The sequence below is a fragment of the Hippopotamus amphibius genome, chromosome 1 (assembly GCF_030028045.1).
Source record: "Hippopotamus amphibius kiboko isolate mHipAmp2 chromosome 1, mHipAmp2.hap2, whole genome shotgun sequence".
In the NCBI taxonomy this organism is placed as follows: Eukaryota; Metazoa; Chordata; class Mammalia; order Artiodactyla; family Hippopotamidae; genus Hippopotamus; species Hippopotamus amphibius.
The window spans coordinates 168398446-168453108 of NC_080186.1; the positions used below are offsets into that span (position 1 = coordinate 168398446).

Sequence of the window (54663 nt, forward strand, 5' to 3'; positions counted from 1 at the left end):
GTCTGGTGCAGTAGAACACAGGGGAGGCCATGTCTGTGACAAAGGGAGTTTCCCAGCTCTAGTTTTGTACCATTCGGTCCCTCAACAAACTCTTTTGAGTGCCTGCTCTGTGTCTAGCCTAGACCTGATTAACTAGACGTGGAGGTGTGGTGGGGATTCCCCACTCTGCTGCCCCTCCTCTGGGGGCTGAGAGGCTAGAAGCTCTAGAGGGAACCAGTTGCTGAAGGTCCAAACAGGGACAAAGCAGATTCTGACAACTGGAGCCTAGTTACTGGCCCTGAGCCAGATTCCAGGGCAGACACAAAAGCAGAACCAATTCTCATCAGGAAACCGAGCCTTGGGAAAGGTGAGTGTCCATCCCAAGCTCACATAGCTTCTAAGCAGTAGATCAGGGGTTTAGGCCCTTTACGGGTGACTTATTGCCATGCCCCTTGCACCAGGGACTAGATGTGTCTCAGTCATACCTGCAATCCCCAATAGCACCCCTGTCAGATCTACTTTGTCTCTGTTTTTACGGAGAGAAAACCCTGTCTGCTCTGGGACCCAACAAAGGGCCTGCCAGGCGGCAGGGCAGGGACAGGTTTACCCAGCTGGGCCTAGGGAGGCCCTGGCCCTGAGGCCTGGGAGTGGAGGGTGTTATGAGGAGTGGAGGGAGGCAGCAGACAGGTGGCAGAGCCCGGGGCAGTTCAGCCCAACCCAGGCAGGGAAGTGACAGAACAGGCTGTTGGAGGTGGCAGTGAAGCCCATGTGATTGAGTGCTGTGCTACTGGGGCCTCAAGAAAGCAGCTTACAAAGACCCCACGGTCTCAGCTCCCGCCTTAAGGACACCCGCATGCTCACCCTCCCTCCTACTTCTCATTCAGACCAGGAGGTGCAGGCAGCCTGCCTTAGATCACCCAGGCTCTCTTAGCACCAGATGCCTCATTTCTACCTGTAGCGCCCAAATAGGAGTCCCACACAGAGGTTCTCAAGTTTCCAGCTTCCCCTGCTAAAGGCTTCTTTCAGCCAGCCACACTGATCCCTGTACAGAGAAGGTGCCTCTTTTTGCAAATCAGCTTCTCCAGGTGGAACAGCAGAAGGATCAGGAAGCAGTTGGACTGTTTATTCTGTTCCCTGGATGCTCTTGGCCCTGGCCTGACCATCACCATGCTCTAGCATAAGCAGGGGTACAGGATCCTCCCCCCTGCAGCTCAAGGGGAGAGACATGGCTATCAGGTGCAAGTAAGGGTCTACCAGAAGTGCAGGAATGACAAAGAGGAAACAAGCATGGGAAGCAGCCCAGGAAGCTAATTTCTGGGGCTCTTGAGACACAAACCTCTACTCATCTGTCAGCTTGGGACTTGCTGCCTGGGCCTGGACTCCTGGCACAGCTTAGCTCTGCCCCAGTCCACATGTCCATAGACACTCACATTTGGCAGTGACCTGGCCAGGACACTCTGTTCTCCTAGCTGAGGACCTTCCTCTTATTCCTGACCATTTGATCTGACACCCAGAGAGAGCCGGAGAGGTCCAGGCCGCTTCCCTATTTCTAAGCTCTCAGTAAAATAAAAAGGGGAAAAAAATGTGAAAATAGTGCCTTAAGAATCATGGTATATGTTATTTATGCTTTGGTCATTTATCCAACAAATATTTTTGAGCGCCTTCTATGGGTCAGGCACTGTTTTTGGCTTGAGTATTGAACAATTCAATGCTTTAATACATACAAAATATATAGCCTCATTTGGAGATAACTTCAAAGATTTAACTTCCAGACTCCCTAGTCCTCCTCAAGATGAACCTTAATAGCCCCTACCCCTCGTAATTTTCTTGATGGTATAGATTTGGCCTCTGTCCCCAGCTACCCAAGAGTCTTGGGGACCATGATGAGATTGGTGGAGGCTGTGAAGGCTTCCTCAGGAGTCCAGCAAGCATGGCTCTGTTTCCAGCCTGTCTTCCCAGCTTCACCTTTTCTATCTCTAAGGATCGCCTGCCCCCCTACAGCACTAGCAGCTTTAGTCACTGATTGGTCTTGGTGAAATGCCCTGCCCAGTGGTGCCCAGCACTGCCAAGTGGTGCCTCTAGTGGCTGAGTCACAGGCTGGCAGGGACTCTTCAGGCTGACCTCACCTCCGGGCCTGGCTATGGGATACCCCAGCTGTGGCCACCTGGTGTGAGCCTGGCTGCCCGTGTTGCTGGGAGAGTAGGGCAGAGCTGTGCCCCTAGAATGCAGTGGTCGCCAGCTGGCCCCAGGGTGTGGGAATCCAGGTGCAGAGGGCCACGGGGATTAGAGCAGAAAGAGCCAGATACAGGCCTGCAAGGGTGAAGCTGGGTTGAGGCTGCTCCAGGCCCATGGGGTAGAATGGGCTGGAGCAGGACCCATTAGTCAGCCTCATGTCCTGGGTGGCTTTTTTTGGCTCCCAAGAATCTTCAAAAATCCTTTCCCACTTCAAAAATCACTTTCCCTCCCGAGGCTAGGTCCATAGCTGTGCAGACCCAGGCTTAGCAGTGGGAAGCGGGCAGAGCCCAGTGTTGGAGGCTGAGCTCCTCATACCCCGCATCTCTTATACACGTCCACAATGGAAAGAGTGTATATGTGACCTGACCCTCTGCTGAGAGGACACCTGATCAGATTGTGTGCTGCCTTGTGAGATCATTCTATTTGCGGGGAGGTAGGCTTGGCTAAGGAAAGGGGTAGGCAGGGTTGGGGGCTATGGAGGGGTGTCTCTCCCACACGAAAAGCCAGAATTGCTCCAAGAGAGTGTGTAATGAACATTCTGTCTGCTGAGAGTTAAGCAAGAGCTGTCTCATCTCAGGGAAGAGGAAGGGAAAATGGCGGGTCTGGACTAGACATGCACTGATTGTTGGAATGGGCCCTGCCCAGAACTCTGGAACCAGCAGGCCCTGAGAGGTGGCTGTGTCTAGGATTAAAACAAGCTGACCACAGAGAGCTGTGACATTGGGAGTTCAAGCATAAAGCTTTGTTGGCCCAGATAAGGAACACAAGCATTCTCCCTCCGAGAACCGTGGTGTTCCAGAGCCAGAGCAAGATGGTGATCTTCCACAATTACTGTTAAGATCCATTTATTATCCTTACATCAAGGCAGCCCCTTGCAAAGAAAATGGCGGATCCATCTAATTTGTGAACATAGCAAAGTGGCTTCCATAGTTTGTTAAAATAGTTATAAAACTATTGGGGATCTTTCTAGGATTGCAAGCTTCATTTACCATTATAAAATCCATTAATTAATAGATTAAAGAGAAAAAAGGAATACTGTGATCATCTTAAAAAACATTTGATAAAATTCAGCGGCCATTCACAGTAAAAACTTGGAAAATCATGAAGAGAAGGAAACATTAACATTTTAAATAACATATACTGGAAACCAAAAGCCAGTGTGGGACTTAAGACTCTAAAATTGCCGTTAATGTCAGGATTCAAACAATGTCCCTTTCACTACTCCTGTGTAGTGTAGCTTTGGAGGTCCTTACTAGGATAAAAAGGTGAAAAACAAACAAAAAAAGAAATAATAGATAAGTAAAATAAATAAGTAATGGAAAGAGTCAAATGGTCATTATTGGCAGATGTTATTATGGTTGTGCTTTCATAAAATCCAGGAGAATCATTTGAAAAACTTTTAAGACTAGTAGAGGGATCTAGTCAGCTGGAGCAGAATAAGGTATAGTCGTACATGTATACAGATTTTAATAGCTTTTAAAAGTATTAAGTCACAACTAATTAAAAAATGTGATGTAGGGACTTCCCTGGTGGTCCAGTGGATAAGACTCTGCGCTCCCAATGCAGGGGCCTGGGGTTCGATCCCTGGTCAGGGAACTAGATCCCACATGCATGCCACAACTAGAGTTTGCATGCTGCAACTAAAAAGATCCCACCTGCCGCAATGAAGATCCTGCATGCTGCAATGAAGATCCTGCGTGCTGCAACTAAGACCCAGTGCAGGACTTCCTAGGTGGCACAGTGGTAAAGAATCCGCCTGCCAATGCAGGGGACGTGGGTTCGAGCCCTGCCCTGGGAAGATTCCACATGCCACGGAGCAACTAAGCCTGTGTGCCACAACTATTGAGCCTGTGCTCTGCAGGCCGTGAGCCACAACTACTGAGCCCATGTGCTGCAACTATTGAAGCCCATGTGCCTAGGGCCTGTGCTCCAAAACAAGAGGAGACACTACAGTGAGGAGCCTGCACACCACAATGACAAGTAGCCCCTGCTCGCCGCAACTAGAGAAAGCCCGTGTGCAGCAAAAAAGACCCAACGCAGCCAATAAATAAATAAAATAAATAAATAAATTTATATATATAAAAAAAAGACCCAGTGCAGCCAAAATAAATAAGTAAATACAAAATTTTAAAAAATGTGATGTAAACAATTTACCATTGACAATAACAGTGACACATGAGAAATACCTAGAAACTGACTTAGGGCACGTGTAAGGCATATAAGTTTTGCTCTAAGATAAAAAGAGATGAAGACAAAATAAACAGAGGCATATATCATGTGCCTGGAAAATCCAATATTTTAAATTTAGTTAATTGATAAATTCAATGCAATTCTAATCAAAGTTTATTTGGGTGGGGGGAATTGACAAGAGGATTCTAAGATCAGCTGGAAGAGTAAATATGGACAAAATGCAGAGATTTGCCCTATAGGCATTAAAATATACGATAAAGTTGAAGTAATTGTGTGGTACAGCATAGGAAAAGACAAATATGTCAATGGAACAAGACAGCTCATAGCCTGTGGTAAAGGATACACCTTAATTCAGAGGATAAATAGTAGTTTATTCAATAAATCATGTTGGAGCCATTTATTATCTATACCAAAAAAGTATGGTTATAATCCTGTATACTATATACTTCTCCATAGTATAAGATGACTTCCAAACTGATTCACAAGCTGATTCAGTTTTTCTAATCTGTATGTTCTCATAAACTATTCATATATCAATAATTAAACACAAAAGGGGACTGGTAGAAAATATAGATAAATATTTTATAATAAATACCTTTTTCATCAAGGTAAATACTTTAAATATGTCTTTCTGTTACATATAGATAAAAATCAAAGAAATACACTGTACACTATTGATAGTTATTGCTAATGATATTGTTTTGCAACATTTACATTTTCTAGGTTATGCATTTCTACAGTGTTTTAATTTTATATAAATAAATTTGTATTGTATTTATAACTAGAAAGATGAAGATAATCTAATGAAAATAAAGAGAAGAAAAGGATAAATTTGCTTCTTATATAATGTAAAAACCTTACAATAACATATTTCCATTTACCCCTCCTTTCTTTCGTACTGTGTTGTTGTACGTTTACTTCTGCAAATGTCATAAACTCCATAATGGAGTTGTTATTTTTGCTTTAAACAGTCAGTTGTCTCTTAAATAATTAAAGAAACAAGAAACCATATTTTATATTTACTTATTACAAGTCTTTGTTCCCTTGTTTAGAGCCAAATTTCCATCAGATATCATTTCCCCTCAGCCTTAAGAAGTGCCTTTAACATTTCTAATAGTGCAGGTCCACTGGTGATGAATTCTCTCAGCTTTTCTTTTTTTAAATCCAAAAATATTTTTATTTCTCATTTCTTTTTTAAAGATAATTTCTCTGGATATAGAATTCTAGGTTGATTTTAATAGCATATTCAATACACAGTATGTCATTTTCTGTTTCCATGTTTTCCGGCTTACATTACTTCTGATGACTTGTGAATGTTCATTCTTATCAGTTCCTCTTAATGTAACGCGTTTGTGCTCTTTCACTGTTTTTTAAGATGTTCTCTTTGGTTTTAAGGTATTTGATTATGATGTGCCTCGATGTGGTTTCCTGTGTGTTTGTCCTGCTTAGTTGGAGTTTTATAATCCTAAACTTTTGGGGATGATAAGTGAGTAATTTTAAAAATCAAATTTAAAATTTCAGTCACTATTTTTTAAAGTTTTGCCTCAATCTCTTTCTCTCCTTTCCTTCTGGGACTCCAATTTCATGTATACTAGTCTGCTTGATATTGTTTCAAGGTCACTTCCCTGAGGCTCTGTTCACTTTTTTCCAGTCCTTTTTCTTTCTATGTTTTCCATGTAGATGGTTTCTATTGACTTGACTTCAAGTGTACTTAACTTTTCTTCTGCAGTATCCAGTCTGCTCTTAAGACCACCTGGTAAAATTTTCATTTTATATATTATATTTTTCAGTTCTAGAATTTCCATTTAGTTCTTTTTTAAAATTAATTATTTTATTAATTTATCTATTGTCTGTGTTGGGTCTTTGTTGCTGCACACGGGCTTTCTCTAGTTGGGGTGAGTGGGGGCTACTCTTCATTGTGGTGCACGGGCTCCTCATTGTGGTGGCTTCTCTTGTTGTGGAGCATGGGCTCTAGGCACACGGGCTTCAATAGTTGCAGCACACGGGCTCAATAGTTGTGGCGCACGGGCTGTAGAGCACAGACTCAATAGTTTTGGCTTACGGGCTTAGTTGTTCCGCAACATGTGGGATCTTCCCTGGAGCAGGGATTGAACACATGTCCCCTGCACTGGCAGGTGGATTCTTAACTACTGTGCCACCTAGGAAGTCCTAGTTCTTTTTTACAGTTTCCATTTCTCTGCTGAGATGGCTCATCTGTTCATTTATTATGTCCACCTCACCACTCAACATTCTTGAATAGGTGTTTTAAAGTCCTTATGTGCTAATTCCAATATCTGTGTTCTCTCTGGATCTGTCTCTATTCATTACTGTTTCTCGTGGTTATAGATCGTATTTTCTTGCTTCTTTATATGTCTGGTAGTATTTGATTGTATGTTGGGAATTGTGGACAATACATTATTGAGAGTCTGGATTATGCATTTCTTTAGAGAGTGTTGAGTTTGCTTCATTAGGCAGTAAGTCTACTAGTGGCTTAATTTGATTCTGCTGAGGCTTTGTTATGGCAGGTGTAAAGTAATGCATTCTGTATGGCCAGAGTAGCCCTATTCCTAAGGTGTGGACTTTCTAAAATTTTAATTAAATGCTCAGGGTGTTTAACAAGGTCTTCCCACTCTGGCTGATCAGAACACGTCTCATCTCAGCACTGTGTGAACTCTAGAATCCCCATTTAGTTTATAGACTCAGTTTTTATCTGTCAGCCCTCAAAGATTCCTTCCCTGCACATGTGCAACTTAGACAAAGCCTCAAGAGTGTGTCTATGCAAATCTCTAGAGCTCCTTCTCCATGCAGCTCCCTCCTCTCTGATACTCTGCCCCAAAAGTTCAGCCACCTCAATATTCTCTATCTCTGATCTCTGTTTACTTTATTCAGTGAGACCATTGCTCTGTTTAGACTCCATTTCCCTCTGCCATAGTTTGGAAAATGCCCTAGGCAAAGAACCTTAGTGAATGTGGAATTCACCTCCTGTGTTTCTTTTCTCTCAAGGATAAAGACTGTTTGATGTCCAATGCCTGTAATCAGTTGCTATAAATGTTTTACCTAGCTTTATAGTTAGTTACAATGGAGAAGTAAGTTTGTTACCAATTACTCACCCATGGTTGGCATCCAATACAATTTTAAAAGAAGAAAGGAAGAGAAAGGACAGTAGGGAACCCTAATTCAGAATATGGATCTAATGCCACAGGTGTCTAAAAATCTAAGCGTTAGCTGAAATTAGCTGGGCCAGTGGGGCCTACCCCTTTTCAGCATTTTCTAATCCGGCATCAGAATTGGATGAATAAAACTTCCAGTTCTAGCCATGGTGGTAGGTTGTCTAATCCTCCTGCCAAAAACAATTATAAAAATTTGACAAGACATAAAGAAGAACTATTTGAGGGCATTGGAGAATAACCAATACAGGTAAGAATTGAAGGATTTTGATCCTTTAGAAAAGGGAATGATGTGCAGTGAGTTCCAGACTTACTCTGGCTTTTTCCCTGGGGGCTTTTCCACATTGCTGCATGGGACAACTGGAACTCTCACACATTCCTCTCAGAGGGTAATTTTGTGCATCTAGAAAAATGGATGAAAGTAACTCTGATAGCTAAATATACGCATATCCTATGACCTAGCAATTCCATTTCTGGGTTTATATTCTACATAAATTAATGTTTGCTTCCACTAAGAGACATGTGCAAACATATACAAAGCAGTTTTATTTAAAATAACTACAAACTGGAAAAAATCCAAATGTTCACCAACAATAGAATGGATAAATTGTGATATATTCAAACTATGGAATACCACACAGAAATGAGATAGAACGATGTACTACCAAAAAGAGCGAGATGGATTTGCTATCACAACCATAATATCAAGTTTATGAAGCAGGCATAAAAGCATATAGTGTATAAGTCCACTTTTGTAAAATTCAAAATCTGACAAAAATAATCAGAGGAGAAAGAATAGTGGCCAACTTTGGGAGGGTTTATTGACTATCATGGGGTACCAGGCAGCCTTTTGGAGTTGTGGGGGTAGTCTGTATCTTGATCTAGGTGATCGTTGTATGAGTTTTCATATATTTAAAACACATTGAGCTGTATATTAAGATATTTATAGTTTTTTGTATGTTAATTATATCTTTTTTTTTTTGTCTGCATTGAGTCTGTCACTGCGTGTGGGCTTTCTCTAGTTGTGGCAAGTGGGGGTTACTTTTCATTGTGGTGTGCAGGCTTCTCAGTGCAGTGGCTTCTCTTGTTGCTGAACACAGGCTCTAGGCACACAGGCTTCAGCAGTTGCAGCACGCAGGCTCAGTAGTTGTGCCACGTGGGCCCTAAGGCACGTGGGCTTCAGTAGTTGTGGCACATGGGCTCAGTAGTTGTGGCTCACGGGCTCTAGAGCACAGGCTCAGTAGTTGTGGCACACGGGCTTAGTTGTTCTGTGGCATGTGGGATCTTCCTGGACCAGGGCTCGAACTTGTGTCCCCTGCATTGGCAGGTGGATTCTCAACCACTGCGCCACCAGGGAAGTCCAATTATATCTTAATAAGAAGTTTTCAGAGAAAAGTTTAAAATGGCACAGGCTGCCCATGGCATTTCACCCCTACTAGTAGGGGTGTGTGAAGTTCAGGCAGGAGATACTAGCTTTCCAGTGGGTGGAAGAAGGCCCTGCCTGGTCACCACAGGCTTCTATGTGAATTAGTCATCTCCCCACCCCAGCCTTTTTATTTTTAAATTTTTGGCTACACCGTGCGGCTGGTGGGATTTTAGTTCCCCAACAAGGGACTGAACCCGGGCCCTTGGCAGTGAGAGTGCAGAGTCCTAACCACTGGACTGCCAGGGAATTCTACACCTGCCTCACACCCCACTCTGCCCAACCTTTGCTCCTTCTGTCTCCCAGAACTTCAATACTCCCCCCTGGCTGACTACTCTGGGAGACCCAAACCCCACTCAGCAGGTAAGATGCCCCTTCTGCAGGTTCCCTTAGCCCCTGGGATTCATTGCCAGTTTCTTTGTCTGTGACCTTGCCCCCCGCCCCCCCCCCCCACACACACTCAAAAAAGAACCATGTCAGAGGATTTTGTCAGACTCATCTGTGTGTCTGTATCTCTGGGCACCTAGAACTGAACACAGAGAAGTTGTCAGCAAATATTTATTGACTGACTGAACATGGGTAAGTGAGGGTGTAGAAGGCTTCTGAGGCCTTGGGCTGAGTGATCTAGTGTGAAAGACCTTGTAGAGCAGATGGGCCTGGCTGCCCCTCAGGATAGCCAGGGCAGCTCAAAGACTATCCTGAGGCTAGGTAGGTCACTGAGCCAGGCCCTCACGTGTAGACTGCAGGCAACTTCCCCAAAGTCCATTTACTGCCTCTGGCTGACCTTTTCTTGGTACTCCTCATTGGTTGAGTCCAATCAAAAGTCACAGGGCAGGAGAACCTGTTGATGTAATCCATATAGGTCAGCAGCCAGAAGCCCAGAGCAGGAAGAAGGGAGAGAGACAGGGATCTGAAGGAGCAAGCAGACGCCGTCCAACATAGATGACGTCTGTGAAGTATTAGGTTACACTTGGTACAGGGAGATTGCTCCATCCATTAGCTGCCCTATTCAGAAGCAGCTTGGAGCTTCCAGGGAACTCAGATGAGGATTGCCCATTCCTTCTCCTCTGGCCCGTCTCTTCAAGAAATCATCTCTACAGGAGCCATGATATTCTAGGTACGTTCAGAGTTCTGTCAGTGGCCTCCCGCATCTCCTCACTTAATTTCATTGCACTACGGGCCCTCGGTTTTTCTTTAGGCCTACAGGTTCCTATGGCCTGAGGCTCCCCCAAGGATGCAAGTCAACTTAACCGGCTGTGAAGGGCCTTGGTCATCCATAGCTGAGTAAGGGGTTTGGGACCCTCCCAACATCCTCTCCGCCTTTCCCACCACTAGAGGTCCCAGCATTGGAGGCATTCTTTATGGCCTGGAAAACATCTCTATCTGCCCCAGTTGCTCATGTTTATGCAGTTCTAGGCAAGGGTCCCAGTTAAACTTTGGCAGGTTAGAGAGGTAGAGCATGGGATCAAGAACCGAGGGGCTTTTTGAGCAAGACTGGGACTGCTCCTTTAAGTGGGTGGCCCATTTTGGGCTCCATGCACCCTCTGCTGGCCATCCTCATCTTTGCAGATGGAACTCTCAGGAAGGACCAGAACAGCAGAATTCTCCCCAAAGGTTCTGAGACCCCATGGGTCTTAGCAGATAACTGCTGCTGTCCTGGGATGGAGTGAAGAGAAAATCCCAGGTCTTGATGAAGGCAGGGGGTGAGCCCGGCCTAGAGATGTTCGGTGACTGTTGGGATGAGAGAATAACACTTGCTCCCAAGACTGTCGATGCATGGTAGTGTCTGATGGCCAGACACTATGGGAAAGCCATGTCTCCGCTTTCACCACCTGGATCACTCACTCTTCAGCCTAGCCAGGAAGCTGCCCTGTCCAAGCCATCCCTGCTCCCCTCGGGGGTGTGATTCCTGCAGATGATGTGAGTGGATATCTTTCTGATTCCAAGCCTCAGTAGACTGGTTCAGGTTCAGGGATAAGGTCAGATTCTCATTCAAAATTAACATTAAGTCATGAGACAGAGTCAAGGTTAAGGGCAGAGCCAGAGTACACAGCACAGAACCTCCTCCTCCTCATGTGAGAGGCCAAGGCCCACGAGTGTGTGTACGCATGCACATCCCTCTGTGCGTGTGTGCATATGTGCATGTGCCTGCGTGTCCAGTGGGCAAGGATCCTCCTGTCAAAGGCTGTGCCCAAGTCATTCCGTCTTTCAGTACTAGAGGCACGGGGATCATCAAGCTTCTCACAGTTTCATGCAAATGATGGAGACAGGAAAAAATATAGAAAGCTACAAAAAAGAAAATGTAAATACTAAATGCTAGCAAAATATAGCATTATGTCATGGAAACTCGTGAACCGCAACTGAGCCATGTTATTACTGGGGAGGTATAAAATACTTGTATGAGATGTGGGTATACTGGAATATGTTTGATGTGGTGTGGGGTAGTCAAGGCCTCCAGAGGGATGAGTGCCTTAGCCTCCCTGCAGTGGGTCAGAGTCCTGGGCAGTATCCCTTGGGCAGAGGACAGGGCTCACCAGTAAGTTCAGATGACTGTGTCTACTCAAGGAGCTGAGGGAGAGTCAGGACAACAACCAGAGGTGATACAAACAGGATAGTTGAGGACAGGAGAGAGCCTGCAGGAGTTGGGGTCCTTAAGGCCCTATCCAAAAGGGGACTCAGGATCCTGTGATTATGTGGAAGTAGATGTACCAAATCACACGGTGATTTTGTACAAAGGGGCAAAGAATATCCCATTTGCAATTCACTTTATTTCCATCTACTGGTGAGTTGTAATGAATAAACAAATCTATAATGTCTGTGATGTGAATGGAGCCCCAGGCTTGTGTAGTACAGGATTTGTACAACTTAACTGGGCTAGGGTCACTTATGGATGGGTATCTATCTCATTCCAGAAGGGATATAAGTTGCCTTAGAAACATGCATCACTACAGCAGAAGTGCATTCACTTAAAAATAGGAGGGGGAAATGAAGCAGAGGGAGAGGAAGGGTGACATTAGTGAGTTAGTGCCAAGACCGTCATTAACTGGGTGTCTACCTTATAGTGGAAGGAGCCTCATGATTGAGGAAACCAGACGCTGTGATTAGGATTCCATGTCAGTCTGAAACTCTGAAGCGTGCTGTTGTGTTTTCTGGGGGTAACCAACTCACTCCCCATCCTTGTGTTTTCTGAGGGCTTTAGCATGGCCTGCTTTGGGACGACAGGGCTGAGGGAGCCAAGGGTGAAGAGACTTCATTCTGGATGTGAAGTAGGGTCTCATCTCGAAGAGGGAGCTCAGAAAGGGGAGCAGAGCATTCAATAAATATGTGTTGAATAAATAAATGAACATAGCCCTCCTGTTTTACCTCCTTATTAATTCTTAAATCTACGCCCTTCTTTCTCTACGCATTGCCATTCCCTACTTCAGAGCACCATCAGCTGTCATGTAGACTCTGCGCCAGCCCCAGCCCCAGTCACCTCCAGTCTCTGCTCTTCTTTCTCCCCCTCCCCGACAGTAGGCAGATAGGGTGCTCTTCCCAGATGCCAAATGAGATCCTGCTTCTCCCTAGCTTTCACTCTGGGGAGGCTGCTCCTTGCCCTCAGCATCACATCCAAACCCATTTTTGGAGCCCACAAAGTCAAGGGTGATCTGCCCCTGGGACCTCTGCAGCCTCACCTCTCGTTTCTCCTCTACCCTCTGCTGTACTGACTTCCTGACATTTTGACGAGGCCTGAAAAAAACGGTAAAACCACTGAACTTTCAGCCCTTGAAAGAGTAGCTAAGATGTCCAATAGCTAGCCCCGCTCTCACCTCATCCTCACCCATCCCTCATTACTACCAAGTCCAAGGCTGGGGGAGGACAGATTGGGGTGGGGGTGGAGGTGGGATGGGCTTCTGTGTTGTAATAATAATAATTTTAAAAAGCATATTTACACTGTCTGTATTAAAATATCAGGGTTTGTCAGTACCATACCTAGCAAACTCCTGGCCCTCTGGGTATTTGCACCAGTACAGAAGCTTCTCACCCAAAATGGAGGTGGGGAGTGTATGGTGAGGAGGGAAGCCGGAGTCTAAGCCTGCTGTCTCTACCCTGAGGCCTTCCCTCGACCTGCTGAGTAATTATAGCTCCCAGAGGCCCTGGATGCCTCTCTCTACCCTGTAATGACAGCCCAGCTTATGCTGGCTCTGCTGTCTGGGGCTGCAGGGGTCCATGGGGAGGCAACTGGGAGCAGACTTTTAGCCATTCTGTTGGGCCTACCTCATCTTTTGCATGGGTCAGGTGGGCAATCTGTGGGGACCTACTTGGCCCTGTCCAGGACTGGCATCACCGGCTTCTGGGGCCTCTGCCAGATTCTCTGTCTCTGCACCAGTGTCCTACACCAGACTATAAGACCAGACTACCCGGCGAGGCCCTATTTCTGAAGCAGTGAGACCACCACTAGGTGGCCCTATTCAAGCTGCACCTCTGGCCCTCTCCCCTGGCCTTGAGTCAAAGTGCTGGTCAATTGGGACGCATCCAGTTTTTTCTTGGTCCCTAAAGGGAGGAACCTGGAGGGGAGGGTTGGTCCCAACGTCCACTGGACAGCTGTATGCTGACTGCACTCAAAGGTACAGGTGTGTGTCAACGTGTACAATACCCTCTGCGGCATTGGTGAATCCCGGGAGCCCTACTCTAGAGAATTCCATGGAGGGACCAGGCGCTCATAAACCCTGGCCAAGCTTCCAGCTGCTGTGGTAGTCGCCAGGCCCTGCCAGAGTCATCGGCAGTCAGGGAGGCCTGCGTGCTAGGCAGTGGAAACTGCCCCCTCCTCTTCTCCAGGGCAGGGATCACAGGTGAATGGGGGGAGGCAGGAGCAGGGCAAGGTGAGGATGCCTGTGTTTAGAGGGAAAGGCTGCACCACACCTGCCCTCCCATTCATCCAGTTACCTGCCCATCCAGAACATATATTTTCGCCATCCCTTTCTGGAGAGACATCAAGTCCTCTTGGGATGGGGGTGGTGGGCAGACAAGTCTAGCCTGCTTTGAGGAGCCATTGGCCAGAACTGTCACTTAGGGACAGCGTAGGGGGTAGGGCTTCATTTGGCAATGCCCCTGGCCAGGCTGGGGTCAAAAGTAGCAGTCCATACCTGATCTTGAACCTGTGAAGGGTGTCTAAAGCTGGGACTAGGCAGGCAGCGCCTTCTATCGGAAGCCTTCACTTGCTGGAAATGGCTGGGCCTTTCCCTCCCTAGGTAAGTTTGCTGTGTGGGTCTCTGTTCACCTGCCAGTTTTCCCCACTAGACAGAGCCCTTTTGATCTTTATGGTCCCTGAATCCCCAGCTAGGACCTCAACTGGTACCCAGCAAATGTTTGTGGAGTGAATGCATGAATGAATAGGATAGAGCCATTACCAGAGTAGAGGTGTGGCTTTATTTACACAGTAGATTTGGGGGAAAGGAGTGTGACATGGCTGCTCAAGATGGCTGTTGATTTATTAAGAGACCCGAAATGGGTGTGCTTAGTGAGGCCTGCTGGAGGCCACAATAGTGGGGGCTCTCCATTCATTCATTCATTCATTCATTCACTTATTTATTCATGTATTTTTCTTCCCCATTCCCTGTCTAGGTCCTGGGTTCCAGGCCCTATGCTAGAGCTGGAGACACAGTGATAAACAGGACAGAAGCAGCCCCCATGTCTAGGAAGGCAAAGTGGTAAAGGAAGTAGCTGTGAGAGCCAGATAGCTTATGTGAAATTCATCCATGAGGAGCTATGGGGTCTATGCAGGGAGCTGGCTTAGTCTTGGTCCAGAGACAGCTTTTGGAGGGAACAACATTTTGGAGTGCTCCAGATACGAAGAATGACACAATCAAAGGTCAGGGAACTGAAAAATGCCTCAGGTGGTAGAGCATCAAGTTTGAGGCTGCACATGATAAGAGAGGCCATCAGGGCTGGATAAAGGGGATTGGCAGTCTTGGTGAGATCTGTGTCTGTACTTGTGGCAGGGACGCCTTTGAGAGGTTCTATGTATGGAAGTGACATGATCAGAATCACACTGTTAAAATATCACTCTGTCTGTGGTGTGGAATAAGGATAGAAGGAGCTGAGTGGAAGCTCTGGGCCAAGATGGACTGTCCAAGTGAGAAATGGCGTTGTCCTGAATTTGGGCTTTGGCTACAGGAATGGAGAGCAGTAGTAAATGGATTGAGTGATCTACTAGGTAAGATCTACAATGGGGGAATGTGGTGGGGAAGAAAATGGAAATGACCAGGAGATGTTGATTCCATTTCCTAAAATATGGGAAATGCTGGAGTGGAAGTGTGAAGTGTGGGTGTTGGGGGGGGGGGGTAGGGTGTGGGCAGATGAGTTTACCCATCAAGTGGCCACAAAGAAAAGGCTATGTGGGTCTGGAGTGGGCCTGGGCTGGAGATTCAGAACTAAGAGTCAAGGATTTATAAGGAGCCCAGTAGCCCATGGAGGGCATGCGGGCATGTCAAGTGTAGTGGGTTGAACGGTGGCCCCTAAAAAGATATGTCCATGTCCTAATATCTGGACACTGTGAATGTGATCTTATTTAGAAAGAGGAATTTTGTGGATGTAATTTAAGGACCATGAGGTTAGATCATCCTGATTACCCAGGTGAGTCCTAGGTTCGGTGATAAGTATCCTTATATGAGACAGAGGAGGAATAGAAGCCGACTCTGAGCCCCTATGGAGGTCTTAGTCAGACCTTTGGCTATGGTTATGTGGAGCAAGGCGTTAAGGACACATTCATCCCTTCATGTGGTCATGAAATATTTATTGAGCTCAGTTCTGTGGTAGTTGCTGAAGTTGTGATGATGGACAGAAACACACATTGTTTACATACTCCTGGAGCTCCCAGGCCAGTGGGGGTGTGTGTGCGGGGTGGGGGTAGGGGGCCAACATTAATAAAATAATCATCCAACTATATCAACTGTAGCAAGTGTTACAAAGCATATAAGACAAGAGAGGCTGTTGTAGGAGGTTTTGACCTGGCCAGGGAAGGGAGGAAATTCCCTCTGGGAGGATCTGAAGAAGTTACTTGGGGAGGAGGGACATTTTTCTAGATAGAAAGAACAGCATGTGCAAAGGCCTGGGAGGGGAATGGGTAGGGAGAATGGCCAGTTAGAGGGACTGGAGGGGAAGGTCAGTGTGACTTGAGAAGTGAGCAGGGACCAAACCATGCGGGGCCTTATAGGCCACTTTCAGGATTTTTCCTAAGGACAATGCAATATATTAAGCTGAGAGTGATGGGTTCAGCTCTGCATTCTGAGGAGGTCACTGTGGCTGCAGCGTGGGAGATGGGAGGAAATAATAATGGAGGGGGACAGACAGCCGGGAAACTGTTGCAATCATTCAAGTGAAAGAGGATGGAGAGAAATGAATGAATTAGAGAGGTTTAGGTGGTAGAATTGAATGGTTGTGGGATATGGAAGGACAGGGTCTGGGGGTGGGGCAGAGGGAAGTGCTGAGGGTGATTTCCAGGCTTCTGGTTAGGTAACTGGTGGTGGGGGTGGGAGTGGTTCCCTCAATGAAGCAAGGAGTATGAGAGGTGGGAGAGGAGGAAGGGGAGAGAGCATGAACTCAGCGTTGGGCATGTTGTGGTCAAGTTGCCTGTGGACACTCAGTGGAGATGTAGACTCAGCAGCCAGTCATATGAATCTGGAGCTCAGGAGTCAGGGCAAGGGTAGAGAGAGAAATTTGTGTCATCTGTGTATAGGAAGAAATTATAGAATGAGAAGAGGAAAGTGGAGTGCCTAGGCCTGAACTCTGAGGAACCCCCAACCTTTACTGAGTAATGGGGAGAGAGGGAAAGGAGGATGAGCTGGGGCAAAGATGCCTGGGCAGAGGTGGCCAGAGAGGATAGCGGCAAGTGAGGGAAATGAGTGTTCCAGGGAGGCAGTGGCCAAACAGTGCTGAGGTGTCAGGTGGTGCTGGGGGCTTTGGCAGATGAGGACTGAAGAGTGGTTGTTGAATTTAGACTTGGAGGTCATAGAGAGTTTGTTGAGATCTGATTTGGTCTTGTGAGGGGGCCAGAAGGCCCACTGCAGGGTTCTGAGGGGTGGGAGAAAAGTGAGGACAGACTGCTCTTTTGGAGAATTTTGCTGTGGTTGAGAAGGAGAGAGACACTGTAGTAGTTGGTGGGGTCTAATGAGGGTTTTGTTTCCATACTAGAGGCCTGAAAATATTTATAGGTCAAGGGATGGATCCATTTGAGGGGAGGAGGTTGAACATTCAAGAGAGAGAAGGGATGATCCACAGGGCAAGCTCTTGAGAAGGGGGAGAGGATGGGAGGATCTGGGCAGACAGAGGGAGCCTCCTGTGGCATAACTGGATGTAACAGAGGAAGGAAGGTTTCTGTTTGGTTTTATTTTTTTATTTTTTTTTAATAAAAATTTTTTTTTTTAGATTTATTATTTAGTTATTTTTATTATTCTTTGGCTGCATTGAGTCTTCGTTGCTGCACACGGGCTTTCTCTAGTTGTGGCAAGCAGGGGCTACTCTTCCTTGTGGTGCACGGATTTCTCATCATCGTGGCTTGTTGCAGAGCTCGGGTTCCAGGTGCTCGGGCTTCAGTAGTTGCAACACATGGGCTCAGTAGTTGTGGTGCATGGGCTCAGTAGTTGTGGCGCTCGGGCTTAGTTGCTCCAAGGCATGTGGAATCTTCCCAGCTCAGGGATTGAGCCTGTGTCCCCTGCATTGGCAGGCAGATTCTTAACCACTGCGCCACAGGGAAGCCCCATCCGTTTGGTTTTAGTTGAACTCTGGGGAGGTCGGTGGCTGAGGAAGGCCGGAACAGTGGCTCATTCCGTGTTTTATGTGTATTGTGTGTATTTCTATTTGTGCTCATGCCTTCCCCAGGTCTGGGCTGCCAGCCTGAACGGTGTGCCATAGGGAATGTCCCCACACTGGTCTGGGCGGAGGCTGGGCACCTCCTACTCTGGGCTAGCTCCCTGATGAGATTCTCAGACAGTGTTTCCCCTCATTCATGATCAGGATGGTTCACAGAGCAGTCGTGGGAACCTGCTTGGCTGCCAGGGCCTCCTGTAGCCCAGGCTGAGATTTGCGGCATCCCTGCCTTCACTCCTTCCCAGCCTGGATTGGCTGAAGGAGGTGTCCACTGTTTGGGGCCCGGGCTGTATGTAGGGCCTTGGGGAAAACAAAGGTTGGTTCCCATGTGCCTCCCTTCCCTCAGTCTTTGTTAGGGTCTCTTCTCACCAACCCATTCACCCACAAATACATCCCCAGGGGGAGTGCCCGATCCAGGAGCTGGGGACAGTCTGGATTCCTTTGGGAGCGTGGCCCTGGGGGTGGATCCCAGGTCAATAGTCTTCAGGTCCTTCTCCACTGTCCCCATCCCTGACAATCCAGCTCCTGGGCCTGGTGACCCCACCCCCTGTAACCTAATGGTGGTGATGTTGGTGAGGCGGCAGTAGGAGCCGTGTATACAGCAGGACCACCGAGGAAATGGGCATGAGTTGGGGCCAGGGGAGTCGGCCAGCATCCAGGGATGCTGCCCCCACAGCACCGGCACCAGGACGGGTCGTGGGCCCCTCTCCAGCCGCCCAGGGGCCGGGGAGGAGGGCGGGCCGAGTCCCACACGTGGGAGCGCCAAGAAGAGGCGGGCGCCGCGTACGTGCGGCGAGCGGCGGGCGGCATGAAGGGCGTGGGCGGCCAGTTCCCGCCTGGCCCAAGGCTCGCTCCGGGCTCCCGCGCGGTCGGACGGCCCGGGCCTTCCCGGGGGTCGCTGGCGGCGGCGACCCCCGGCCAAGGCTGTCTGGGCGCGGAGCCAGGGGCCAGCGGCCAGGGGCGGGGGAGGGGGGCGGGGGAGGGGGGCGGGGGACGGGGCGGGAGGTGGAGACGTGGCGGCGGCTCAAGAGGGCGGAGCCCGGCAACGGAGGGAGGCGGGGCCGCCGCGGGAGGAGGTGCCGAGCGGGCAGAGTGCCGCCGCGGGAGGTTCTGGAAACGCCGGGAGCTGCGCGTGTACGGGTGAGCGTCCCGCCCGCGCGACCGCCGGGTCCGCCGCGGGGCTCGAGCGCAGGCCGGGGCCGCCGGGGCGAGCCTCGTGCCCGCGCGGGGATGGGCGCTGAGGGCCGGGGGTCGCGCTGTCCGGGCCGCAGCCCCGCGCCCTCCGCCCTGTTTCTACACCCGTGCGGGTTCCTGTCCCGCCGCCGCGTCCCCTCCCGGAGCTCAGGGTGGTGAGGTCAGCGGCGCCCTTCCTGCCGGTCCCCTCGGGGCGGCCGGGCTGGGCGGGGAGCTTGGCTGCCCCGCCTGTCAGGCACCCGGGAAGGGGCGGCCTGGTCCTAGAACTGCCTGAGGTTGGAGGCGGAGGCAGGGGAGCCGGGCAGGCCCTGAGGGGCCGCTTAGTGTTAGTGAGGTCTACCGTCCTGCCTGCAAAGGGCTGGGAGTCTGTGGCCTTGGCCCCTCTCAGTGCCCATTAAGACACGCTGTCGGATGAGAAAGTTTTTTGTTTCCCATCTCCCGCTCCAGACATCCTTTTCGAACTTGCATGGTTTTACCTCAGCGGCCATGGAGGCTTGTAACTAGTTAACTAATTCAACAAACGGACCCTTCTGCGTTTCAGAAACTGCAAGGAGTTGCTAGCCCAGTAGGGCAGGCGAACTGGAAGACCAGGAAAGGCCAGGCTCCGGGCAGTGTGGTGAGTGCTGTGCTGGGAGGAAGCACCAGACTGTGGGTATTTGGTAGAGGACAGGATGCTTCAGGCCAGAGGGCTTCCTGGAGGAGGTGAGCCATGAGCTGGCGTGGTCAGATGAAGGTTGAGTAAACGGTAACCTGGACAGAGGAACAGCCTATGTGAGTGAAAGCAGACCTGGGCACTCTAGTGGAAGCAAGGTCATGGGGAAAAGGACACTTCAGAGGATGGCTACCCATGGACCCTGTCCAAGAGCTTCAAGTGAGAGGACATTGCCTGGTGTTGTGCCCTGAATGTGTAGGGTGAACTCTTGTAGCATAAATGTGGATTAGGGCATTTCCTTTTTCAGGGCAGAGGCCCCTGGCCTCCGTTTCTAATCTGACACCTTTAAGGTGGTGTAGAAGAACGTCAGAGTCCCTCCCAAGGCTGAGACTAGTGTCTTCTGCTGTAGAGTGACACCTAAGACTTGTGCTGCTTGATGTAAACCACCTGAAGCTTAACAACCCCAGCCCTTTTGCAGGAGATCCTGGCCCTGAGAGCAAGAGTTGGGGATCATTGCTTTGTAACTTAGGGCATTCTCAAATGTCCCTGATTTTGCAGAGATCCACTGTCCATCTAAGAATTTATAGAATGGTTTTGCAAGCTGCTACCCATATCATATCTGGGATGTCAGGTTCCATGATTTAGTTCTCTGTTAAATGAACCATGGTTTCCTGTGGCTTGTGCTTAAACTGCCCCTGAAGCTTCCAGGGTGCAGTCTCTCACGTTGTCCAGGGCCTCAAGGGCCGACCTCTCTGTTCACTTCTCCCTGCTCATAAAATGTTTGAAATTTGGATCCTTTTATTCTTGGGCCTCATTTGTAGATGGCCAAGCCCATGCACTGTGTGGCCCAGCCAAGGAAGCCACGTAGCAAAGATGGAGTGAGTTGGCTGGGGGCCTCATCCCAGAGATGCTGTCAAACTGGGCCACCCTAGTTCTCTGAGCGGTCAGCAGGCAGACATGGTGGCGACTGAGCATTGTCTGTGGCTTGTGACAGGCCCTTCTGCCCTGTTCAGTGTTCTGAAGTGGTGTGTCTGGGAGAGTGCCTACTTTGTGACTTGTTTAGCCTGGCCACAGCCCATCTCTGTTCATTCCTGGATTACCTCCTGTGTGCTGGGCTTCTGCTTAAAGTGTGACTGGGGCTGGAATGAGGAAAGAGGGAGAGGAGGCAGTGGTGGTGGCACTGTCCTTGCCCATGGGTAGCTCATAATCTGTCTGAGATTGCTGCTTCATGCTGGCAGTTGGTCACATGCTGGGGAGGAGCTCAGAGTGTGAGTGCTCATGAGAAGGAGAGACTGCGTGGGTGCAGCCCTGAGGAATGAGTGGGGTGAGCGAATCTGGGGTCTGCTCATTTCCTGAGAGAACCTCCCTTTTTCACTCTGCCCTCCCACATCCTTGGGAGGGTCTGAGGCTGGATGTAAGACCTTGGCCAGTGTGTCGCCACGCTGGCTGTAGTGTGCATTGGGCTGGTGGGTGTGTCCCTGGCTCCTGGGATCTGTCAAGAGTTTAATTTTATGCAGCTGGAGTTTGGCAGGAAATACTGTGATGCAGGCACGTGCAAGCCCAGACGGGGTGCTGGAATGAGAGTTGAACTTTGAAAAAGTTACTCGAATCTAGCAATTTGGACTTTTGAAGTACTCCAGGGTGGGACATCAGTATGTTCTTGAGCAGAGAGGGCTGGTGGCTCCTGTGGTCTCTGGGGTTTGAGCTGGGTTGTGGAATGAGGGATATATAGTTTTTATTCTGAGAAGGAGCAAATGGGCGTGAAAAGTCTGGATTAGACTTCTTGGAGACCTAGGAGAAAGTGTTTTTTCAAGTGGTGTCATTGCAGGGCAGAGGATTAAATGTTTGGTTAGGGAGTTCTCCAGCTCAAATAGGATGTGAGCCTGATCACAGACCAGCATCTGCTCTAGACCTTTCAGGAAGTACTTGCTAGAATATAGCCTGCTCTGTACCTGGCACTTCTGAGGAGGGCCCAGGGTGTGGCCACAGTCCTGAAGCCTGGTACTTGTAGGCACTCGGAGTAAGCAGGTCAGAGGCATAGAAATACATGAGATTCTAGAGTATTGGTCCAGTTGCCTGTTTTTGCCAGAGAACTTTCCTTCCTTGGTGAGAGTTAGAGCCAGTGATTGACCAGTTTCCAGGGTTATTCCCTGATGGTCAGTGTGCTGTGTTACACTTGACTACACCCTCTCCTGAATCTCTTTTAACACTCCTGGGACAATTTCTGTCTTGTTTTCATCTTCACTGTCGCCTAGACTGGACCTAGACTCTCTCTCCAGGGATCGGCTGGAAAGCTGACTGCTTCAAGTCTACTGCCGTTCCTCCACTACCCTTGGTGCTGATGACTGGTATAAGTTATGCCTGGTGCTAAGCTGCCCACTGACATCTGTCATCTCATTCAGTCTTCAAAACAGCCCTGTGAGATGTAGATCCTAATATTATCACTGTTAAATGGATGGGAAAACTGAGGCTCAAAGAGACCCTGTAACTTGTCTTAGGTCCCAACGCCTGGAAGTGATTTTGGAGCTGAGCTATAACTCTGGGGCTGTCTGACCCCAGGGTGGGTGTGCCTGCCTACTAGACTGTACTGTCTTGCCCTGAGCTGGGACACTTGGTCATTTGTGAGTGCTGTGATGTCTGGGCAGGAGTGACTGCTCACTTGAACTTGAGGTACCATGTTTCTGTCTTCTGGGTCCACGTTGCTGTCTGCCTTCTGGTGGGATCCAGCCACGGATGTCATGAGGCTGCTTTGTGAACCACAATAAAGTCCTTGACTTGGTCAGGCCTGTTCTGCTAGGACAACATGTGGCTCCTCCTTTGGGGAAGTCCTTGTGCTATAAGACAATAGATGTTACAGAGTAGGATTGAAGGCAGCAATGTTTAGTGGAAAGTATGTCTTGGGTTTGAGTCTGGGCTCTGCCATTAATTTGCTGTAGCATGTAAGGTGTGCAGGAAAGTCTCTCTTAGCCTCAGTTATGTATCTTATATATCTGTATCTGAAATGCAGATGATAATCTATCTAGTTTACAAGGTGTTGGTGAGGATTAGATGCTAGAAATGAAAGATTTTTGGAAACATGAATAGTGATTATCTTAGACTAGTTCCCAGAAAACAGAGCCCAAGGCAGAGCTTAAGTACTTAATGCTTTGTTGGAAGGTACAGTTGCAGAGTAGCAAGGGTAAGGGAAAAGAAAAGTGAGGTCGAGAGGCGGGGAAGCAAATACAAGGTGGTGCTTTTTAGCAAGCGGGCCAGTCTGCACAGAGATACACTAGTTGTTCAGCCATGCAGGACATCTGTGGGTGAGCGCTACAGAAACTCCAAGCTGCAGAACAGTTTCTCAGTGGAGCCCTGGAGAGGAAATTTATCTGCTGACGTCCTCTTATTTCTGACCTTCATTGGTCGCAGTTGCCCCAGGAATTAACCCCAGGAGGAGTTAATTCCCCCATGCTCACTCCTCAGTTGCACTCCCAGGGCCCTCCAGCAGCCTCTGGGGAGGCCAGCATGGCACTTCATTGGAATATGGAAGTAGCAGGAAGAGTCAGAGGTTTGGGGCTTGCACAGTCTCTTTCACTGGGTCTGAGGCAGAGTAAGTGGCCCAGGGCCCATGAGACAGGTGGGGCCAAGAGAATACAAGGTGGTATGTCAGATGCATCCAATGTAGTGGTGGTGGATTGTATTCTTTCCCGTAGTTCCTTGTAAGTTAGTCTTACCTAGACTTGCAAGTCTTTGGCAACTGGCTTTTGCATGTTAATTTGTACAGCCTTTTCTGCTACTTCACTGTCTAGTTACTGAAGCAGGAGACTTTGTGGTTTTGATGGTACTCATGTGGGAAGTGCAAGTCAACATGTCCAGCTACTGGATAGAGAAACTACAGTCAGCCCTCCATATCCGCAGATGTGAAACCTGTGGATGCAGAAGGCTAACTACTATGCCTATTATATAAGGAACTTGAGCATTCATGGATTTTGGTATCTGTGGGGCCTCCTGGAACCAATCCCTTGTGGATACTGAGGGACAACTGTATAAGGATAGGGATGCATGATCATCTAGGCTTCGTTAGGTTCTCAGTGAAGGAGAAGGTTTTTCATGCGACTTGGTAGTTGGAGGTATGAAACCTGGAGTCATGAGATGGGGTTGGAGAGGGCAGTAGGGCCAGGTCACACAGAGTCAAAAAGGCCCTCAGAAAACAAAACAAAACAAAACACAAAAGGCCCTTAGGGCTAAGGCATTTGGACTTTATCCTGAGGGTAGTGAAGAGCCTTTGGAGGGTTCTTAGGGAGAGAGAGATCAAATGAGGGGCTGTAATAAGCTGTGCTGGCTCTTTTGTAGTGCAGAGGTGGGAGGGAGGCTATTTTTTTTATTTTTTTATTTTTTTGGGGGTACACCAAGTTCAATCATCTGTTTTTATACACATATCCCCGTATTCCCGAGGGGGGCTATTTAAGATGAGAGGCCCATGCAGGCAGGGCTAGTATGGCTGTAAGAGGGACTTAGGGGTGGCTCAGATCAGGGTGATGATTGAGGCATGACATCAGGTAAGGAGAGTAGGGTGCCTCCCATCCTTCCCTGGGGTGCCAGTGAGAGCAGCTTATGGGCCTAAATGGACATCCATGTACATAGGTGGTGGGGCCTCCTGGATCCTCTGTTCAACTCTTTCTAGGTTGAGCACATAAGTCCTCTTGGCTCTGCCACCCAGAGTTGGGCACACTACTGGGAGGCAAGGCCATGGGGGGAGCCCTGTTCAGGCAGATTTTGCCCCTTCGCAGAAGGCAGGCAGCTTTTTGTTCAGAGCCAAGCAAGACCTGTTTGTTCTCAGCAAACCCATGTTCTGTCTCTAGGCTGTTAGATACATTGTTAAAACTCAAGCTGTTGCATTTGGGTTGCAGCTGGGAGCTTGGCAGAGGTTCCTGCCTGGTGAGGTAAGGGGAGAAGCTAAGGACGCTGGCTGCTGGTTTGCAGTTGGAAACATCTTTTCATGGCCATTTGGCCAGGTTGTAAACGTCTTTTCCAAAGAGTGGACTTGCTAGGGCCTGTGATTGTATGTCTTGGAATTGCCCTGTGCTTAGAAATAGTACCGGTTGCCTGGTGGGTGAATTATTGTCACTGTGGTGTTGGCAGACTTTGGAGGACCTCCCTGTGGGGGTCCAAACTCAGGCTGCTGGGCCGCTTTGGAGTCCATTTGAGAGGGCCTGCTTTGTTTTCATTTTAAGTATATTATGAAATATATTTTAAACTTCCCACAGAACTCCTTGTGGAAAGATTAGGAAATACAGGTAAACGTAAAGAGAAAAAATTATTTCACCAAGATACAACTAGATTTATGACTCACTGCTTACATATAGATGCAGGTATGTAAATTTCCATATATAAAACTTTTTCCTTGTAAAAATGAAATCAGAGTATATGTTGTTTGGGAGCCTGCTTTTCTTACTTAACAGGATGCTTTGATCTCTCAGTGTTGATGTGCATACAGTATCCATTCTTACACAATCCATTTTTTGAAAGAAATGTAACATCTGTTGTTCTAATTTCCTGGAATGAACAAGGCTGTGGTGAGGTTTTTGTTGTTGTTGGTGGTGGTGATGGGTGTCTGATATGGGCCAGACTTTGTTCTAAACTTGGGCTGCATCTCAGATGAAACTCAGCATTGGTTTTCTGCTCAGGCTTGGTGCCACTTTATTTTCGTAAATGGGGGCTTGATGTTGCCCGTTTCTAGGCCAATTCAACATGGATTTCTGAGGGTTCCTGAAGGACTTTCGGCAGCACTGGACACTAGTGGGGCATGTGTGCTCCCACGTATTCTGTTGTTAGCAAGCTCTGGGTATAGGTATGAGTGGGGCAGGGGGCATTTAGTTGGTAGGCTTTTCCCACACTGTGGCACACAGTCCTTCTTGGAGACCGCCTCCTCCCAAGCTGACCCTGATTAGGTGACCTTTTGTACAGCTAATACAGATTAATGTTTGGGGGCTCAGGATCAGGCAAAGTGAGATGGGACTCTAGTGTATCCTTTCCTGGGGTGGCAGTGTACCCTTGCCTGATTGTGGTGGTCTGAGGGCTGCGTGGGAGTGCCTGGCTCTCTGCACCAGCAGAGTCGTCATCTCCCTCCTCCATCAAAGCAGGACTTCATAGGCTTTTGGTCAACCCAGAACCCCATCTGTGATTCTTTGGGCTCTGCCTCCAGGTTGGGATTTGTGGATAGGCTCAGTCTAAACCAGATAACACATTCCAGAGAAATGACAGTTGGTATTCATGTAATGAAGGAACCTGGCTGCTTTTTCCTGAGTGCTATAAGGCATGAACCATGGTCAGTATCACCAGGGTGATTTGAAAGGAACAGAGAGGCTTCTCCCTCCCTTAAATTTGTTACCTGACCTCTGAATAGGCATGCCACTGCAACTGGTGATGGGACAGGGGACAAATGCCTGGGCACTGCTTTCCCATCACCTCAGCCTGACGGGCAGTTGGCTGATTCCTCATTGTCCATAGATGCAGCCTCCTGGCTCTGAGTTTTTACTGTTCCCTCCCTGTATACATACAGAAGATGCTCTCCTGAGCTGATGAGGCCTCTTGAAGTACAAAAAACAGACCCCACCTGCTGTGAAAGGGTCTTATGTAAGCAGGAAGAGAGGTCTTCTGGAATCCTGGGGTGGAGATGCAGCATGCTGAGGCCTGGGAGCAGATTTGTGGCTGGAAAAAGAATGATCTGGGCTCTACCTCAGGGCTAGGCTGGGCCCTCTTACCTCTTCTCAGTGACTTGTTTTCCTCTGCTGCCCTAACTTCATAATGGGTCCCTTAGCCCATACTCCCTACCCTGCAGTAGGTTCTGGGCTGAAGGATCTTGTCCTGTGTATTTCCGGGCCCCTGACACCTAGGGCATTGATGGGCATGATGTCAGCTCTGCAGACGTTTGGCAGGGGATGAACAAATGGGGACACTCACTTATTCTCTCCTTTTCCTCATATAGGAACCCATTTGGGTGGGGGTCGTGGTTGGGCTTCTCTGAGCCTAACCTGGAACCACAGTGGATTGGAATTTCTTCTGAAAGGGTGAGTGAGGAATGGTGGGTGTGACTGTGCATCTAATCAGCCATCACAGGCAAAAAACTGATGAGCTGGCCTGGCGGTCCAGTGGTTAAGACTCCATGCTTCCATTGCAGGGGGCATGGTTTCGATCCCTAGTTAGGGAACTAAGATCCCGCATGCAGCATGGCACGGCCAAAAAATAAAATAAAGGTGTATTTAAAAAAAAAATTGATTAAAAAACCTGATGAGCTGGCATTAGTCAGCTCAGACTTAGAATTCTGTCAGATAAGACTTACATTTTGGAGGGAAAGCATTTGTATTTCCTTTATTTTCCTTGTTTTCTCTCAGTAAATTTCCAGTAGGGTTTGGCTGAAGTAGAGCAGGAAGAGGAGGGACTGACAGAACTGGGGCTCAGGTGGGTGCTGTTCCTCCAGCATGCTCTCGGCTGCGTGGCTGAGCTGGAAGATGATGTCCAAAGCTTCCATTGTGTACTTGGGTCTGCTGCCAGTGGGGCTTGCCCCATGGTGTGCCTGCTGCCTTCAGAGCTGGGTCTGGGTAGTTCTAGGCTGATGAGAAGACAGCAGCTGGCCTCTTACTCATATCAGCAGCCCAGCCTGGCCTAAGGTTTTTGCCTTGTGTGGTTGATTGATTTTTGTATCCCAGGTGCCTAGCTCAGTGCCTGGCATATATGGGTCTTTAGTAAATATTTGCGAATGGTGATTCTCCATGAGGACAGTGTCTGCCAAGGAGCCTCGCTACAGGAAGAGCAGTGTCTGCCCAGTCTGCTCTCACTGTGGCCAGGCGCAGACCAGCAGGGAGCAGTTTGATTTCACTTCTGGCTGACCATCTGCTGTATACCTTATTTTGGGTATGGGTCCCCTGGGGCATATTGTTTCAAGTTCTTTTTCTGTCATTGTCTCGCCTGTACTTTTTTTTTTTTCTCTCCTGTACTTTCGATCTTCTTGTGGGCAGGGACTACATGTTACATCTGGGTCCTCAGCACGTGGCACTGTCCTGGCACCTGTGTTGGAAGGAAAGACAGAAACAGAGAAGAGGTCTGGGCCAGAATCTTGAACTGACAAACTATTAGAACCAGAGGTGACTGTCTCCCCCCACTCCCATTCAGCCTTCCCAAGTTCTCAGTGGTTACCAGAAGTTGAGAGGGCACAGACTCTCCCCAAGGGCACTTGGCCTCCCAAAGCAGGGGACAGAATTAAGCACACATCCCTGGTTCTACACTCTGGCATCTTTCCACTGGCGATTCTGAATATCTTCCTTAGCTTTTGTGTGCTAGGGCAGGATTTTGGCATGTTTGAATGTGTGTATATACTGTGTACATGTGTATGTGTATCCTTACCTAAGTTGACTTTCAGCGTTGTTGATCTAATGACTACTGTCACTGAATGCCTTGCAGACCCTGCGCTCTGTGACCATGAAACTCTGGGTATCTACATTGCTGGTGGCCTGGCTTGGTGTCCTGGGCTGTGTACAGGCTGAATTCTTTACTTCTATTGGTATGTGCCAACAGGACTATCGTCTACCTGAGCAATCCATGGCTCAAGTGCCAAGGGATGTCACTGCCTGAGGCCTGTTCTCATTCAGGGTGGGATGGCCTCATCTACTGGTTTTGACCAGATCTGAAGAGAATGGGGCTTGCAGAGCTGCTGTTTCCCCCTCTGAGCCCTGATGACCTGGATGTCCTTCCTGGCAGCCAGCTGTCTTAGCTGGGCCTCCACCCTGGCAAGTGCGGGCTTCTCCTGGGCTGCCTGGCATTTGTGGCTAACTTTCTCCCAGACTAGAGAGTAGTCTGAGCAGAGAAGTCCCCAGGATGTCAGTGTCCCAGTAACATGACCCAGCTGGGTGACAGTGGGAGAATGAGATTTGGGGTTTCTTCCTTAAGGTGTCCTCAGTGCACTTAACATTCCCTTGGAATCTCTGCCTCTCTCTTCCTTAAGCTGGGGGCCAGGACCATATGAATGCCTAAGCCTCTTTTAACTTTAGGTCCCCATGATCCCAAGAGAGCTGATATGCCCTTGGCCCAGGGGGCTTGCCTCTGTGCTGATGTTTTGTGCCTCAAGGTCAGGAGCTGGATGTCCCTCATCCATTTCTTACTGGCCCTTTTTCCTCTCTCTTGCAGGGCACATGACAGACCTGATTTATGCAGAGAAGGACCTGGTGCAGTCCCTGAAGGAGTATATCCTGGTGGAGGAAGCCAAGCTTTCTAAGATTAAAAGGTGTCTAATGTGTTAAGTCCCCACACCCACCCTGAGCCAGCCCTCTGCTGCCCCAGGAACTCATCCTAGGTGCCCATAAGAAGAAGCCCTTGAGGATGAATTGGGAGATTGGGATTGCCATATATACAATACTAATAAGAAAAAAAATATCAAATTGTACACTTTAAATATATGCAGTTTATCGTATGTCAGTTATATCTCAGAGTTCTTAAAAATAAAAAAAAAAAGAGGAAGCCCTTGAGAGGGGCAGTGTGGGGCTGGCCTGGAGATTACTTCATGCCAGTGCTCCAGAGTAGCTAAGTATGTGGGGTAAGGACTCACTATTTTTTCCTTTCTAAGTAGAGATCCCCTGCATCTCGCCAGGAAAATTACCATAGGTCAAGATCTGTGTGAGTTGGGTGTGTTAGTCTCTCTTTTTCTCTGATTCCACAGCTGGGCCAACAAAATGGAAGCCCTGACCAGCAAGTCAGCTGCTGACCCTGAAGGCTACCTGGCCCACCCTGTGAATGCCTATAAACTGGTGAAGCGGCTAAACACAGACTGGCCTGCGCTGGAGGACCTTGTCCTGCAGAACTCAGCCGCAGGTGAGGGACAGTGAGCAAGTGGTTGGGTGAGCCGGTATGTCCATGTGCTCAAGCCTGGGACGTGTGGGTCTGAGCCCATCCTGGGTCGGGTGTTGGTGTGCACATGCAGTGTGTGAGCACGCAGCCTGCCAGTCCCATGGCTCTCATCTCTGGGCACCTGGGAGTTGTCTGTTCTTGCTTTTAATATGTAATTATAATCAGTTCTTGGGAATTCCCTAGTGGTCCAGTGGTTAAGCCTCGGCAATTCCACTGCAGGGAGTGTGGGTTTGATCCCTGGTTGGGAACTAAGATCCTGCATGCCGTGTGGTGTCGTCAAAAAGAAAAATCAGTTCTTGCCTTTTCTTAATGATTTTGTGTCCCTTTTTTTTTTTTGGTAGTGACTTTTGAAAATTATGCTTTAGTAATACATTTTTATAGAAAAGTTGGAAAACACAAAAACATCATATAAGAAAATTACAGTTCTTAATCCAATTACCTAGTGATAATCGTATTAAAATTCTAGTCATTTTACACATGTATGCATTAAAAAAAAAACGGAATTATACATATATGCCAGGGAATGCACACTTACTTGCTTTGAAGAACCAAATGAATTAACAAAAGTAAGTTAAGTGGACTAAGTGGTGGGACCAGTGCACACTGGGGAGCATGGGCCTCATCTAAATTCATTCCCATTCATTTCTTTTAGAAAGAAAATATATCTGTTGGTAGATTTGTGACATAAGCATATACTCTTTTCCTCAATTTTTCAGTTTCTCTGTATGTCCTTTAAATGTTCTTTTGCAATGTGATTTTAATGGCTGGACGGTAATATGTCATACTGTTGTAGTGTAAAACTGGTCAAGTCAGTGGATATGGAATTGTTTCCAGATTGTCAGCAATCTTACGCATATCTTTGTGCCCATCTCTGTTATTTTCTTAAGATAAATTCCTGTAAGTGGGACTTGCAGGTTAGAGTATGAACTTTTTTAAAGCTTTAACTGTGCTTAGTGGTTTTACTATGGTAGTACTTTCTGTGCTCTAATATTTTCCTCTCAGCAGGAGATGGTGGGGCAGGCCTGGAGGTGGGCCCTTCTGATTCCAGCCTTGAGCTCGGCCCCCCTGGACTTACTGCCTCTTCTCCCTGAGTTGGAAGTGCTGATTAACTTCAGACTTGTTGTCTCTCCAGGCTGAGGCATTTTAGTCCATGTGGCCAGACTGGGCTGGGCTTGGCTTGGCCTGGAGCAGAGTGGCTTCTAGGGAGAGACTGGTGAGCTCAGCTGGGCTGGAGCTGTGCCCAGTGAGCTCACTGCCTCCAGAAGCCATGGCTGCCTTTCCCAGACCTTGCCTCCGAGCCTGGGCCTGTAGCTCAGAACTGGCTGTTCTGCCTGCAGTGTGGGAGAATAAGCCTGCCCAGATGGTCTCCTGTTCTCCAGTCTTGTTCTTCATACCCAGCTCCCACTGTCAACATCTGGTTCCTTTGGAAAACCTTATAATTACCAGGAGGGAGATAGGACAGCCCCAGAGAGCAATAAGTTGTTTTCACCTCTTTCTTTCAGAGTTCTTGCCCCTGAAATGGGGAGTGGGAGAGGCAGGGAGACATGCTAACAATGTGGCTTTTTCTGGAAGCATTTTTTTCTCCTAGATTGTAAACTCTTAGAATCCCTGACCATGCAGCCTTGAGGAAGACAGGGTTGCAGCATCTTGGTTCCTGGGTCTCCAGCTATGGCTGGAAGTGGGTGCTTGAGTGTGAGGTCATGAGAGCAGGTGGTTGTGGGTGCTGCTGCTCTGGGGAAGAGGCCAGAGAAGAAATGGCCTTGCAGTTCCCCTTCTAATTCTCAGCTCATGCGCACAATTGAAGCCTCTGAATCAACGTGGAAGGGCTTGACCTCTGCCTGGAGTCCTGAGCTTGCAGGAGGTGTATATGTTGCTTTACGACTAGGGCTTGGAGTCCAAAACAACTTCCTTGGCTGCTTCTGTGGTCAGGGGCTCTCCCAGGCTCCAGGCTGTGGTCTTGAACACCACAGTTGGGGACCTCATGCCCGAGTTCATTGTGGGTCTGAGTGGTAGGAGTGCTCTAGTAAGCAGAGCAAAGCCCAGTGTGTCTCTCAGGGGAACCATGCCGGGCTTGTGCAGCCACACCTCAATACTTGGCATGGTCAGATGATTCTCCGGTCCCTAATCTTGGCATGGGGACAGCACCAAACACCTCCAGGACTGTCATCGTCACCTTTCTGGATGATAAGGGCCAGTGGTCGGTAATGAGTGGCCAGCTGGGCTCTCTGGGTTGACCACTTCTGTCCCTTGGGCTGTTCAACCTGAGATGTGGGCTAGGAGTCTGTGATTACCTGGCCAGCCAGATAATCCTGGATCAAGGCTTTTCATGTGATTTGTTTTCCACTGAGTGGTCAGCAAATCCTCCCTGAGTCCTTTCCTGTGCCCCTGTCGGTTACCCTCACTGTCCTCTGTTCCTTCTGTCTCTACCAGGTGTGACTGAGTGCTTTGGAGCCAAGACTGTCAGATTCCCACATGTTAATTCGTGTGAGGGGACCTTTCCGTTCAGTTCCAAATGAGCATCACAGGCAGTTGGTACAGTGGGGAGTAAGAAAGAGGAGGTCTCCCCAGCCTAGAGCCACCAGAAAGGGCTTCCTGAAGGAAGGGGAAACAGCCTTCAAGGGAAGGGGCAGGGAGACTGCGCTAGCCAGAGGCCCTCCAGTGGGTGCCTGTCTGGTTCCAAGTGGAATTCTGTTCCTGGATCAGGGTAACTTTTTGTTCTCACTCTTTCCTTTGGAAGGCTTTATTGCTAACCTGTCAGTGCAGCGACAGTTCTTCCCCACTGATGAAGATGAAACAGGAGCCGCCAAGGCCTTGATGAGACTTCAGGACACGTACAAACTGGACCCAGACACCATTTCTAAAGGGGAACTTCCAGGTAACTCATCAATCCAGGTGTGTCTGCTGTGGTGTATGGATGGGGATGGAGCCTCTGCTGACTCATGGTCTCCACCCTCAGGCACACCACCACCTCTGGCAGTGGTTCTTTCTTGGGTTTCCAGTTGGTACCAGTCCCTTATTCCCATGACAGCTGCCTCCCCTCAGCCCCTGCCCCAGCACCTCCCTCCAGTATGAGCCTCTCCTCTCTCAGCTTGGGAGTATGCCGAGGCTGCTGCTCAGGGTCTCCTTGGCCTTTGTCTCCAGAGCACCACTTCTACTCCCAGTGCATCCAGACCCATTTCTGTTCCCCACCCTCCGATTTTCTCTTGCTTAAGACTGATCTCTGGACTCATTGCCCCATATCCTATGTGCCCTTAGTTTACAGCCTCTGCCTCTGTTCATTCTGTGTCCACCTGTCTGGACTCTTCCCCCTGAGTGCATAGGTACGCTCTGTTCTTGCTCATCTTACAAACTCTCCCTCAGGATCCAAGGCCCTTTTGAGTCTCTGCTGCTGACTGATCTGTTCTCCATCCTGGTTAGGCAGCTGGATAGAGTCATCCACACTCTTTCTCTATTTCCTTGGTTCCTATGTCCTCCTAAACACACAGTCTGGCCTCTTTCCCACCCCCACCCCCCCGCCATTGGCTGATCCTGCCCCTGCAAGGTCACCAGTGGCCCCTTGGCTGGTAAGACCAGTAGACAGGTTTCAGGCAGAATGTTCTTTAGCTTTTCACCAGTATTTGGCACATTGATCGCCCCATTCTTCCTGATAGATCCTCCCCTCCTTTGAATTCTGGGACACTGATCTCTGCAGTTTCTCTTTTGGCACCTCTCTCTCTCATTTTTTTACAGGCCCCTTTTCAATTCAACTGTCTGCCTCAGTATGTTTATAAGAAGATGTGTTGGGGTTTGGTGGCTGTTAAAGGCCAATAAACCCAGGGATTCAGTTAGATTCCATTAGACTTTGAATGCCACCTCACCTGTGGGGGCCCTGTAGGAGGCACAGCAGAGGAAATCACAGTGTGTGGCAGAGGGAGGCACTGTGTTGTTGGCTGGTCAGCGCCTGGAGCCTTGGTACCAAGAAGTCCAGTGAGCCAACAGGAAGGAGTGTAGACTTCTCTTTGGTCTTCACTCAGTTATGTTTTGGACCAAGCCAGGCCACGAGGCCAGAGAGAGAAGGTTGCAGGGGGCACCTGTAAGATCTGTTCATCCTGTAGCTGTGAGGATGGTTGGTGGGAAGAGAGAGCCACAGCCATGCATTGACCTTTTACATTCAGTTAACAGACCCATGCATATCCTGGAGGGGAAATGAGGGGTGGACGGGGGTTGTTCCCAGGGTGCCTTGCACCTTCTCCCGGTGAGCCTAGCCATTTCCATCACCTGCGGTTATTGCCTATACGTGGATGACATCCAGATCTGTGTTCCCTGTCAAGGCTTGTCTCCTGAGCTTTCAACCAGTGCAGGCAAACATCTCTACTTTGATGTTCCATTGGCTCCTTAAAATTCACATGTCCCAAACAGAAATCCTCATCCCTTTTTGAACCATCTGCTGTTCTTCCTCCTTATGTCAGCAAAAAGCACCACTGGCTGCTCTGGATTTTGGAGGCCCTGACTCCAGCCTCATGGTCACTTCTTTCTCAACTGGGTTATTGAAATGTTATTCTGACTTGTATACTTCCAGCTCACTCCTTAAAATCATCCTCCATGTGGTCTTAAGCACATATTTTTTTACATGAGTTCCTGATCACATTGCTTAACTTCTAGGGCTAAACCAAATTTCTCTTAACGTGTGGTCTTTGTGGTCTTGTGTGGCATCATCTTCCTGGCCTCCTTGTCTGTTGTACTAAGGTTTGCCGCTGCTTAGCTTCTTTGTTCATCCCACAACCTCTGCAGGAATACCTTTACTCCTTTCAGCTGGGTTTTGTCATGTCTGATTGCCCTTCAGCACTCAGCTCAGCTGTCATTCTCCAGGGAGCACTGTCTAGGGAGCAGACTTTCAAGTTGGCTTCTGAGAAGGATACTGAGTGTCTGGGAGCCATTCTTGACATTTTTGGCATCGGTGAGATATGTTGATAATAGCTACTGATTATTACCACTCTGCGGAATCATAAGAGACGTTTTCATATGTCATCTTGTTGAATTCTTGGCACAAGTCCTCCAAAATTGATGGTATTATCTCTATTTAGAGATAAGGGACTAAGAATCAGAGAGGCTAGGTAACTTGTCTGTAGTCACACAGTTGTGGGGTGCCATAGTTAGGCCCACACAGACCTTGCTTTGTCCAGCTCACTCAGCTGTGTTATACTGTCTCCATCAGTGTTGAGTTCCTGGACCTACAGAGCCAGAGGTCTGTGGAGGCCCGTGGAAAGTGAAAGCTACAGGGAGCTACAGCAGCTCAAGGACCTCCCCACCCCAATCTATGGTCTGCCTACTAACTCTGTCTTTCATTTACTCTCCCCATTTTCCTGTCCCACATTGTCTGTTCCTGAGCCATCATGACAAGCAGCCCCTGGTCTCTGAAGCAGCGAACCCATTGCAGCAGGGGTTTCATTCTGGACATCTTGGACACCAGGCAGAAGGAACCGGCTCTGAGGCAACTCTTCCATGTCAGCATGCCTAGGTTGCTGTTAACGGGGTTGTAGGGGAACTCCCTTGCTTTCCAGGGAAAGTCACAGCCTAAACCCTGCATCTCCCTGTAGCTTACACACCACATCTCCTTCTTGACTTGAAACTGTCTTCAGGGTCACTTTCCAGCACTGAGCCAATAGCAGATGACCTGTGGTCACAGGGTCTGCTGAATTGATCTTCATCAGGTGCCCCACCACCTAGTGGTCAAAGCTGGCACTGCCGTCTTATCTCTTGGTCTCCCTTGGCGTTTGTCACACCACTCAGGCTCCCTCTGTTTCTTCTACCTCTTAGGTCCTTCTCAGTGTTATTCACTCTGTCCTTTCTGTACAGGTGGTCTCTAGGGCCACAGCCACCTTCTCTACTCTTTCCTGGCACTATTTCTGGAAGCGATTATCTTCATCCATGACTTTACCTGCCACCTAAGTTCCGTATTTTTATATTCGTCTTATTTTTCTGACTTCCAGTTTCAAATGGCCAGCTGCCTCGCAGACATCTCCTGTGTGGCTCACAGGACCTTTATTGTCTCCTGAACACTACTTCTTGGGGTTCCTGGGCTCTACCGTAATAAAGGACCCTTCCCGCTTGGGAAAAGGGGAGTCTGAGGTTATCAGATAGGCTGTGCACCCCAGTCTGAGGCAGGGCCAGCCTGGCTGTGCTTTCTGTACTAATGACCCTTGGAGGTATGTGGTCTGAAATCCTGGTGGGGCTCTGCTGGAATGATGCCCTCCTCCTAGGGGCCCAGGTTCCTGCAATGGGGGAATCTCTCTCCCTAACCCAGAGGCTCTTTAGAGCCTGATTATTTGCTTCTCCTGCTTACAGGAACCAAGTACCAGGCAGTGCTGAGTGTGGACGACTGCTTTGGGATGGGCCGCTCAGCCTACAACGAAGGGGACTATTACCACACAGTGCTGTGGATGGAACAGGTGTTGAAGCAGCTCGATGCAGGGGAGGAGGCCACCACATCCAAGGCTGAGGTGCTGGACTATCTGAGCTATGCCGTCTTCCAGTTGGGTGACCTGCACCGTGCCCTGGAGCTCACCCGCCGCCTGCTCTCCCTTGGTAAGGAGATTCTAGGGGAAGGTCAGATACAGATGGGGAGGTAGCAGGGGAACTGGTCACCCTGCTGGCCACTACCTGGCTGCTCTCCAGGAACAGAGCCAGTCTGACCTGTCACCTAGCCAGTGACTAATGCTTGGCTGCTTTCAGGCCCAGTCCAACTGCCAGCTAGCTCTTTACCCACTGCAGTTCTGGCCTTAGTGCTTGCCCATCACTGATGGATACACTCAGGCCTGTGGCACCCCTGGCCCTACACATGGATTCCTGTTCCATTTGTAAATAGGAATCCAGTGCCTGCAGTGCATCTGCTGCTGCGTAGGGTGGAGCCTTTACTACGTCAGGAGTAGCTCCAGAGGCAAGCTGTATTTCAGGGTTGCTCCATTGACAATTATCTGACCTGTTAGAGGCCTGAGGTCTAACTGGTGGACTTGCCATGGCTTTGGTGATTCAAGTTGTCTCGTGGTATTACACTGAAGGGGATCAAAAGTCCTGTGTCTTAAGAACCCATTTGTTGGACTTCCTAAGTGGTGCAGTGGGTAAGAATCCACCTGCCAATGCAGGGGACACGGTTTTGATTCCTGCCCCAGGAAGATACCACATGCCACGGAGCAACTAAGCCCGTGCGCCACAACTGTTGAGCCTGCACTCTAGAGCTCGTGAGCCACAACTATTGAGCCCATGTGCCGCAACTACTGAAGCCCACACACCTAGAGCCCGTGCTCTGCAACAAGAGAGGCCACCTCAATGAGAAGCCCGCGCACCACAACAAAGAGTAGCCCCCACTCGCCACAACTAGAGAAAGCCCACGTGCAGCAACAAAGACCCAACACAGCCAATAAAATAAATAAATAAATAAATTTACTTAAAAAAAAGAACCCATTTGTTCCACCCTTTACTAATACATGAGATATCATAGTCTGAGATTTCAGACCAGGGAAGACTTCCTTTTGCTGCTGCTTTTCATGGACCTTGAGTCTGATGCCAGCTAGTGTGAATGTCTATAAGACGGATGTGGGAAGAGAGCTTGTAGACTCTGTCATGTTAGTAGAGCCTTGGACAGGGAGTCAGGACACCTGGATTCCTCTTGTGAATAACCTAACAGTAATCTCTAATATCTTTGGGCCTCAGTTTCCTTATCTGAGGGGTGGCACAGTAATCTTGCCAAGCTTGCTCCTTCGTGTTATAAGGCCCACAGGATGAAGTTGTGGGAGTGTCATGTGGCTATTCTTGTTGCTGGTGTTTCAGCCTGTCTTCTAGCTGTGGCCGGCATGTGATGTACTATACTGTGTACAGCAGTAATGGATGAACTCTAGGGGATGTACACCAGTAACGGATGTAAATAGCACACAGCCAAGTCAGGAGGAGGAGGCAGAACTCAGCACTGCTTCTCTGGACCTGCATCCTTGGGACTTCCAGGGAGGTCTGAGAGGAGAGCCGTGTTGGTGGCTAAGCATCCCCCACCCCAACTTTGTTGCTTCTTTCTCGTCTCTGACCAGAGTGGGGAGAACCTCTGTCGGCCTTTCCTCTATGACCAGCGAACCCTGTTTAGGTGCTGTGGAAGGCAGAATACTGTGTGCAAGTGAGCTGCTGGGAGGGAAAACCGCTTACAGGATAATTTCTCTAAATGACCTAACAGATGTTTGTGGTTTCCTTTTCCTTGTTCTTTGCTTTTTCTAGACCCGAGCCATGAACGAGCTGGAGGGAATCTGCACTACTTTGAACGGTTGTTGGAGGAAGAAAGAGAAAAAATGTTATCGAATCACACAGAAGCTGAGCTAGTAACCCCAGAAGGCATATATGACAGGCCTGTGGACTACCTGCCTGAGAGGGATGTCTACGAGAGCCTCTGTCGTGGGGAGGGTGTCAAACTGGTGAGACACATGGATGGGTCAGGGCCCAGGCTGTGGACCTAGACTTTGGCTCTGGACAGGCCGATTTGAGGAAGATGTTTGTAGGTAGTTTTCTCAATTCTTGGTAGCATCTACTGAGGCTGACATGTGGGTGTTCTCTGAGGTATAGGAAAGGAGACTTGTCTTCTCTGAGGTTCCAGGCAGAGTTTCAATCCTGTAAATTATTACTGAGCTCCCCTCCACCCCAACAGACTGCTTCTGCTTGACTCTATTCTGAAGAAAACCATGGGTGTGGATGTGCCTTGGGTCCCCATGGAAGTCATGATCTCTAGCAAAGACAAGGCAGTTGCTAGAGCTTGGTATGGCATATCACTGGCCTTTGAGAGCCCTGGGACCCCAGTGCTTCCTCAAGGAGGCTCAGGTGTGAGCCAGTCCCTTGGCCTCTCCATGCCCATGTCTGCTTGGCTCCCACTGGCTCCTCTGTCTAGAAAGACTTTTCCCCTGCCCCAGCCCTCCTGACCTACTCATATCTCTGTGAGAGGGGCCAGGGATTACACCCTTCCACAAGACTTGCCAGCCTGAGGTATTCTTGGGAGAGAAGCAACATTGCATGATTTGTGGGGTATCGTTTCATGTCAGTCAAACTGGGGGGCTTTGTTTTCTTCTCTGTTGAGGTGGGAGGGAGCAACTGCTGGACATGGGGTGTGAGAGCACTGTCTGCAGGCAGCTAACCTGGCACTGAGGGTTAGGACTCACTCGGTTCACGGCTTGTTGCTCTGTGCTCCCCAGACACCCCGAAGGCAGAAGAGGCTTTTCTGTAGGTACCACCATGGCAACAGGACACCACAGCTGCTCATCGCCCCTTTCAAAGAGGAGGATGAGTGGGACAGCCCGCACATCGTCAGGTACTACGATGTCATGTCTGATGAGGAAATCGAGAGGATCAAGGAGATTGCGAAACCCAAAGTAGGTGTCTCTGCACTTCTTTCTCAGGCCACTCATTCCTGGTACTATGGGGCAGTTTGGTTGCTTACCCGGTTGGCCTTTGCTGATGTCTTGCATGAGTTCACTGTCGGGTACTAACGTACTACAGACTCAGTTTGACGTTGAGGGTTCCTGGTCTAGTGGGGGAAGAAAATTGAGGGAACCAATGAGGACACAGACAAGGGCTGTGATGGAAGGGCACACTGGGAGCAGGGCAAGCCCACAGTGAGAAGTGTTAGTTCACCTTGTTGGGGGCTGGAGTGTGGGTGAGTTTTTAGGAAGTACGCCATGGGACACTGCCAGACTGGGTCCTGTAGGGCTCCTGATTAGGTTGGCAAAGAAGTGATTGACTTGGAGGAGCACAGACATCTCTACAGTATTGAGTCTTCTTATCCAAGAGCACGCTGGATCTCTCTATTCATATCTTTAGAAATTTTCTTCACATAAGCCCTGCACTTTTCTTGTTAAATGTATTCTTAGGCAGTTTTGTTTGTTTGTTTTTGTAACTTTACTTTGTTTCTTTCGTCATTATGTTTTTACTGGTTACATTATTAAATTAGTTTACTATTATATGCTAAACTGTTGATTGTAAAAATATATTTCATACTAATAGCTAAAGTTTGCTGAGTTCTGAAGTGTGGCAGGCCCTGTTCTGAGTCCTTAACAGATGTTAACTGCTATGTCTTTTCAGCAGGCTCTGTCATGATCTTCATTTTACCTGCAAGGAAACAGACATGGTGTGGATCACAGCTAGTTGTTGAACTCACTTATTCTTCTTTTGGTTTTTAGCTAATTATCTTGGGTTGCCCAGATAGTATTAGCATCTGCAAATAAGAAGAATTTTCTTTTCTCCTTCCTAGTATAGTTTGTTGTCCCAGAGCTTCTAGAGCATTTTTGCAATAGGAATCTTTGACTTGTTCCTGAATTTCATGAAAATTCTTTTGGTATTTCACTGCTAAGTGTGCAGTTGGTTGTTGGTTTTGTATGTATTCATCATATTATACAATTATTCTTCTATTTCTAGTTCCTAAAAGATTTTCTCCCATTTGACATCTTTCAAAGAGAACTACTTTCTGCTACATCCCCACCCTTCCCCTATCACTGGTGATGAGAAGGGAGGATTTAGCTGGAGATCCTCTATTGCCCTGCTCCTAATAGAATTGTAGAGGCCAGGAGGCCCAGCACTCCTTGGGAGACCTAAAATAGGTTCCTATCCTAAGCACTGGACTGTATCTTGGAACAACCTTGGCTTGAGATACTAGGACATCTAGGGCTTAGAGTGAGTGCTTACTGTCATTGATGTTGCTGAGGGAGGGTCTAGCCAGTGTGTGTGGAGAATGGGGACCAGAGACAACCCCCATCCCCACCCCACCCTTACCGAACCCCTTGCATTTCCTGGACCAGCTCCAAATTCCTCCAGGAAAGAAAGCTGCTTTCTTGACTGTCAGGAGAGAGAGACACTGTTGTGCCAGAACCTCCTGAGAGAGTCCTCCCTTGTCTCTCTGACCAAGGCACTGAAACATTTCTGTGTGTGTGTGTGTTCATGTTGGGTACATGTGTGCACGTAGGTGTGGCTGGGCAGTGTGGGTAGGAAGGAGCATGTTGGGAAAACTTGTCTTTGAACAGAAGCCATGTGAAGAGCCAAACATGTTGGCCATTACAAGCTGACCTCTCCTTTCTGGAGCCTGTGAGGGACAGATGCTATGCTGACTTTGAAGTAGGGCCCATGAGCTTAACTTGGCCTGTGGGGAATGCCTGGCAGCTGCCTGTGGGTCTCTGGCCTGCTTTGAAAATAGCCCTGTCTGTCCCTGCGAGCAGAGCACAGCTGCCCAGAGCCTCCCTGTGGGCATCAGGCCAGTGCTGTGGCTCACATGTTTGGATGGGGTCTAGCTGCAGCTGCAGTTGTCATCAGGAAAGAACTATAGATAGGATCTCAGGGGAGCTCTCTGCTCTTGGTGCAGTGCCGTCTTATCAGAACATGCTGCAGCAGCTTGCGTCCCGGTTGGCTGATCTTACCTCCTGGCCAGCCTTCTGGTCCATCCACGCCCTCCATCCCTTCTGCCACCTCTTGCCCTGACCTCTCCCTTACATCCTCACTGGCTCCTTCTTGCTTTGACCCCTCCTCAGTCAACCCTCCATGATGTGTCCACAGTGATCCTTCTTACATTTAGATGGTGGTATCCCTCCCCTGCATAAAGCCTTCCCTGATTCTTACTGGTCACAGGTTGCATTCAGCCCAACTCCCAGTTGCCTCCTCAGCCTGTTCTTGTCTCTTTCCTCTCACTTCTAACCACAGTCATAGTGCCACATCCATTTTCATCTCTGGGCCTCAGCATCGCTGTTCCTTCCCTGTTCTTGTAATGTTTTCCCACCTGGCTAACTCGTATTTACCCTTCAAATCTCAGCTAGGTGGTCCCTTCTGTAGGAAACCATTCTTGACCCTGTTGACTGAGCTCCCACAGACATTGGGCTTCCCCACTCCCAGCCCCTACCATGCTGTGCTGTGATTACCCAGCTAATTTTCTGCCTTCCCCACTTGACTGAGTTGCATGGGGGCAGGGGCCATGTCTTGGTCACCCAGCAGTGCCAGGCACATAGTAAGCACTCATTAGGACAGTCCACAGCCGAAGCACTGTGGGCTGGCTCCAGGCAGCAGGTCCTTCCTGTGAATATCCCTGCACCAGTCTGTGGAGACTAGGGGAATATGAGGTAGGTGGGGGGGGGTGTGTGTGTGTGTGTGTGTGTGTATGTGGAGGTGGATGGTGAGGGGGTGTGTGTGTGTGTGTGTGTGTGTGTGTGGAGGTGGATGGCTTCCAGGCAGCAGTTTATTGCACCTTTTAGATTCCTTTCCTGATTCTATCATCTGACCTTGCAAGGCTCCCAAGGGAGTGAAATCTGTGCCTTCTTTTTTTTTTCTTTGCAGCAGTGGGAGGCCAGCATGGGCTGGTGCAGTAGGAGAGTGTTGGGTTAGGTTTTTGGGCAGAGAAGGCCGCTGAGGTTCAGAAGGATAGTGGACATGACCACTTTGAGATGAGCATGCAAGACTGAGGCTGAGGGTTGGCAGCACAGTCTGAATGTGGTGGGAGCAGCCAAGCACAGGCAGGTGTGATACGTGGGTCTGGTGAGGGACTGTCCAGGCAGGTAGGCGGATGGATAAAGCAGATTCCGTAGGCATAATTCTGCAGACAGCATGGACCTGGGAGGGAGCAGGGGCGGGCAGTGACCAAGCAGGGCAGTGGCCAGGGTCTGACAGCAGAGCAGGAATTTGGAGACCCCAGACCACTGCCCGGGCCTGGCTTGCAGGATCAGAGGGCCTTGGCTGGAGCCACTGCCTGCAGAGCTCCTTCCTCCACTGGTCTGATTGGCAGGTCAGGTACCAGTCCCTCCAGAAAAACACTCAAGGCAAAGAATGATAAGTGTGCCTTTTCTTCCTGCCTTCCAGCTTGCACGAGCCACTGTTCGTGATCCCAAGACAGGGGTTCTCACTGTTGCCAGCTACAGAGTTTCAAAAAGGTTAGCAAAGCTGATGGTGGTGATGGGGTGGCTGCTCAAGCCCCAACTCCTGGGCCTCCAAGTTCCTACTGAAGGGAGGATGGCTTGGCTTGTCCTCCCTGCTGGCACCTCCCCTACATGGAGCACTCACCCTGTGCTGCCAGGTAGTGCTGGCCCTGATGCTGGGGAGAGAGTGCAGGACCTCATCTAAACCTGCCTCTCCACCTTCCTTTCTCTCTCTCTTGTTTTGGCTTAGCTCCTGGCTGGAGGAGGATGATGACCCTGTTGTGGCTCGCGTGAATCTTCGGATGCAGCACATCACAGGGCTAACAGTAAAGACTGCAGAATTGCTGCAGGTATGGCTTGTTCCTGGAAACTGGAGTTGAGAAGGGAGTATTTCTAGCTAGATGGTCTCCCAGGGTGCTCAGGGCCAGACATGGGGAGGCTTGCCCAATAAACTGCATGACTGCAGAATGCTATGAGTATGGGGTGGCCTCATGTTGGGAAGCCAGAATTAAGTGTGCCTACTGGCATTTAACAATTAGTATTCAGCAAATGTCAACTGAATATCTTCCATGTGCCCAAGTGTCATACTAGGAGCTAGGGATCATTGGTGGGCATGGCAGGCCCATTTATGTCTTCTTTACTACAGAAGCTGAAATCCTGAGTTGTTCCAGGGACACCTTTAAGAGCTATAAATGTCTTCAGAGGTCATGGTTCTGAGTCATAGTCAAATGCACTTGGAGGTAAATAGTTCTGTAATACATTGGTAGCATTGAGAGGCCTGGACTGGTTGGCCGGTGAAGGTAGAATGCTCCTAAGTACCCCCATGGGATCTGGCTTCCTGCTTTTTATTTCAGAGGTGATTGTGAAGATTCATGGCAGCACCATGCTTAAAATTTTGGGTAAAGCTCCTACTAACGTGTTCTCTGTTCTATTGAGTTCAAATCAGTATCGGCCATGCTCCCTTCTGAACATCCCAACTTCTGGGTCCTGCTGTAAAGTGACGACCTGAGACACTGCCAAAGAAGTTTCACTGGCATTTTTCTTGAGTCCCCTGGATCTGTTTGGCCAGAGTTTCTGTGTATTTAAGGATTTCACACTTTACCTGATCAACCATAGCTCTCAGTAGAATACTGAACTGAGATCACTTGGAAAAGATTCTTTGAACTTTTGCCTGGATACATCCAAGAAAATCAGCACTCATTCCAAACACCACCCCGCCCCCGCGATAGCTGTGTCAGTAATCAGAACTAATTTTGAAGGTCATCTTGTTATCTTTATGGATTTGTGTGAAGTCCACCAGCGTTTTTAAAAACATGCTGATTATCTTAAAAGTCTTGTGAAAATTTTATATAAGATTTTTCAGTTCAATTCAGCTTAGTGTTGAGTTTGTAAGCCTAATTTTTAGGTAAGTTCTGCAGACAGGCACATCGAGAGAGGACTTCTGCCACATCTCCCACTTGCCTCTCGTATGTGAGAACAGCACCATTTCAAGAGTGATAGGGGCTCTCCATGCCCTGGGTGCGTCCTTGTTGGCATAGTTGTGATTCATATCTTCCTGGAGCAGGTTGGGTTTTGCTGTTGTTAAGACATCTACCACTGCTTCCTGCACATCAGAGCCAGTGTTAGGACTGTCATGGCCCTTACTGAGGATGATGTTCTGCTTGGTCGATGATTCCATACCCTGGACCAAGAGGCTGAAAAGAGTGTACAGGGCCTGTGCCCCTGATGCTATCCTGACTGGCTTCCTGGCTGCACCCTGTGTACCCTGTCTCACATGCAACCTCAGAAGATAGCAGCTTCATGCTTGGACTGGCTTCTCTGCCACAACCCTGGCTTCATCTTAACTGAACTCTTTTCATGCTGTAACTCAACTGATGAATGGGATCTTAATGCCACAACTCCAAGTGGATGGGCTTTTATGGTCAGGGCTCTTCTGAAAGACCTAGACCACAGCTGCCATGAGGCTGAGACACCACTTTTTTTGGCTTTCATTCCCTAGAAACTGTCTTGGCATTTTCTTTGCCAGCCAGCATTTTTCAAAGCTTTGATCCTACATAATCTGGGGATAGGAACCTGATTTTCAGTATCTCTCAGTACTCATTCCATATTCCACGCGATGTGTTACATGCCTAGGCACCAGTAACAGCCTTCTCACCAGCGTCCCTGTGGGAGCGTTACAGGCTTCTGGAAAGGAACTGATTCTTTTGCTGTCTTTTGACACTCTTTCATCTGTAGTTGATGTGTTTGCTGTAGATCATTTGGAAGAAAGGGCAATCGAGGCTTTCTTTTGAATTGGATGAGGGCCTGTCTGAGAGTGGAGGAGATGCTACTTTGCCAGAATTCTTGATGATTGAAGACATTTCTGGCTAGATGTCTCAGCCTCACCAAATAAGTGATTTCTAACCATTTTTTTTCCCTTCACTCTGACCTCGTATCATAAATACCCACATATTTCAAAGGACTGATTCTTCTACTTTTGTAACAAATAAATACCTCCTCCCAGGTATCAGTTTTGATGTACAGTTTCTTGTTATTAAAACTCTGAGTCTGGGGCCTGGTGTTTTTCCAGATGCTGATTCTGATGGCTGCACATCCAGAAGTTCCCATGACACCTGTACTATTTGGGGACAGTGTTAAATAGTTTAGGTACAGTAGCTTGAGCACCACGATCAAATGCGATTCCCAGAACTGTTAAAAGATGAGCCAGCTGTTAACAGTGCAGCTTCTTTCATTTTCCCCGGGTGGTGAAAGTTTAAGCACTCCATCCAGCAAATGGGTAATGCAGTCATACCCTGCAGCTCCAGCAACAAGCAGTGATTGAATTTACCTGAATGCACTGGCAAACTGATCACAGTCATGTTTAAAATTTTTTTCAAGTTCTCAGCTACAGTGGCTCCAAGGAAAAAAGCACTTGTAATATCACTTCATCAGCTGCTCTAGCACTTCCCTCCTTAGATGCACCTCCAGGCTTAGTGTCACCTGCTGAACTGGCCTCCTTGCGCTGTTGATAGGCTTTCTAGCCATTTTTGGGATGGGAATCTTGAAGGCTGAAGCAGTATATGACAGCATATTTTCATCCAGGTATTGAGTCTTCATATCAACACTTTTATTTTTGTGGACACTGAAAAATCATGCTGCCCAAAATCCACATTTCATCACATTTGATAAATACTGTTTTCTACTCCAAGAGGAGGATTTTCTCTCTTGTAAAGCCCACCCCTCCCCCTCTCTCCCTCATGTCCATAGGTCACCATTATTGCCAGTTTTGCAGCATCTCTCATCTGACTGTTAGAATCATCAAAATAAATATATAAAACCGATTTTCTGAGGACTAATAGTTGAACCCCAAAGGTACCTATGGTTTCATTAAGACACAGTAGCCAAGTGTTCCCAGATGGACATTGTTGGTAGTACCATTTGGTACATCAACTTTCATGTCAGATTCTGCATTTCCAAAAAAAAACAAGATTCTGCGTTTAATCTTGAACTTCATTTCTCATCTAGCTACTGAAGCTAAAATAACCATTGTGATTTAGGACTTATGTTGTGCTGATAAACTGTTCATAAAGGCATTTATGATTTCTAATCCAATTAGTGACACTTGAGGTGGCTCAGGCCCTATTCTAGGTCCAGGCTTCCACTGAGGTAAAACAGCAGTTCTGGTCCCCCTGCAGCAAGCTGCGCATTCCCTGCTGGTTCACTTGGATGCAGAAGTACTCCGTGCAGGGGACCGTTGTGAGATGGGGTGGGATTTGTTTGTCCTATTCAGGCTGACCAAGAAGAGCTTCTGGGGCATGGTGACAGAGGTTGCAGGAGCACTGCCGGGCACTGTGTAGCCCGCAAACTAGCATTAAAAACACAAAACAAACAAAAAATCCAATTCTGAGTTTGTTGTTGGCATTCTTCTGGATAACCATCTCATTATCTTCCAAATAATCAGAGCCCAGACCAGGGCCTGCCTCAAGGAGGGCTCCCTCTGCTGCTGTCCAAGTGTCCCTGAAGGGCTGGAGCTTCTCCACAGTGGCCATCTGCAGCTTGCCCATCTTTTCCTTTTTGGGAAACCACATTTGTGCTGCGCCCTTCCTCTTGGACGTAGCTGTAGACCTGTTTGCAGCATTTTTCTGGCCATACTAGCAGCACATAGTTACCCTCCTTAGAGAGGCTGCTCTTGGCGGTTCTGGTTGTTACCTGGGAAGATGGGCTGCTTCCGGGTAGTTCATGCTGCTGACAAAGTCCAATGCTGTTATTTCCCACCAGGTTGCTAATTATGGAATGGGAGGACAGTACGAGCCACATTTTGACTTCTCCAGGGTAAGGCCCAAATCACAGGTGCTTTCAAGGGCTCTGCTCTAGCTGGTTTGAGAAGGCTGGAGCTTTTAGGAGCACTGTGGCCTTCACATAAGGACCCCCTGCCTCACCAGGGCCCACTCTTTTGTTGCTGGAGAAGCCCAAGTCCAGAGCCACGTGCAGGCCAGCTGTTTTCCCCTGTGAGGTCAGGAGTGGTCCCCCTGGCCCAACCCTGCCATTCTTTGCCTTGATTCTAAAGCAGAGGACCTCACTAGGTCTCTGTGAAAGCTGTTCCTGGCCTGTCTCCCCATGCTTGGCCAGGGTTTTCTTTTCAGCCTTGGCCCCTGGTTCAGACCGATGTAAGGAACACAAACTTAGTACCTACTCTTGACCTTTTCGGACTGAGGCGGGTGGCGGGTGAAGTCAGTGGCAAACTTGGGTGAAAGTTGTTGTCTATTGCAGCGACCTTTTGACAGCGGCCTCAAAACGGAGGGGAATAGGTTAGCGACGTTTCTTAACTATGTAAGTATCGGGTACAGGCCCACCTGTGTACTCTCACTTAATTTTATAGAAGGATGAGCGAGAGGCTTTCAAGCGTTTAGGGACTGGGAATCGTGTGGCCACGTTCTTAAGCTACGTGAGTATGACGCGTGCAGCGTGTGGGCCTTAAGGGGAGCATGGGTCCAGAGTGCTCTCTTACATCCACTCCCATTAGAGCTGATACCACCAGCTGTTGCTTGATGGCTGGGCCCTTCTGGCCCTCAGCACCCTTCTTAGCTGGATTAGAAAGTCGCCCTTTGTTCCCATTCGGGTGCTTCCTCCAACCGCTGTGACTTTTACATCCCTGGCTTCTATTTGATGGGCCCAGTGCTAGTCTGGACTCTTGGGATGGGTGTCCTGGAGGGTTCCCTCCTTGGCAGCAGAGTGAGGAGGTAGCCTGGAAGTGCTCTTAGATGAAACTGCCTTTGTTTCCCCAGAGCTCAGTGGCCTGCCTGCCTCTCACCTGCTGCCTGTACTCCAGCCACAGGTTGTTGGGTTTACCTCTCGTGAGGAATAGTTTTCTCTCCCCTCTGCTGAGAGAGCCAGCTCTAAAGAGGCATAGAAGCAGTCCAGTGACTTAGAGACAGAAGCCTGTGTCCATTTTTCCCTTTGGTGTCTGGTTTAAGTTTTTATTGAGTGGTTTTTATGTGCTGGGGACCGCCATGAACAGTGCTGGTGAGCAGGACATATGTGGTCTCTCTTGGGCTTATGGTTTAATGTGAAAGACTTACTTTAAACATGAGGTCATTGTTTAGTTACCATGGTGATAAGTGCTTTGAAGAAGTGCAGAGTTGGGGTTCAGAGAAGGCCTACCTTGGGAAGTAACATGTCAGTTGAGACTTGAAGGTTGATTGGAAATTAGTTGGTGGAACATGATTTCTGGTAGAGAAGAGAATGTGTGGAGACCTGAAAGAGGGAAGAAGCTTGGAATGTTGGAAAAAGAAAAAAAGGGTGTGGTGTGTCTCAGAGATAGTGCATTAATCTGGGGTGGCTAGAGGGAGAAGCTGTGAGACTGCCAAGGCCTTCAGGTTCTAGAAAAGAGCCTTCATTTGATCCTCACTTGGTCAAAAGCCATCATGGGCTTCATATTATTCATTTACCATACATCTGTTGGGCATCCTTCAGTCTGTCTGGTATGTGTCTTGTGGAAATATTTTAGCTCTACATTTTATTACATTACAGGCAAAAAAACTAGAAGTAAGAGAGACCGGTGAGAAAGAAGTGGTGCTTTGGGCATGAGTGCAGCTTTGCTACTGTGGAAATTGTGTTTCATTTAGTTTGAGGTTTTACTATAGGAGAAAGCATGCCCTCTGGAGACACAGTGCCCTAGGTGGCCCTGGGGAAGGTAGCTGTTCTGGGAAGATGAGGGTCTGACTAGAGCGGCAAGATACTCAAGCCAGAGAAACAGAACCCATAGTTGGGACCACAGTGGTGTTAGAAGCCTCAGGGAGCTCCTGGACAGGACAGCTCACAGGGCACAGGGGCTCAGGCAAGGGTCAGCCTGGATGAGGATGAAGGGGGTGGGGGTCAGTCAGACATTTTCCCAGTACAGACTCAGATTTTTCACATTTGAAGACAGCCAGGATATGGATCTCCTGCAGGCCTACATCTGTCCCTGGCATGGATATCATCCTGAAGAACCACTCAGATTAAGCAGGGTTTAGGGAGGGGCAGGGTGTGGGAAGAGCTTTTCTTGGCCAGAGGGCTGGTGGTGGAGTTGCTCATGCTCAGAGGAGGGTGGTCCACATACTTTGTCATGTGCTTGGTGGCTCAGTTGCTCTGAGAGCATTGAGTAGAAGGGCCAAGCTCTATGCCTTGTATTCCCAGATGAGCGATGTGGAAGCTGGTGGTGCCACCGTCTTTCCTGATCTGGGGGCTGCAATTTGGCCTAAGAAGGTAAGTTCTGGTTCTTGTGGGTCAAAAGTTGAATTGCAGAACTCAGACCTCATCCATGTCTCCTAGTCCCATTCCCTGGCCTGCTTGACTATCACTTTGAGCGGCCTTAGCCCCTTCCTGCCTGAACCCTGACCTGTGGTCTCTGCTTCCATCTGTGGAGATGGGATGGAGAGGGAAGTCCCTTCAGGGCTAGGTGGGATTCTAAACATCCACACTGCTGTGAAGGGTACGTGCTTTTTGGGGAGCTTCTCTACACTGGAGTCCCAAAGCCGTGTGCCCCTGTATGTGGGAAAGTGAGAGTGTTTCTGCTCAGGGAGGGCTCTGTGGTACTCAGGGTCAGATCCTTGAGCCCAGTATGTAAGGGTGCTGTATGATAAGGCTTCTCTTTCCAGGGCACAGCTGTATTCTGGTACAACCTCCTGCGGAGTGGGGAAGGTGACTACCGAACAAGACATGCTGCCTGCCCCGTGCTTGTGGGCTGCAAGTGGGGTGAGTGGCTTAAGGTGTGGTGTTGGCCTCTGGGCTCTAGTGGTCAACCTGAGACTCCGAGCTGGGAGACAATTGCTTCTACATTTTCACAAAGCCAACTGTCTCCCTTTTTGAGATTTTGGTCTTCATTTTATTTTCTTGCTAACTGATAGTCCCACCCAGCCTTGTAGCTGTCCACTCAGCTGGTTATGTGCTAAGACAGCTGGTTGGGAACACTCTCAGGGATTCCTAGAGAGCTAAAGAAGCTCCAAGGAAGAATAGCTACATAAGCATCGTTGGTCCAGGACGGCTCCTCAGAAAAGTGGACTCTGGAAAGTGTTCTGAGGTTGCAGTGGCGGAGAACTGAAAACGGGGGGAGGAAAGTGTGTCCCAGGCAAAGTGGCTGCCTCTGTCTTGTAGAAGGGGAGGCCTGTGGCACAGGGGCCAAGAGATAAGGCTTGAGGCTGGGACAATACTGTGGAGGCTGAAAGTTGATCTTTATTCTGGAAGCAGCTTTGGTGAGTCCTGGAGAGGCTTGAAGCAGGATGTCACAGGAAGTGATCACAAACAGATGAGTTTATAGCCCTCTTGGAGAGTTATGGGGATACATAGTGATAGGTTCAGAGGAAGTTAAGCAAATGAAAAAGAAAACAAGAAAAGGAAAAAGTTGTACAAGAAAGGGAATGTAAGTACAGTTGACACTTGAACAAAAAAGCAGGGGTTAGGGGTGCTGACCCTCTACACAGTTGAAAATCTGTGTATAATTTATAGTTGGCCCTGCATATACACAGTTCCTCCATATTCAAGGTTCTGCATTTGCAGATTCAGCCAACTGCAGATCATGTAGTACTGTAGTATTTTTTATTGAAAAAAATCCGCATGTAAGTGGACTTACTCAGTTCAAACGTGTTGTTCAAGGGTCACCTGTATAATCTATTAGGTAGCACAAGTGTGAGTAAAATTTGTATGACATAATAATGTAAATACTGAATATTAATTTAACTAGAACTTGTGATTTAACCATATTGGGGGGTGGGAGGGGGACATATGTTTTTTAAAAGAGGTGTAAAAAATTCCAAATCTCCATCTTACATGGTAGATTGTCAACATATAAGATCTAAAGTTGGAAGTCAAGAAATAACATTATGTTATTTAGAAAAATGAGAAAAGTATCAGAAGAAACAAAAGAGTTGAATGTTCAGTGGAAGCGGGATTGGTGGTCGGAAGAGGTAGGTAGGAGATTGCTATTTATCATTATAAGCCTTGCAGAGCAATTTGATTTTTTCAACTAAGTATATGTATTACTTTAAAAAATTATTATAAATTGTATTTTTAAAGTACTGTGGCTTCATTAGCACATTAAAATCAATTTGTTTTTTTATTGATTATGAAAGAGTCTCTATTGAGAAATGAAATTGTGGTTCATGAGCATTTACGACACAACTTTAGGTGATAGTGCTAGCACCAGCTCTGCTTCTCTGCTGCCCACAGCACATAAGATTGATCAGCTGGCCTAGAGCTCCTGAGGTTGACATCCAGACCCTCCACAATCCTGACAGTCTTCCTCATCTTTTACCTCTCAGTTCCCACCCAGCACATCCCAGTAATATCAGGCTTGTTGGGGTCCTTGACACATACCAGCATGGATCATGCCTTGATGTCTTTCTCTTCCTGTTCCCACTTCCTAAACCCCCTTGGTAAAGGAACCACCTGTTCTGAATAACTTCTTCCCTGGATAACTCCTGTTCAGCTCTATGTCCCAGCCCTGGGGTTTCCTCTTCCCCCACATGGTTAGAGGCCCTTTGGCTCTGTTTCTGTGGCAGCTTACATGTATATATCTTGTGTCACTGACAGACTTTTGTGCAATTATCTCTCTTCCTTACCACCAGCTCATAAGCAACTTGATGCCTGAGACCAAGTCTTACACATGTCTGATTCCCAGGCCCAGTATAGGAATCATCATGAAGGAGTCATTAATTTTGGCTGCTGAACTTATCAATAGGATTATAACATACTTTCTGTCTGTTCACAGTCTCCAATAAGTGGTTCCATGAACGAGGACAGGAGTTCTTGAGGCCGTGTGGATCAACAGAAGTTGACTGACATCCTTTTCTGCCCTTCACCTCCGTGGCCCCACAGCCCATGTTGTCTTCAAGTTCAATGTGACAGACCCCCCTCTACGTTCCAGCCCTTGTCAGGCAGTTGTTTGGAGGCGTGAATGTTTGTCTGGAGCAGAAAAGGTCCTGGGGAAGGTCCTGGGTGACCTGGGTCCCAGCCTCACCTGTCAGCTTTCTCTGGCCACGAGGGTAGGGTTGAAGCAGAGTCAGGTGTTCTAGCACCTAGTAAGGTGCTTTTGTACCTCAGATGCTTTAGGTGTGAGATGTTTCAGTGAACCAAAGTTCTGATACCTTGTTTACATGCTTGTTTTTATGAATTTCTATTAATGTGGCTTTAACCAAAAAATAAAATGTCCCTGCCAGAAGCCTTAAAGAGCCTTATTTGCAGTATTTTTTTTAAGACGGGGAGCTTGTACCAAGTTCACCATTTCCATGCATCTTCTCTGTACATGCAGGATCTAGGTAATGAATACTTGAGTGGCAAACCCTGATGTTAGGTTCTAGACCAGGTTTCAACACTTACTTTTCCTCTAAGCTGCAGTGTTCTTTCTGGAAAGTGAGGGAGACAGTCTCTGTTTGCATCTTAGAGAACATAGAGATGATGTATGTCCATGATTGTGATGCTGTTATAATTTGAAATTTCTTACTTTAAAACTTTGAGATATATACAGAGAATCGTTTGTGATACATAGATGTACAGTTTAAAGAATGTGAGGGTGAGTGTGAGCACCCATGTCACCATCACCTGGGTTAGAGAAGAGATTTTTTCAAACTTACACTTCAGGAGCTCCTGTGAGCCCCTCCGTGATCACATCTCTGACCTTACCCCCAGTGCCTCAGTGGTAACCATTGTCTAGTGATTTGTGGTAGTCATGCCTTGGCTTTTCTTGGTAGTTTAATTATCTTTGTCTGTATCCCTAAATGAATAGTAGTTATTTTGTTTTCCCTGATTTTGAACTTTTTGTAATGGAATCAGAGTATATTTTTGGGGGTGTTTGGCTTCTTTATTTGCAGTTGTTTCTAGGATTCATTCATGTTGTTGTGTAGCTGTAGTTTATGTTAACTTGTGTAGTTCAGTTTTGTTAGTGTATGTCATAGGACAGTACCATTATATAGCTGATATACTGTTGATAGACATTTGAGTTGGTTTCAATCTTTTATGTTATAAATAAGGCTGCCGTTGCATTTTATACATGATTTCTGGTGCAAATAAACACATTTCTGTAGAATATATATCTAGAAGTGGAAAAGCAGAGTCTCAGTAGATGAGTCTTCAACTTTACCATATAATGTATTCCAGAGTGGTTATGCACATTGCCACAAGGAGTAAATAAGAGTTCTTGTTATCCCAGCCTTCTGCAATATCTGGTATTGTCATACTTTTGCATTTTAGCTAGCTTGTTTTATGTATAGTATTATCTGTTTTAACATGATTATTGATATTGAACACCTTTTTGCATGTTTATTAGTCTTTAGGTTTCATCTTGGTTATTAATAGTCTTTTTCTTACTAATTCATAGGAATTTTTAATATATTATGGTTGGTTACATGTTTTGCAAATATCTTTTTCTAGTTTGTTTTCACTCCTAGTTCTGTCTTTTAATGAACAAAAGTTTTTAATTTCTATGCCAGATTTATCAAGCTTTTCCTTTTCAATTTATGCTTTTTATCTGTTTAAGAAATTCTTCTGTATCCCAAGATCATGAAGATATTAATATCTTCTTTTCTAAAAGCATTATAGTCATGTCTTTTACATTTATATCTTTAATACACCTAGGTTTTATTTTTGTATATGAGGTGCTAGGGTCTACTTAAAAAGATTCTTTTTACATATTTTATTAGGATAGGCTAGGCTAATGCTAGAGTAATAAAATAATCCCTGAATCTCAGTGGCTTATTGTTTAAAACTGTCTATCATGCAAAAAAATCACTGGCTCTAGGGCATCTGTTACCTATCCACTGCCACAGAGTCTCCCTCTAGTGCCTTCCACCATCAGAACCTAACAGAAAGTCAGCTAGTAAGCGAATCTGAGAAATATTGAGAGTCACAACTCCAGTGTAACAGCAGAGTATAGAAGGATGAGCTTAGAGCTGAGAAACAGCAGAAAAATTAATGGCATGCTAGGTGGGTTTGTTTGTTTTTGGTCCTGTTTGAGCAGTAGTATGTCTTTAATCAGTTTGGGGTAATTATTCAATCCTTTTCTCTTTCAATATTTTCTGCATTCCTTCTGGAACTCTGGTTAAATGTAGATTAGAGTATATAGTACTATTCTTGTCTCTTAAGCTGTCTTTCATATTTTTAATATCTATGCTATATTTTAGGGTACTTAAAATTTTTTTTTTTTAAATTTATTTTATTTATTGGCTGCATTGGGTCTCCATTGCTTTATGCGGGCTTTCTTTAGTTGCAGAGAGCAGGGACTACTCTTCATTGCAGCATGCAGGCTTCTTATTTTGGTGGCTTCTCTTGTTGTGGAGTACGGGCTCTAGGTGCGTGGGCTTTAGTTGTTGTGGCGTGTGGGCTCCGTAGTTGTTGCTCATGGGCTCTAGAGCGCAGGCTCAGTAGTTGTGGCTCACGGGCTTAGTTGCATGTGGGATCTTCCTGGACCAGGGCTTGAACCTGTGTCCCCTGCATTGGCAGGCAGATTCTTAACCATTGTGCCACCAGGGAAGCCCTGGGGTAATTTTTACGACTGTCTTCTAGTATACTAATTCTCTTCTATTAAATGTATCTAGGAGTTTTTTTTAAAACCACTTTAAAGATGTAATTCCATTCTCTTCTGTCTTTATAGTATTTCTGTTGAAAATTCGGCTATCTTGTCTTTTTGTTGCTCTTTTGAAAGTAATTTTCCCCCCACACCCGACTATCAGATTTTTAAGGTTTTTCTTTGTTTTGGTT

General features: G+C 47.8%; 1 protein-coding gene across 15 annotated transcripts; it reads left to right on the forward strand.

The window, feature by feature from the left end:
* Window positions 1-18846: 18846 nt before the first annotated feature.
* P4HA2 (prolyl 4-hydroxylase subunit alpha 2) lies at window positions 18847-52124 on the forward strand. Of its 15 annotated transcripts, XM_057735620.1 has the most exons (19): window positions 18847-18981; window positions 19577-19651; window positions 26652-26733; window positions 27058-27124; window positions 27682-27807; window positions 28124-28223; window positions 28847-28943; window positions 29376-29527; window positions 32301-32438; window positions 35888-36127; window positions 37802-37995; window positions 38764-38940; window positions 42401-42471; window positions 42707-42806; window positions 46714-46767; window positions 47315-47380; window positions 49111-49179; window positions 49572-49668; window positions 51680-52124. In XM_057735620.1, the coding sequence occupies exons 6-19, from the start codon at window positions 28142-28144 to the stop codon at window positions 51748-51750; spliced, it is 1608 nt and encodes a 535-aa protein (XP_057591603.1). In that variant the 5' UTR covers window positions 18847-18981; window positions 19577-19651; window positions 26652-26733; window positions 27058-27124; window positions 27682-27807; window positions 28124-28141; the 3' UTR covers window positions 51751-52124. The 15 variants fall into 15 exon arrangements, with proteins under 15 accessions (XP_057591603.1, XP_057591623.1, XP_057591632.1 ...); XM_057735640.1 differs by lacking the exon at window positions 27682-27807; XM_057735649.1 differs by lacking the exons at window positions 27058-27124; window positions 47315-47380 and adding an exon at window positions 47206-47265.
* Window positions 52125-54663: the final 2539 nt, after the last annotated feature.

Bases quoted from the DNA above. Each gene is read 5' to 3' on its own strand.
- P4HA2 (XM_057735620.1), top strand. From the start codon at position 28,142: ATGAAACTCTGGGTATCTACATTGCTGGTGGCCTGGCTTGGTGTCCTG. The intron at 29,528-32,300 runs GTGAGGGACAGT...TTCCTTTGGAAG, and splicing joins CCTGCAGAACTCAGCCGCAG to GCTTTATTGCTAACCTGTCA. The intron at 38,941-42,400 runs GTAGGTGTCTCT...CCTGCCTTCCAG, and splicing joins AGGAGATTGCGAAACCCAAA to CTTGCACGAGCCACTGTTCG.